The 72,089-nt window shown below is 40.7% G+C and overlaps 2 protein-coding genes across 4 annotated transcripts in view; both read right to left on the bottom strand.

Annotated features, from left to right (window-relative positions):
• Positions 1 to 22,005: 22,005 nt before the first annotated feature.
• TEX26 (testis expressed 26) lies at positions 22,006 to 49,423 on the bottom strand. The gene is made up of 7 exons (XM_045844953.1): positions 49,341 to 49,423; positions 43,748 to 43,832; positions 36,947 to 37,112; positions 35,715 to 35,868; positions 29,324 to 29,500; positions 26,994 to 27,155; positions 22,006 to 22,120 (listed from the first exon to the last, which is right to left on the bottom strand). Exons 1-7 carry the CDS (start codon positions 49,399 to 49,401, stop codon positions 22,059 to 22,061), a joined length of 867 nt encoding a protein of 288 aa, XP_045700909.1. The 5' UTR covers positions 49,402 to 49,423; the 3' UTR covers positions 22,006 to 22,058.
• Positions 49,424 to 54,777: 5,354 nt separating this feature from the next.
• The window catches only part of MEDAG (mesenteric estrogen dependent adipogenesis), a 20,133-nt gene continuing 2,821 nt past the window's right edge, over positions 54,778 to 72,089 (bottom strand). Inside the window, exons 2-6 of one of the 3 annotated variants that reach the window (XM_045844884.1) lie at positions 71,554 to 71,720; positions 61,865 to 61,974; positions 58,614 to 58,726; positions 57,894 to 58,179; positions 54,778 to 56,146 (exon numbers count right to left, since the gene is read on the bottom strand). In XM_045844884.1, the coding sequence (XP_045700840.1) occupies positions 56,022 to 56,146; positions 57,894 to 58,179; positions 58,614 to 58,726; positions 61,865 to 61,974; positions 71,554 to 71,720 (801 nt within the window). In that variant the 3' untranslated portion in view covers positions 54,778 to 56,021. Of the gene's footprint in view, positions 56,147 to 57,893; positions 58,180 to 58,613; positions 58,727 to 61,864; positions 61,975 to 68,825; positions 69,361 to 71,553; positions 71,721 to 72,089 lie in introns of those variants that run through there. The other 2 variants (XM_045844885.1, XM_045844887.1) reach the window with 2 other exon arrangements.

Here is a 72,089-nt window from a genome sequence, read left to right as displayed (position 1 = left end):
GAATCTCTTAATTATGGCACTTCATCAACACTTGGCCAGTAGAAAGGATGAGTTGAAAGACTGAGTTGGAAATATTCTAAAGCTTGTTTTCCTGCTAACATAGAAAAACAAGATTCATGAAGGGCAATGTAAGAAGAAAAAATATATACCTAATGGTCAGGACAAAATAAAATTATATAGAAACTTAAATATATAAAAAGTATCCTGAAGTCAAAATGTTTGATGACAGTAAATTAATTAGTCAGATTTTAAGATACTGACTGCAGAGTCTATAACCAAACAGTTTGTGACATCTGTACGGCTCTTTGAATAGTGTTCTTTTCAGTCAATTAATGCTTCTAAAAGGGCTTTGATTTTGTATTAGAGCCCTCATGATAATCTCAGGAATTACTCAAATTCAAGGTTTTATTTTTTAAATGCTATTAACTTATCAAGGCAGAGGCTCTGATCACAGGGACAATATCACATACCCACAGCCACGAGGGCACAGGAGCCTGGCTGGTTGCATGCTGCCGCACCTGCCAGGCCAGGACGGTGTAGTCAGGCCCCACAGTGAACCAATAGGCTTCTCCTTACCTTCGTCCTGAGGAGCAAAATGTGTCCTTGACAATGTACACAGTTACCTTATAATACTCATTTTTACAGTAAACAACTGTCTGCCTGTACTCAAGCAGAATTTTAGAAAATTCTATATGATTTTTTAAAAAGCCTGGAATAAAGATAACCTTTTCTTACCTGTTAACATTAGATGTTTCTAACCTTCCCAAAACAAAACCTGCTCTTCTTCTCTGGTTCATGGTATTAGACAGAAACACCTGCTGGGTGCTCTTTTACAAATTAGAATTGGGTTCACATGGCCTCCTGGAGCATTTACTAATGATCAGAAGATGCAGGTGAAGAAAATCTTGCTGTTTTCTAGTTGGGAACAGCAAGGCTGCTGAGCTCTGGCTATGGGGGCTGCCTGCCTCTCTGGGCCAGGGTTTGTAATTGGAGTAGTAGGGTGAACCCCTCCTCTCTCAGCTCCTCTCTAGGTACACTAATCCCATCACATGTGAAAGTAACTGATGCTAAGCTGGAGCTGGGAGGTGTGCGCTGGGCAGGAGATGAGAGGAAGTGAACGAGGAGAAAAATAACTCTAGTATTAATGGTGCTCTCATTGTCTTGCCCTACCAGGGTTCACTTAACAATAATTATTATTCTTGGGTGCTGTCCATCACCCCAGCCTGAACCCTGATTACCCAGTCTCACTCCTCTACCTTCCCCATTTCAGATAGCAACTCCATTTTTCCAGTTGCTTAGGCAAAAATCCTTAAAGCTATCTCCCTCCCCTCTTTCCTAAACACACATTTAGTCCATGGACAAATCCTGTCAGCTCCACCTTTTAAGTGTACCCAGAAGTCAAGCACACCTCACTTTTCCCACCAGCACCTCCTAGTTCAAGCCACCATGCCTCTCACCAGGGCAAGGGCAATAGCATCCCAATTGGTCTTTCTGTTGTAATTTCTACCCCTATACAATATATTCTATGTAGAGTGATCTTTTAAAAATGGAAGTTAAATAATGTTCTGTTGCAGCCTGTCAAGGCCTGGCAGGTCTGCTCTGGATTTGGGCAGACAGAAGAAAATTCTGGGAGCCGTGGGGACGTTTGGCATGCCTTTATTCATGGGTTGGTGATCCATGAATGCTGCAAGGTGTGTGTTCAATTAGTATATAAGGGGAATCCAAACTTCCTTGCTGGTGTAGTCAGGCCCCACAGTGAACCAATAGGCTTCTCCTTACCTTCGTCCTGAGGAGCAAAATGTGTCCTTGACAATGTACACAGTTACCTTATAATACTCATTTTTACAGTAAACAACTGTCTGCCTGTACTAATTGCACACAAAGCCAGCAGGGAGCTAGGATATTGTATAATACAGTGTGATTCTTTACATGCGAGCCTACTTAATGTTATGGGAACCGTTTATTGGACCCCATCTCAAGGCTATAAGAACATTACTTATCTTAATTACCCAGACATCTGGGTGAGGGAGCCAGACTGACTCCGTTTACCCTGCAAATGTCAATCCTCCACTCAGACCCTGGCCATACTTCTCATCTCATTCAAAGTAAAACCATGGGCTCAAAGGCTCCTGTGACTTGTCCTTCTGCCTGCATAACCTCCCCTCCTGCCATCTTCCCTGGCTTCCCTGGGACCATGGTGACCCTCTCTTGGAGTATGTAGGCTCTGCCCTTGTCACCTCCATCTGGAAGGCTCTCCCTCCTGGTACCCACAGATTCTTCCCTGCCCCTCACTTCTGTCAGGAATGAGCTTGATGCCTTATTACAGAGGCCTCCTCACCCACCCTTCATGCCTCACTGTTCTTGGCCCCTGTGTTTCTCTGCATACTCCTGAATTCAACATTGGATTATATATTTACACAGTATATTATATATGAAATACATATTTACATTACATGTACATTTTTCTTCATATTTCTATAACTGTCATTATAGCATATACAGGGTCCAGCAGAAGTAAGGCCTGTTTGAGTGTGGTTGGTAGGGTAATAATATGTGTGTCATAATTTATAGTTTTAATGTGCACATTTCACCTAAAATGCCATAGGTATGCTTGAGTGCGATATTGTTATGTTACAGAATTACATGATTATGATTTTGTAATAAATGATTTTGTAATAAAAAAGGGGCATGATTTATGCTGGACCCTGTGTTTGTTTATTAGTTATCAGTTTTCTCCCCTCAGACCATAAGCTCCATGGACATAAATTTATTTTCTTGAATTCCCATAGCTTAGGAATGAGCTTGGTGCAGGTGGAAAAATTGCCCCAAACTGGAGACAACCCCCATGTCCTTCAACCAGTGAATAAGCTGTGGTACATCCATGCTCAGCAATAAAAAGGAACAAATTACTATGGATTACACAAAAAGAACAATCATCTCAAATTCATTTTGCTAAATGAGAAGAGCCAGTTACAGAAGGTTATGTATTGTCTGATTCCCTTTATAGGACATTCTAGAAAAATCAAAACTAGAGGGATGAAAACAAGGGGTATGAGTTTTCTGTATCATGATTCTGCTGTTGGGTATAGTACTTCAGGCATTTCTCAAAATCCATAGTTCTGTACACCAAAAAGAGTGAATTTCATTGTATATAAATTAAAAAAAAAAAAACATTTCTTCATTTTCCCAAAACCCTACCTAACTGATATAGTCTGTGTCGGCAACTGTTGACTAGAGAGAGCTTCAGCAGCCCTTGTAGACATGGCAGACACTCTCAATTCACCATAGTCTTCACCACTCCCTATGGTCTCCCACCTGGCCCACTTCCCTCATTTAGGTTACCTGCCAGGCCCCTGTAGGTGTCTGAGATTCTTGCTTTTGAAAATAGCCTAATATAGTTCCATTACTTCCAATGAAGATCTGGATTCTATAATATTCCAGCAACCTATCCTGACCCTTCAGGCTGGGTTAGGCAAGCTGCTCAGAAATTCCATAGCACTCTACACATAGTTCTATCATACTGTTCTTTGGAGTTTGTTGACATTTGTTTCCTGTATCAGTTAGAATGCTATTGATTCCTTGTGGAAGAAGTTCAGCTCAATCCAGCTTTAGTCAAGTGGGGAAATGAATTGGTTCATGTGGCAAGGGTGGTGCACACATCCGGCACACACACTCCAATCTTGGTAGGATCCTCTCTGTCATAGGTCCTCTCTCATGTGTCCATTCTCTTGGGTTGGTTGTTCCCATTAGGTTGGAAGAAAGACTACAAGCAGCTCTGGACATGTCTTCTTACAAACCTCATGATCACAGAGGAAGTAAGGACTACAGAGTTACAGAGCTAAGTGGATATAGGAAGAGATTAAGAACTGGGGACAATAATTCAATTTACCACAGTGCCTACAAAGAATGTCTGTCAAATACTGCATCCCAACACTGTAAGTAGGACCACATTTCTGTGTCCAGCAGAAGGAGGGTGACACTCATCCACAGGCTGTCTGCCACAAGGCCATGGAGGTGATGTTGACTCTTCTTGACTGTTCTGACCTTTAGAACACCAAAGCTGTCTCTAAAGATGTACGAGGCAGTGTGGGGGCTGGAGGGAGGGTTGAATGGTGAAGCACAAGGGATATTCCAGAATGGTGAAACTATTCTGTGTGACTCTATGCTTTTGTCAAAACCCATAGAATTTTACAGCACGAAGAGTGAAATTTAATGCATAAATATTTTATAAAACATCATTCAGGAGATTAAGGATTCCCTCTGGAACTTTCAGCATGTGCACCTTTCTCCTTTTGGAGGTAGATAGGAAGCTGGGGATGCATTCATGACATGTCTGTGGTGGCTTAAAACTCTAGTCCTGGACAAAGCTTTCCTAGCACAATGTGAAGAAGAGGAAGGGAATAAAACCCAACCATGCTCAAGAGTGAACTACAACTTGAATGAGCAGAAATGTATTGAATATTCTGGAACACTGAGGCTATAGAATGAGAGTCCATGCTATAGAAACCAATGGCAGAGTCAAAGGAGAAGGTAAAAGATAACTTTAATAGTAACTCAAGGAGATTCAGCTGTAGAGAAAAGGATGACTTTCTAAAATTAAAACTAAAATAATATTTGGTGCCTGGATTTTAAAATATATTAAACAGAACAATCACTGCTAATGATCACTGCTAACAGCTTTGATGTTGTGAGTGAGCAAAAGGAAAAAAAATCACATAAGAGTAGTCAAAAACATTAAAACCTAGAAATTATAAACAAAAAGGAGACTTGAGGGACAGGTCCAAGAGGCCTCACATGCAGATATTACTACACTCAGAAAGAGAAAATGTATCAAAGGGTAACATAGATAAGTAAAAAGGCAAAATAAAATAAATTTCTTCAAGTTAAAGGGTCCAAATGAAACTGAACATAACCTCAAAAAATTACTGAAATACTCCAAGGGTAAAGAGACAATCTTATAAACTTTCAGGGGAAAAAAAAGCCCAGATCACTTATGATGGTAATGGACTCTGACTGATATCTGACATTAATTATACTGTTAAATCAAAAGACAATAGAATAACAAAGCACTCTTGAGAAAATAGGAGTAAGATCCAAGAATTCTATACCTAGCCATGAAAAATGAGGTAGGACACCCCAAAGATGGAATTATCTTCTGCAGGGTAGACCCCTTGTAGTACAGGCTTCCCCTGCTAAGTGAGTATTCTAGGAACCCATCTGTGTCAGTGCACCAGCTGGTGTTATGAGAGGCTGCCTTTGGCTTCAGTGAATTTTTTTTAAGACTCTTTCAACACATTTGCCCATTTTATGATGGGTGATTTACAAGCATACCTGCCCATGCTGCACTGAGTGTTCAATAGTTTTGGAACAACAAGGGCATGACCCCCATGCTCTACCCTCCCTATTCACAGGATCTTGCCCCAAGTGACTTGTTTTTTGTTTCCCCTGATGAAAAAAGTCCCCAAACTGAAACGTTTTGCTGATGTGGAAGAGGTGAAACAAACAAACAAAAAATACTAGAAGCACTAAAAGGCATCGAAGTGACAAGTTCAAAAACTGTTTTGAGCAGTAGAAAACAGTCTCAATAGGTGGTACTGCATCGAATGGAGAGCTTTGAAGGTAACTGAAGTTTAAACATGTAAGAATAAATACACAATTTTTATAAATAAATTCCAGGGGGTTATGGGTTCCTCCTTATAATTTAATGCAAAAGAACATTTTTGGGCAAGTAAGAATTCAATGTGTTGCTATCCTGGGAACCCATCTGAAGAAATACATAAAAACAATTCTAACCAAATAAAATTAAATCAGAACATGAGTCTCAGGATTTGGGAAAATAAGAGACTGCAGGAAATGGTGACAATTAAATATAAATGGATGATATCAATGATGTGGCTTGGAATTTATATGATTAAGGGCTTACTTAAACAGAAAAGGAAATTTTAAGGAAATCCCCAATAAGAGGTTAAAGCAAAAATGTCCAACTATCTCAGCAATGCAGTGCAATGTATGTGTGTCCACGTGCATGTGCACAGGCAGGGGGTGCATCGGGACGAGCAGCACAAACAGGAAACCAGATGTCTCAGGAAGTGGGGATGGGAAGAATCGTGGAGGAAAAAGTACTGGGAGCATAGGGATTATGTAGTTTTTATCTATTAGTTGAGAAATCCAAACTTAGTAAAGACAAAGTGTGATGAAAAAAATTACTAGTGCAATGAAAATCAGTATCATTTAAAACTTAACAATGTGTAATTAAGAAATGAAGAAAATTAGAAAAAGTAAAACTAAAAAGAACAACAAAGAATAGCAAATGAAAACAATATAGAGGTGGGAGGGAGATGGCGGTGAGGTAGGTGGGAGCAGATTCCACTTCTTCCGGCACACAGGTGAAATACCTAGCTGATCTACTAAGGAACTGAGAAAACAGCCAACAGTACTTGAACATACATGAAGATAGGAGACCAAAAATTGTAGAGGACATTGAAAAACCAGATGGTAGGGAGAGTGCTTTGGGACAATTAGGGCCCTGGAACCAGCGTGGGGGACCAGAGTGGCTGCAGCCCCAGGCCTGGAGCCCACCGGGTCTGCTACAGGGAGGGTTCTTAGGAGAGAGATGGGTCAACAGCTCCCTCCCCTGCCAAATAAGGTTTGAGCAGCACCAGGAGAGACGTGGTTGCTTGGTCTCAGAGAGGGGAATAAGGACTAAGTGGCAAACACACAGGGGCTGTGAGCACCCTCGGAGTCTGTGGACACCAGCTGGGGAGAGTTGAGAGTTGGGCCATGATGAGCCCTGACCCCGATAGTCTTGGTCTGGTTGGAGAATTGAGCTGTGTGAGAGGCCAGGCCTCTGTACGGAGCAGCAGGCTGGAGCAGGAGGAATTTCTCCAAAAGAAAAAGTGAAAAAAGAGACACTTGGTGGCTATTTAGAGAATTCTCCCACAGCAGCCACTCTGGCCTCCTCCCCACCCAGGTGCTCAGAACTCCTGAGGTGGCATGGAAGGCCTCACACACATTCCTGTAACCCGGGGAAGAGTGCGTGCTGAATCTGAGGAACCAGAGGTGGCCAGGCCAAGCATGTGGGCCTGCAACCCAGGGGGAGTGCATTCTGTGGAAGGCCCAGCACCCACACCTAAGCTCCCAGAGAGTGTGTACCCAAACCAGAGGGTTTTGGGGAAATGGACTGGAGGCTGATCAGGAAGGGAGAAAATCAAAATCAGTCACCTCTCAGCCTGCTGCAGCCAGGAAGAACAGCAAAACTGGCATGGCCAGTTTGAAAACAGCAGGAGGCCTTTTTTTTAATAATTCTTTATTTTTTAAAATTTTTTTAATCTTTTAACTCCTTCTTCCTTTTTCCTTTTTTCTTGTTTTATTCCTTCTTCCTTTCTTCCCCTTTTTATCTCTTCTTCCTTCTTTTTTATTTTATTTATTTTTTTATAATTCCCCCAAATGAAACAAAAAAAAACCTGGAACTGTGAAAAGACCAGAGATGGACCTAAAGAGGGGTCGTCCCAACAGCTAAGACAGCGAGACAAATTTCACTTTGCTACTATAGAGAACTTGCAAGTTATTGCATATTTATATTATATTTTATTTTTCTTACTTTGTTTATTTTATTAGTATTTTTTTAAATTTTATTTTAATCATTGTTCAATTACAGTTTTCTCCTTTTTACTCCCAATCCAGCCCCCCCCACCCCTCCCCACTTCCCTCCCATTACCACCCTCCCCTTAGTTTATGACCATGTGTCCTTTAAGTTTGTTCCCGTGAACCCTTCCCACTGTCCCCTGAAATTCCCTCTACTATCTTCTGTGGGCACTGTCAGCCTGACCTCTATTTCAGTGTCTTTGGTTATATGTTGCTTGTTTCTTTGTTTTGTTGTTTAGGATCCTGTTAAAGGTGAGATCATATGGTATTTGTCTTTCACTGCCTGGCTTGTTTCGCTTAGCATAATGTTTTCCAGCTCCATCCAAGCTGTTGCAAAGGGTAGGAGCTCCTTCTTTCCTTCTGCTGCATAGAATTCCATTGTGTAAATGTACCATAGTTTTTTGATCCATTCATTCACTGATGGGCATCTTGGTTGTTTCCAGACTTAGCTAATATGTAAATTGTGCTGCTATGAACATTGGGATGCATAGGTTCTTTTGAATTGGTGTTTTAGTGTTCTTAGGATAGAGTCCCAGCAGTGGAGTTCCTGGGTCAAAGGCAGATCCATTTTTAGTTTTCTGAGGAAGTTCCATACTGCTTTCCATAGTGGTTGTACCAGTCTGCAGTCCCACCAAGAGTGCACTAGGGATCCCTTTTCTCCACAACCTCTCCAACACTTGTTGTTTGTTGCTTTGTTTATGATGGCCATCCTGTCTGGTGTGAAGTGGTATCTCATTGTGGTTTTAATTTGCATCTCTTTGATAGCTAGCGATATTGAACATTGTTTCATGTGTCTTTGGATCTTCTGTATGTCCTCCTTGGAGAAGTGTCTGTTCAAGTCCTTTGCCCATTTTTTAATTGGGTGTCTTATCTTCTTAGAGTGGAGTCGTATAAGTTCTTTATATATTTTGGAGATTAAACCCTTGTCTGAGGTGTCATTGGCAAATATGTTTTCGCATACAGTTGGTTCTCTTTTAATTTTGATACTGTTTTCTTTAGCTGTGCAGAAGCTTTTTATTTTGATGAGGTCCCATTTGTTTATTTTTTCCTTTATGTCCCTTGCTCTAGGGGACAAGTCAGTAAAAAATTTCTGCATGAAATATCTGAGATTTTCCTACTTACGTTCTCCCCTAGGACTTTAATAGTGTCACATTTTATATTTAAGTCTTTTATCCACCTTGAATTTATTTTTGTATATGGTGTAAGTTGGTGCTCAAGTTTCATTTTTTTGCACGTGGCTGTCCAGTTCTCCCAACATCATTTGTTGAAGAGGCTATTTTTACTCCATTTTATGTTGCTGCCTCCTTTGTCAAATATTAATTGACCATAGAGACTTGGGTTTATTTCTGGGCTCTCTGTTCTGTTCCATTGGTCTATGTTCCTGTTTTTATGCCAGTACCAGGCTGTTTTGATTACAGTGGCCTTGTAGTATAGTTTAGTGTCAGGTATTGTGATCCCTCCTACTTTACTCTTCTTTCTCAAAATTGCAGCAGCTATTTGGGGTCGTTTATGGTTCCATATAAATTTTTGAAGTGTTTGTTCTATGTCTGTGAAATATGCCATTGGTACTTTAATGGGAATTGCATTGAATGTGTAAATTGCTTTGAGTAGTATGGACATTTTGATATTAATTCTTCCAATCCATGAACACGGTATATGTTTCCATTTGTTTGTGTCTTCCTTGATTTCTTTCCTGAGTGTTACATAGTTTTCTGAATACAGGTCTTTTACCTCTTTGGTTAGGTTTATTCCTAGATATTTTATTTTTCTTTTTCCTATTTCAAATGGAATTTTTTCTTTTATCTCTGCTTTTGCTATTTCATTGTTGGTGTACAGAAATGCCTTTGATTTCTGGATATTGACTTTGTATCCCACTGTTTTACCAAATTCATTTATTAGGTCAAGCAGTTTTTTGGTAGAGTCTATAGGATTTTCTATGTATACTATCATGTCATCTGCAAACAGTGACAGTTTTGTTTCCTCCTTTCCAATTTGGATGCCTTTTATTTCTTTTTCTTGTCTGATTGCCGTGGCTAAAACTTCCAGTACTATATTGAATAGAAGTGGTGAAAGTGGACAGCCTTGTCTTGTTCCTGATCTTAATGGAAAAGATTTTAAGTTTTGCCCATTGAGTATGATGTTGGCTGTAGGTCTCTCATATATGGCCTTTATGATGTTGAGGAATGCTCCCTCTATTCCCACTTTGCCAAGTGTTTTTGTCATGAATGGGTGCTGTACCTTATCAAATGCTTTTTCTGCATCAATTGATATAATCATGTGGTTTTTGTCTTTCCTTTTGTTTATGTGATGTATTACATTTACTGACTTGTGAATATTGAACCATCCTTGTATCCCTGGAATGAATCCCACTTGGTCATGGTGTATGATCTTTTTAATGTATTGTTGGATGCGGTTTGCCAGTATTTTGTTGAGGATTTTAGTGTCAATGTTCATCAGTGATATTGGCCTGAAGTTTTCTTTCTTTGTTGTGTCTTTATCTGGTTTTGGAATTAGGATGATGTTGGCCTCATAAAAAGAGTTTGGGAGACTCCCATCTTTTTGGATTTTTTTGGAATAGTCTGTGCAGGATAGGGGTTAGCTCTTCCTTAAATGCTTTGTAGAATTCTCCTGTGAAACCATCTGGTCCAGGGCTTTTGTGTGTTGGGAGTTTTTTGATTACTGCTTCAATTTCTTTTGTTGTTATTGGTCTGTTCAGGCTTTCTGCTTCTTTTTCATTGAGTTTTGGAAGATTATATTTTTCTTCTTTTTTTTTAGATTTTTATTTATTTATTTTTAGAGAGGGAAGGGGGGGGGAGAGAGAGAGAAACATCAATGTGCGGTTGCTGGGGGTTCTGGCCTGCAACCCAGGAATGTACCCTGGCTGGGAATTGAACCTGGGACACTTTGGTTCCCAGCCCGTGCTCAATCCACTGAGCTATGCCAGCCAGGGCAGATGATTATATTTTTCTAGAAATTTGTCCATTTCACCTAGGTTTTCAAATTTCTTGGCATACAGTTCTTCATAGTAATTTCTTACAATCCTTTGTATTTCTGTAGTATCTGTTGTAACCTCTCCTCTTTCATTTCTGATTGTGTTTATTTGGGTCCTCTCTCTTTTTTTCTTGATGAGTCTGCTTAAAGGCTTGTCGATTTTGTTTATCTTTTCAAAGAACTAGCTCTTGGATTCATTGATCCTTAGAATTGTGCTTTTAGTCTCTATGTCATTTAATTCTGCTCTGATCTTGGTTATTTCCTTCCTTCTGCTTGCTCTGGGCTGCCTTTGTTGTTGTTCCTCGAGTTCTTGTAGACGTAGGGTTAGGTTGTTTGTTTGGAATTTTTCTAACCTTTTTAGGTGGGCCTGTATCACTATGAACTTCCCTCTCAGGACTGCCTTGGCTGTGTCCCATAAGTTTTGGGTTGTTGTGAGTTCGTTTTCATTTGTTTCCAGAAACCTTTTGATTTATTTCTTCCCTAATATCATTCTTGACCCATTCATTGTTTAATAGCATGCTATTTAATCTCCATGATTTTGAGTGTTTTTGTTTTTTTTTCCTTGGGGTTGGTTTCTAGCTTCAGTCCCTTGTGCTCTGAGAAAATACTTGGTATGATTTCAATTTTCTTGCAATTCTTTAGGCTTGTTTTGTGTCCTATCATGTCGTCTCTCTTTGAGAATGTTCCGTGTACATTTGAAAAGAATGTATATTTAGCTTTTTTTGGATGGAGGGCTCTGGATGGGCTCTGTAAAGTCCATTTCATCAAGGGTATTGTTCAATGCCACAATATCTTTGTTGATATTTTGTTTAGAAGATCTGTCCATTTTTGATAGTGGGGTGTTAAAATCTCCCACTATAATTGTGTTGCTGTCCATATCTTTCTTGAAGTTCTCTAAGATTTTCTTTATATATTTGGGTGCTCCTATGTTGGGTGCATATATATTTACAATATTTATGTCTTCTTGATGGATTCTTCCCTTGAGTATTATGAAGTGACCTTCTGGGTCTCTCTTTATGGACCTTTTTTGGAAGTCTATTTTGTCTGATATGAGTATTGCTACCCTGGCTTTTTTTTTCCTGTCCATTTGCTTGGAAGATTTGTTTCCAGCCCTTCACTTTCAGTCTGTGTAGGTCTTTTATCCTGAGGTGGGTCTCTTGTAGACAGCAGATATGTGGGTCATTTTTTCTTATCCATTCAGCTATTCTATGTCTTTTGATTGGAGCATTTAATCTATTTACATTTAAGGTTATTATTGATAGGTACTTATTCATTGTCTTTTATGTATGTGTGTTCCTCTCTCTCTCTCTCTCTCTCTCTCTCTCTCTCTCTCTCTCTCTCTCTCTCTCTATCTCTCTCTCTCTCTTTTCCTTCCCTTCCTTAAAGCAGTCCCTTTAGGATATCTTGGAGAGCTGGTTTGGTCGAGGTGTATTCTTTTAGACTGCTTTTGTCTGGGAAGCTTCTTATTTGGCCTTCTATCTTGATTGAGAGCCTTGCTGGATATAGTAGCCTTGGTTGCAGACCTCTGGTTCTCATTACCTGGAGTATTTCTTGCCATTCTCTTCTGGCTTGAAGTGTTTCCATTGAGAAGTCAGCTGTTAGCCTTATTGGGGCTCCCTTGTATGTTACTTCCTTTTTCTCCCTTGCTGCCTTTAAGATTCTCTCTTTGTCTTGAAATTTTGCCATTTTAATTATGATGTGTCTTGAGGTGGGCCTCTTTGGGTTCCTCTTGATTGGGACTCTCTGTGTTTAGTGATTTGTGTGACTTTTTCTCTCATCAAATTAGGGAAGTTCTCCTTCATTACTTTTTCAACTAGGTTTTCGATCCCTTGCTCTTCTTCTTCTCCTTCTGGTACCCCTATTATACGCATATTATTACGTTTCTTATTGTCTTGCATTTCTCTTAATCCCTCTTCATTCTTTCTGAGCCTCTTTTCCTTTTCTTGCTCTTTCTGGATGTTGTTTTCTACTTTGTCCTCTAGCTCACTAATCCAATCTTCTGCTTCATCGATCCTGCTTTTCATTCCCTCTACTGTGTTCTTCAGTTCAGAAATTGTATTCTTCATTTCCTCTTGACCTTTGTTGAGAGTTTCTATTTCCTTTTTCATGTTTATATAGTTTGCAGTGAGGTTGATGTAGTTTCCCTCTAATTTCTGATAGCTCATTGTGAGTTCATTGAACTTCCTGGTAATCATTGTTTTGAACTCACTATCAGATAGCTGAGTTGCCTCTATTTCATTTAGCATTTTTCCTGAGGCTTCCTCATTTCCCTTCAATTGGGGGTTGTTTCTTTGTCTTCTCATTGTTCGTGGGTTTCTTCTTGTTAGCCTCTGTTTCTTAAATTGATCTGTTCTGACTCTCTGAAATTATGGTGTTAACTTCTGTGGTAGAATATTTGTGAGATTCAGTGGTGCAATCTCCTTCGTGTATCCTGGTGTTCACAGCTTCCCCCTACTCTTTTTTTGTGATCAGTTGGAGGAGTAAAGTGAAATGGTTTAAGACAGCAATACAATCTACTATGATATTTACATTAGCAGCCAGTAGAAAAGAGATGGGTTATCCTTTGGCTCGTTATAGTGTTAACCGTGATCCTCCACCCCACTATCCACGTTTTAGAAAGGATGGAAAGAGGGTAAGACTCTTCTTGGGGATGAGAGGATTGTTAGTTGTATCTAGAAAGTGTGAGGCTGTGGGAGGTCAGATTCTAAGGTATGATTGGATTAAAGATTAGTATATAGGAGTAGTGTGTAAAAGAATAGAGACAACTCCTACAATAGTATAGTTCAGAAAATTGCAAGGTGGGCTGAGATCAGGTAGGGGTATTGAGTAGTATTTACAATTGTATGAACTAGGTCTTATTAACAGTAATAGTAAAGTGACAGTCTTGTGGCAGAATTGATGAGATCTAGATAACAAGAATAAAGAGTATAGAACCTTGAGAGGTGTATTAATGGAACACAGATGAAGAATAGTAAATTATCAACATATTGTGACTGAGATACGAGGGGGAACCTATCAAATGACAGTATAACCAGCCAATCAAAGAAGATTATACAGAAAGAAAAAGAATATCAAAATACTATTAAAATAAAAAATGTCAGAAAAGTGAGAAAAAGATAATAGAAATTTACAGTAACTTGCAAGACTGAAAAAAAGAAAGGAAAAAAAGCAGAAGCTGTAGTGCAGGAGCGATAAATTTGGAGTGGAAAGAATAATATTAGGATGAATGGAAGAGAAACATAAGGGATTGCGAGGTATAAAAACAATAAGAATTGAAAAATAAAATGTCACATAAAACACAAGATAAAATCAATCAACCAACAACAGCCACCAAAACAAAACAAAACAAAACAAAACAAAACAAAACAAAATAAGAAAAACCTCTTGTTGGTTTCTAACTGGCCAGACCAGTTTCTCTGATCTTGCTGGCTTCAGCTGGCTGAGGGACCTTTGAAATGCTTCTCTCTCTTCCCAGTCAGATCTCAGCAAGACTGTCAGGTACCCTGGGCGCTCCCAAGCATACTCGCTCTCTAGAGCTCACTGCCGCATTCTTCCAGCCTCCGGGGTCCTGCAGGGTTCCAGCTCTATGATCTCAGAAGGCACCCGAGACATTTTGGGATTCACTGCACCCTCCCTGGGAATCATAAAAGTGTGCGCCCCTCCACCAAACTTTTGAGATTTGGGCTCTAGGATCTCCCTAAGCGCCACGCCGCAACTATTTCAAGTTCACAGTGCGCGAGAGTCAGGCCTCCCAATGCGGTGCGAGGGGAGTCCTTCCCAGCTCTTTGTTTTCCACCGATCCACACCCCAACTGGGCCAGGGGTGTTGGCGCCTTTCCTGACCAGGGGCGGTCATGTTGCCTGGGGGCCCTCACTTCTCCCAGGTCTTCGGGTGGGTGTTCATAGTCCCTGGGCAATTTTTTCCCAGACCAACTGGCCAATCTGTTCCTTCAAGCAACACGTTCTCCCGTGGAGTTGCTCAACCCCTGTATTCAGTGAAGGGAGCAGTGACTCCCCTCTCCCAGGAGCCCTGAGGCAGACCCTGGAGCACCGGGCCTGGGGACTGCACACCCCCAGACCCCGTGCTGATCCTCAGGTCCCTTTTGTCCCAAAGCAGTCTCCCTACCATCTGATTTTCCAGTGATCGCAATAACCCCTGATGTCCTGCTTTCAAAAGTGATTCGGTAACCCAGTCCATTTGCTCTGCCTCTCCACCGATCTGTGAGTTTCCCTCCTCTTCACAGAAACCGAGAAAAATGCTGCCTAGAGCAAAGCCGCCATCTTCCTTCCCCTTATTAGTATTTTTATATTCCTTTTCTTTCTGATTAGTCTTCTACACTTGGTTGGTTAAATTGTATTGTTTGACTGGTTTCCCTTGGTTCTCTCTATCATAGTGTGTTGCTATTTTACTGTCTTTCAGTTCATCTGTGTTCCATTAGCACACTACTCTAGGTCCTATACTTCCTATTCTGGTTATCCAGACCACATAGATTCTGTCATTTGGTGTTTGCTCTATTATTATTGTAAATAATAGCTGTTTCATATAATTGTAAATACTACATAGCACCTTTCCCAGCTCTTAGCCCACTTCACAGTTTCCTGAATTCTATTACTATTGTGATTAACTCTATTCTCTCACACACTACACCTATTTTCTATCCTTTACTCTCACTTTACCTCATAATCTGACCTTCCCCAAGCTTGCTGCTTTCTAGATAAAACTCACAATCCTCTCCCCGCCAACAATAGACTTATCTTCTTTTAACCCTTTCTAAAAAGTAACCCTGGGAAGGGTGCATTAGGTGAAATATCAGTTAACACTATATATATCCAAAGGATCTTCTATCTCTTTGCTACAGCCTGGTACTGTAAATATCATAGAATACGCTCTTGCTGTCTTAAACCATTTTTCCTTCCCCCTCCAACTGATCACAAAAAAGAGTAGGTGGGAGGTGTGAACACCAGGATACCTGCTGGAAAAGAAAACCCACCAACAAAGGAACCACCAACAGATAACAACAAAAGAAGGTGAAGGAGGGAGTGGAAGCCATACTAACTCAACACAACCTATATGGAAATACAATTAAATACTGGAGAAATTACCCAGAACAAACAACTGAACAAGAGTAAGAGAGAATCCTCAAAACCTTGTACACACAGAAGAAACAACTTCAACACAACCTGCCCATACCTGTACAACAGAATACAAGAGGTGTTGGACAGAGTGATCCTCAGTTAACCAGCTGGAGGGAAGGACCCACGCCAAAGAAAGCCCCAACAGCAATCAAAACGCAAAGACAAACAGAGAGCCAACAAAAATGACAGCCTAAGACCAGTGACCTCAGGATATCAAGGAGAAGACACCACTGAATTTCACAGGTATTTTACCATAGAAGTTCACACCATAAACCCAGAGAGTCAGAACAGATCAATTTAAGAAGCAGAGGCTAACAAGAAGAGTCTCAAAAACAATGGGAAGACAAGAAAATAATCCCCAAATGAAAGGAAAGGAGGAAGTCTCACAAAAAATGCTAAATGAAAATAGAGGCAACTCAACTATCAGATATTGAGTTCAAAGCAATGGTTATCAAGAAACTCAATGAGCTCACAGAGAATTACCAAAAACTACAGAGAAACTACAATGAACTCACTGCAAGCTCACTCTACATGAAAAAGGAAATAGAAACTATCAACAAGGGCCAAGAGGAAATGAAAAATACAATTTCTGAACTGAAGAACATAGTAGAAGAAATTGAAAGGAAGATCGATGAAGCAGAAGATCGTATCAGTGAGCTGGAGGACAAAATAGAAGAAAAAACACACAGAAAGAGCAAGAAAAAGAAAAGAAACTCAGAAAGAATAAAGAGGGGTTAAGGGAAATGCAGGACAACATGAAACATAATAATATCCATATAATAGGAATACCGGAAGGAGAAGAAGAAGAGCAAAGGATAGAAAACCTGTTTGAAAAAGTAATGATGGAAAACTTCCCTAATTAGATGAGATAAAAAGTCACACAAATCCAGGAAACACAGAGAGTCCCAATCAAGAGGAACCTAAAGAGGTCCACCTCAAGACACATCACAATTAAAATGGCAAAATTCCAACACAAAGAGAGAATCTTAAAGGCAGCAAGGGAAAAACAGGAAGTAACATACAAGGGAGCCCTGATAAGACTAGCAGATGACTTCTCAATGGAAACGTTCCAAGCTAGAAGAGAATGGCAAGAAATATTCCCAGTAATGAAAACCAGAGGACTGCAGCCAAGACTACATTATCCAGCAAGGCTCTCAATTTAAATGGAAGGCCCAATAAGGAGCTTCCCAGATAATAGAAGCCTCAAAGAATATACCTCCTCCAAACCAGCTCTACAGGAGATGCTAAAGGGCTTGCTTTAAAAAGAGGAAGAAAATCAGTGAAAGAGTGAGGAACACAGGTATGAAAAAATGACAATGAATAAGTACCTATCAATAATAACCTTAAATGTAAATGGATTAAATACCCCAATCAAAAGACACAGAATAGTAGAATGGATAAGAAAACATGTCCCACATATATGCTACCTACAGGAGATCCACCTCAGAACAAAAGATCTACACAGACTGAAAGTGAAGGCCTGGAAACAAATATTCCAAGCAAATGGACAGGAAAAAAAAAAAGCTGGGGTAGCAATACTCATATCAGACAAAATAGACTTCAAAAAAAAGAACCATAAAAAGAGACCCAGAAAGTCACTTCATAATACTCAAGGGAAGAATCCACCAAGAAGACATAAACATTGTAAATATATATGCACCCAACATAGGAGCACCCAAATACATAAAGAAAATCTTGGAGGACTTCAAGAAAGATATTGACAGCAACACAATTATAGTAGGGGATTTTAACACCCCACTATCAAAAATGGACAGATCTCCCAAACAAAATATCAAAAAAGATATTGTGGCATTGAAAAATGTCTTAGAGGAAATGGACTTAACTAATATATGGAGAGAGCCCTTCATCCCATAGAAGCAAAATACACATTCTTTTCAAATGCACATGGAACATTTTTAAAGCTAGACCATATGATAGGACACAAAACAAGCCTCAACAAATTTAACAAAATTGAAACCATATTAAGCATTTTCTCCAACCACAAGGGACTGAAACTAGAAACCAACCTCAAGAAAAAAAACCTTAAAATGCTCAAAATCATGGAGATTGAATAGCATGCTATTAAACAATGAATGGGTCAAGAATGAGGTTAGGGAAGAAATCAAAAAGTTTTTGGAAATAAGCAAAAATGAACTCACAACAATCAAAAACTTATGGAACACAGTGAAGGCACTCCTGAGAGGGAAGTTCATAGTGATACAGGCCCACCTAAAAAAGATAGAAACATTTCAAATAAACAGCCTAACCCTATGCCTATAAGAACTTGAGGAACAACAACAAACCCAGAGCAAGTAGAAGGAAGGAAATAACCAAGATCAGAGCAGAATTAAATGACATTGAGGCTAAAAGCACAATTCTAAGGATCAATGAATCCAAGAGCTGGTTCTTTGAAAAGATAAACAAAATTGACAAGCCTTTAAGCAGGCTTATCAGGAAAAAAAGAGAGAGGACCCAAATAAACACAATCAGAAATGGAAGAGGAGAGGTTACAACTAATACCACAGAAATACAAAGGATTGTAAGAAATTACTATGAAGACATGTATGCCGAGAAATTTGAAAACCTGGGTGAAATGGACAAATCTCTAGAAAAATATAATCTTCTAAAACTCAATGAAAAAGAAGCAGAAAGCCTGAACAGACCAATAACACCTGATGAAATTGAAACAGTAATTAAAAAGCTTCCAACACACAAAAGCCCTGGACCAGATGGTTTCACAGGAGAATTTTACAACGCATTTAAGTGAGAGCTAACCCCCATCCTCCACAAGTTATTTCAAAAAAATTCAAGAAGATGGAAGACTCCCAAATTCTTTTTATGAAGCCAACATCATCCTAATCCCAAAACCAGATAAAGACATAACAAAGAAAGAAAACTTCAGGCCAATATCACTGATGAACATAGATGCTAAAACCCTCAACAAAATATTGGCCAACCATATCCAGCAATACATCAAAAACATCATACCCCATGTCCAAGTGGGATTCATCCCAGGGATGCGAGGATGGTACAATATTCACAAATCAATAAACATAATACACCACATAAACAAAACAAAAGACAAAAATCACATGATCATATCAATAGATGCGTGAAAAGCATTTGATAAGGTACAACACCAATTTATGATAAAAACACTCAGCAAAGTGGGAATAGAGGGAGCATTCCTCAACATAATAAAGGCCATATATGAGAGACCTATAGCCAACATCATAATCAATGGACAAAAACTTAAATCTTTCCAATTAAGATCAGAAACAAGACAAGGATGCCTACTTTCACCACTTCTATTAAACATAGTACTGGAAGTCCTAGCCACAGCAATCAGACAAGAAAAAGAAATAAAAGGCATCCAAATTGGAAAAGAAGGAACAAAACTGTCATTGTTTGCAGATGACATGTCAATGTATATAGAAAATCCTATAGACTCCACCAAAAAACTACTGGACCTAATAAATGAATTTGTCAAAACAGCCAGTTACAAAGTCAATATTCAGAAATAAAATACATTTCTGTACACCAACAATGAAACATCAGAAGCAGAAATCAGGAAAAAAATCCCATTTGATATAGCAACAGGAAGAATAAAGTACCTAGGAATAAACCTAACCAAGGAGGTAAAAGCCCTGTATGCAGAAAACAATATAACAGTGAATAAATTAAGGAAGACACAAAAAATGGAAGTATGTACCATGCTCATGGATCAGAAAAATTAACATCATCAAAATGGTCATACTACCCAAAGCAATTTATAGATTCAATGCAATCCCTATTGAAATACCAATGGCTTATTTCACAGACATAGAACAAACATTTCAGAAATTTATATGGAACCATAAACAACCCCAAATAGCTGCTGCAATTTTGAGAAGGAAGAACAAAGCAGGAGGGAACACAGTACCTGATATCAAACTGTATTACAAGGCCACTGTAATCAAAACAGCCTGGTACTGGCATAAAAACAGGAACATAGACCAATGGAACAGAACAGAGAGCCCAGAAATAAACCCAAGTCTCTACAGTCAATTAATATTTGACAAAGGGGGAATAAGCATAAAATGAAGCAAAAATAGCCTGTTCAACAATGGTGTTGGGAGATGTGGACAGCTACATGCAAAAAAATGAAACTCAGGCACCAACTTACACCATACACAAAAATAAAATTCAAGGTGGATAAAAGGCTTAAATATAAGTCATAACACCATAAAAGTCATAGAGGAGAATATTGGCAGGAAAATATCAGTCCATGCAGCAGCATCTTCATGAATATGTCCCCTAAGCAAGGGACATAAAGGAAAGTATAAACAAATGGGACTTCATCAAAGTAAAAATCTTCTGCATGGCTAAAGAAAACAGCATTAAAATGAAAAGAAAGTCAACCATATGGGAAAACATATTTGCTAATTACACCTCAGACAAGGGCTTGATCTCCAAAATATATAAAGAACTCACACAACTGCACTCCAGGAAGACGAAAAACCCAATTGAAAAATGGGCGAAAGATTTGAACAGACACCTCTCCAAGTAGGACATACAGAGGGCCCCAAGACACATGAAAAGATGCTCAGCATCACTAGCCATCAGAGAGATAGAAATTAAAGCCACAATGACATACCACTTCACACCAGTTAGAATGGCCATCATAAACAAATCAATAAACAAGTGTTGAAGAGGATGTGGAGAAAAGGGAATCCTAGAGACTGGTGCAGCCACTGTGGAAAACAGTATGGAATTTCCTCAGAAAACTAAAGATGGAACTGCCTTTTGACCCAGCAATTCCACTGCTGGGATTATACCCTAAGAGCTCTGAAACACCAATCCAAAAGAACCTATGCACCCCAAAGTTCATAGCAGCATAATTTACAATAGCCAAGTGCTGGAAGCAACCTAAGTCCCCATCAGCAAATGAGTGAATCAAAAAACTATGGTACATTTACACAACGGAATTCTACACAGCAGAAAGAAGAAGCTTATACCCTTTGCCACAGCATGGATGGAACTAGAGAGCATTATGCTAAGTGAAATAAGCCAGGCGGTCAGGGATGAATACCATATGATCTCACCTTCAACTGGAACGTAATCAACAAAAGAAAAAAGCAAACAAAATATAACCAGAGTCATTGAAATTAAGAACAATCTAACAATAGCCAGAAGGGAGGCGGAGGGGACAGTGGGAAGAAGGGTTTTCAAGAACTACTATAAAGGACATATGGACAAAACTGCGGGGGAGGATGGAAGAAAGGGAGGGAAGTGGGTTTGGAGGGGGTGGGGGGGATGGGTGGGGTAAAAATATGGACAATGGTAATTGAACGACAATAAAATAATTTAAATTAAAAAACAATATAGAGATTATACAACTAAGTATGTCAGGCATCATAATTATTGTGTACTGACTAAAACAAAGACTCTGATTTCAGTTATGATATAAAACCCAGACATAAGGTATTTCTAGAAATACACAGAAACAAAGTTACAAAGAAAGATTGGAAATTAAGGGAAGGCAAACATATGCTAAACAAATGCAAAGGGAAACAAATGAACTTCAGTATTAATATCAACTAAAATGTAACTCAAGGACAAAAGCATTAATAAAATCAAAGAAGAAAATATAATGAGAGAAAGTTAATCAATGAAGAAGTTATGTATAATTCATAAGGAATAGATAAACAATATAGCAGTCACATATATAGCAAATCCCAGAAATACAAGGAGATATTGATGAAAATTTTGGTGGGGGGATGTTTTAAATATCCTTTCAGAATTTGGCAATTCAAGTATATAATTTAAGATACATGGATTTAAAAATACAATAAAATACATTTTTCTTATGTTCCTGTAATATGCAAATCAATCAGATAGTTGACATAAGATAGAATTTGCTAAATTTTCCAAAGCAGAGATTTTTTTTTAAACTTTCAAACAGGAAATCAGTAATAAAAACATTTCTTTAATCCTCTAATTATTGGAAAATTAAGAAACCTCTTTCACATAATTCCTGGTTCAAGAGGAAGTCAAAAATTGAAATCACAAATTAAGTATCCAAAAGAGAATAGGAGAAACTTTATATCAAAACCTACTGGATACAATTAGAGCTATGTTGGGGGGTCGGGTGGGGATTTATAGTGTTGAGAGAAGACAATCATATGAAGTCACGAATATCATATCTGGAATAATTTGAACATTGGTTTTCCTTGACTTTTGATGAAATGGCCCAGTAGGCCCTTCCACTGATTTTCAGATTTTCTTCATGTGGATCATTTTCCCTTTTCACTCCATCCCCTTGTCAACATCACAGTAAGAGTGAAGAAAGTGTTCGAGAAGTTTTCTGTCTGAAAATTATGAAGAAAAACAGGATGAAACTTTCCATTTAAGTATTTAAGTGCTAAGTAGAGAAATTCTAGGAGGGAGGCAGATGTCTCATAATAGAACTCTATGTACAAATTTGATGAGCCCAAAATAATCAAAGGATATTGTGTCTAATAGCTAAAAAGGCACAGTTGTGTGACTATTGATTCAAAAGAACAAAGTTAATATTCAAGGATTGGCAAGACTTCGTGGAAAAAGCATGGGTTTTGGAATAAAACAGAGGTAGGTTTCAGTTCTGCACTGGCAAGTATTAGCAGGTCATTTGGCCTCCCCTTTATAAAAGTATTTTTCTCTTTGAATACAGGCAATAGTATTCACCTTGCACAGGTGTGGGAATGGATTAGGAATGCTGTGTGTGGGGCACCTAGACAACGCCTGGTCCATAAAGGCACTTGGTAAATGCTATAGTCTTACCCTTCCATTATTGGATTCACAGTAGTAAATAGTGGTGATAAATAACAGAGACGATTAATCCAAGAGTTCCATAGAAGCCAGAACTGTTTTTGTTTCCACCAATGTTGGTAGGCTTGGCTGGTTTTGAGTAATAAATTACCATGGAAAGGCCCTTCAACTCCCTTGCCTCCAATCCCTCATCTGGAAAACACAGAATCTTGCCTGGCCTGAACATCTGTGATTCCCTAATTCTAATTACATATTTTTAAATAGTACAGAGTGGAGCTGTAAAACTTTGCTCATGCCTAGCAGTCATCACCTGTGCAGCCCAAACCAGAAGAACCAAAAGAGAGGAAGAATTGAAGTGATAACATGCTATCCTGGTTTATGTTAAAAATGGCAGCTGGGATCTGTAGCTCAGGTGTATGTGTGTGTGTATGCGTGTGTGTTCCTGTTTTCTGTACAATTAGGTTTGCATTTGTTTGTTTTTGTGACCTCCATTTAATTCTGATCCATTCCTGTGCTATCCAGACCTTTGTTGACCTCAGCATTTTTTAAATTAAAAATGTACACTTTATGAAAAAAAGTGCACTGCACTGCTCTTCCAGTGCAACTCGATGGCTTGACACCTGCATACATGCAACCTACACCCATATAAGAGTGTAGATCATGTCTACCACCCGGAAAGTCCCATCATGCTCCTCCCCAGTCAATACCTCCTAGCTCAGGACAGACAAGGTGCTGATTCTCTCCTCATAGATAAGTTTTGCCTGTTGTGGACCTTTGAATAAATGAAACCATACAAAATGTATTATTTGGTATCTGGCTTTATTTACTCAGCACACTGTTTTTGAGGCTCATACCTTGTACTGAATATATCTAGAATTCATTCTTTTTATTATCTAGTAGTATTTCATTATATGAGTATATCACAGTTTGTTTATGACGGAGATCTGGGTTGTATCCAGTTTGGGACTATTAAGAATACAGTGATTCTAAACATTTTTGTACAAGTCCTCCTGTGGGCCTGGGTATTTTATTTCCTCTTAGGTAAGTACCTAGAAGTGGAATTTCTGGCTCATGGAGTAGATATATGTTTAACTTGGTGAGAAACCACCAGATCTGTTTCCAGAGTGATTATACCATTGTACAACTACCAGCAATGCACTGCTCCATAGTGTCAATATTTACTATTGTCAGTCCTTTGCATTTTAAGCCTAAAATGTCTCCATTTTTCAATCTTATACCAAAGAGTTGATTTTAAGAGAAGCAAAAAAAAAGTTTGTTGATACCAAAGATAAGCTTATTATAAGATGAATCAAGTTTGGCATGAATTAATTAAAAAGATGAGATTGTCTCAAATTTAATACCCTTTTAAATAACTGTTCAGAAAGACTGCCAGTTGTAATCCAAATATCCATATTTATTACATATAGATGCGACTTAGGCCCCTGTGATTTTGTGTATGCTGTTCCTTTTGCTTAGGAATGGCCCTGCTTCTCCTTGTCACATGGTTCATCCTTGACGCTTAAAGAAGGCCTCCTCTGAACAGCTTTCCCTAACCCACTGTCAACTCACAAGCTTGGGAGCACCCTTTGCAGGCTTCTCATGGACCTAAAGAGTACTTCGATTACAGAGCTAGGATAACTATGTACTGTCTCCCACCCCTGACCCTCAGTTCCCTGAGAAGGAGGATTTACTCTTTACATATCTTTGTATCAAGTGAACATTATAGATATTCAACCAATGAAGTGTATTGAATGGGTAAATAAATGCATTTTTAATAATACTGAATATACCCTAGGAAGAAATACCCTTTCAATAGACATATCTATGGGAATTTTAAGTGGGGAAAGAGATGGGGAAGAAGTCATAGCTGAAAAATTCTGAAAAGCAGATTTCAGATAATTTTGTCTTTCAAGGGGGGAATAAGTGGGGAAATGACTGTCTTTACTGGTACATTAACAGAGGCCTGAAGGGTAAGCTGTTGGGTATCTAAATCACTTGGAGATTAAAGCCATTTTGAAAACAGAATGGCCACTACAGACATCTAGCTCAGCTTCTTCAAGCTGTATATGCAGAAGAAACTCATACCGACAGTGACACACAGAAGCAGTAGGAACAAACGGGTCACCATCAGCCTCTCCTCCTTCCTTCTTCCCAAGCTTTATTTTGTATCTTCCTGAAGTTTCCTCCATCCCCCCTCACCCTGCCACCCAGCACCAACTTGAGCCATGGTGCTGATCCTTTCCCCTCCCTTCCCTCTTTTAATCTATACCTGAAGAGGCTTCTGTACAGTCTAAGAGGGATAATCCCATAAAATAACAAGCTGAGGTGATAATAAGTCAGCTAACACATCTGCCAATTTTTATTTATTCCCTTGTGTGCCTACTCAGACCTACCACTACCACAACAGAGCTCAGCTGAGACATTCACCATCTGAAAAGCATTAGCATCATCCCAGACATTGGAAAATACAAGAGGTTTGGGGCTTCAGAATTCAAAGGGAACCTCCTATTTGCTTGTCAGCCTCTGGCACAGCTGGCTTTGATGAGTAGGCCATTCTAAAACAAAGCTATGAAAGAAAAACTAGAACCAACTGGAAGCAGATCCTACATGACCCAAGCCAGTGCAAAATGGCAAGGCTGTGGGGCCTTAGCATTGGGGTGCCTGCCCCCAGTGCTGTCTTAAGGGAACCAGGGAAGCAAGCCAACTAAGAAACCAAAGCCTAGACCAGCCCTAAAGCTGCCTTGTCAGCTAACAGGTCATGTCTCAACTGTCAGGAGAGAAAAGCCCAACGAGGGAACAGTGTTTCTATGAAGGATCAACTTACCCAAGGAATCTTGGAGAAAGCCAATCCAAGTGGAGTAGAGGCTACCAGAGTACTCTAAGAAGTTTTTATTCACCCTTAGGGGATACAGCTGAGGCTCCAATTGCAAATGACACGCAGACAACAGATAGAGGGGCCCGGCGGCCAGCATGGTTTTCACATGGGCAGAGAAGGGACAACACTGCATGTTTCTGCTCTGTCTCCTGGGAAGACCTGAGCAGTGACCCTTTCAAGGAGCCCCTCGATGTCCTTGTAAGCTGTCAGACTGGCCCAGAGGCATCTGTTAGCAGGAATGAGCACCCTGTGGGACTTACAGACTTCTGCTTCTGCCTTAGAGAGAGGCAAAACATCTGCTGCTGGTACCTCCTTGATACTCAACACTGAAGCTCTGTTAGGGGCCTTTGGGGCATCAGCCCTCAGTCTGTGAAGGTGGAAAATACCCCCTTTCCCTCAAACACACACACATGCACACACACAAAGCACACATAAGCACATTTACATCCCCTTTCAGTCTTGCCTCCAGCAGCATTTCAGTCTGGTGTGGGGTAGCCCAACTACCAATGAAAGAAAGTATTTCAGCAAGGATTTCAGAGGAGCCAGCTCTTCTGATCGTGGCCATGAACAGAAATTGGGGACCTGAGAGAGGGAGGAGGCAGAGAGCAGGGGGAGGATTGCCGAGTAGCTGGTGAAAGTTCTGAGCTCAAACCTGACCACAGGGCACAAAAGGAGGCAGTGACCCTCACACAGGCAGGAACACAGGTAGGGTGAACTAGACGGTCCACTGGGTGCAAGCAGAAATACTAGAACCTCTGTTACATTTCTTCTTATTTCCTTTTTCACATTTTGTCTGCTTTATAATGGACATAATACATTACTTTGGTGGTGTATGTATATACTTTATATAAATGTCTGCATTGGGCCATGTGTTCAAAAAGTAGGGAGTAATGCAGGTCACAAACACTAGCATTGGGTGCTGAGAGGCTGCTGCCAAATGCGTGTGGCTTCCTGTCCTCCAGCTCTTATTCTCTGAGGAAACATTTTACACTCTTGCATTGACCAGTTGCCCCAAATGAGCTGTTCCCAAGTTGATTCCTGTCACTAGGCCTCCACCTGGGGTGAGTCCCTGTTATGTGGAATGAGCCAACATGGTCCTATGCATGGTGCTTGCTCTCTTTGAGTATATGGCACATGAGGTACTCAGGTACCCTAAAAGCCTGTCACAGAAAAGTAGCACCAAACAGGAAATAAAGATTACACCAAATAAAACAAAATTATGAGACAGTACACACAGGCACTGGAGAAAGCCATTAACTATGAGAAAAAGTCGCCCTGGACCAATTTGAGCACAGGCGATTGAAATCAGAAATGTATGGAAAGCTCTGTTTTCTTTTTAATAAGTGGAGATACAGTTGCTGGGGCCTCTTTTAAAGAAAGTTTATTTTCAATGGGTTGAAGTTTGCACAAAAAACATGGATTTTTTTTTTGAGGCACTATTTTTGTGTGTGTATGAACATTTAACTTCCATGGCCGGAAGTTGGAACAATTTCTATTTAGTAAAGCAATGTATGATGGCCTGTAAATTCATGAACAAGTAACTCAAGACTTCATCTTACCTGTGTAGGAAACACTTTGCAGGTACTCTGTTATTTGAGAAGGAGTAAATGAGTTCAAGATCGTTAGGAAATCCAGGTAGGCTTTGCCATAATCACTCTGGTATGTGGTCTGCTTCTTTGTGCGGGCCTGGCTCTTCAAGTGGCTGTGCAGCACAGAAGGAACTAGGGGACACACAGGAAAGAAAGACGTGGAGGCTTTCACTGAGTGAGGAACTCCCGTCCTTATCTGTTGAGCATGTCCCCAGAGCCCTGAGCCCCACCTGGTGTCTACTCAGCATCCTGAATGGCTCTGGAATGGGAGGTGCTGTGTGAGTGACTCAGGAAGCCAGAGTGGCTGGGACTCAGCACTGTGCTGTGGGGTAGGAGGGGTTGGAGATGATAGCCAGAGGTTGCATTTGACTACTGTTTTCAGAGAAGTTTTTCCTGGAATTGCCTCTTCTGCAGGTCAGCATGTTAGGATGGTAGCATTTACCACCTGCTTTGTTACCCTTTCATGCCACCTCCTGGGCAGACTGGGACTGACACATAAAGGGGCCTCCCCTAGGTGCCTTAGGAGGAGCAGTTTGGAAGAAGGACAACACCTGCAGTCAGCACTCATTGCATTTTCAGACTAATGGAGGTATGAGGTGCAGACCACTTACCTTCAATTCTGAATGTTGCTTATTTAATGTGGTTTCTGGGAGTCATAAGTTATTTTTTAAAAAGCAATGAAGATGATGTGAGAATCTGTCCACAACTTTTCCAGTCTTTGTAAACTTTAAGAATACCTTAAATACTGCTTAAGCTCCAGGTGTCTCCTTGAAATGGACCATTGGCCAGATGAAGGGACCAGCTGGTGAGGGGACTTGATGCCACATCCTAAGAAGAGTGTTTATAGGGTCTGGAAACACTTTAAGTGCAGGAGACTTAGAAGGCATACATAAGGTTTTCACAGAACAATAGACTTATACTCTGGAGGAAGAAGAGAACCAATGGCTAGAAGTTGAACAAGGAAGAGTCTAGCTGTTCAGAACTTTCGAAAAGCTACTAAAATTGCCACTGAAATATCTAAGAATGAAGGACCTCCTTGGGGATGAGCACTCCCCTGAAGAGTTTAAGCAGAAATAATTCACCCCTTGGCAAGGATAGTATAGTCGTGACTCACATAGGACATGTGGTCCAGGGGTGTCCAACCTTTTGGCATCTTTGGGCCACACATTAAATACATTGTAAAATATAATCACAAAAAAATCTCATAATGTTTTAAGTAAATCTACAATTTTGTTTTGGGCCACATTCACTGCTGTCCTAGGCTGCATGCAGCCTGTGAGCCAGAGGTTGGACAACCCTGATAGACCAAGTAACTTCTCAGCTACCTTCTAACCCCAGATACTAAGTGTCTGTTCAGTGACTTCTGTGTAAAGTACTACTTGGTCCTAACTCCATGCCAGGAATCAATCACTATCCCAGAATGACACCCAAAAATCTTCTCAACCAACAGTTTGGAGGTGGCTGGGTCATGGAACTTTTAAAAACTTCTCTGTTGAAAACAAAAGAAATCCGGGTTATACATGTACACAAATACACACCCCTCTAATCTGAAGATGCTTGAAAGTTGTGCCTTGTGGATAAACTTTCAGTGAGTAATTGACAAGACTAATTTGATTTCCTCCTAATCCTTTCTCTGTCAATTTATAGCAAATGAATCCTTCCTTTCATGTAATAATGGAGGGGGTGTACCCCAAACCCAACACCTGCTCCTCCCAGGATATATCCTCCTGAGGATTTACTCATTTCCTGAGTTTGAGGCTAGGTACCATAGAGGCATAGCTTTAATTCCATGCAGGGATCACTGGTACACTTTGCCACTGTTATTAAGATCAAGAGGAATCTAAGAAAGAAGGAGCTCCTACCTTTAATGACAGCATGGATGGAACTGGAGAGCATTATGCTAAGTGAAATAAGCCAGGTGGTGAAAGACAAAAATACCGTATGATCTCATCTATAAGTGGAACCTCATCAACAAAACAAACAAGTGAGCAAAATAGAACTAGAGATGTGGAAATAAAGAACAAAATGACAGTGATCAGAGAGGGAGGGGGATTCAGGGGAAAGAAAGGAAAGGGTCAACTAAGGAACGTGTATAATGGGCCCATGGACAAAGACAACAGGATGGGGTGGTGAGGATTGAATGTAGGAGGGGGGTGGGTAGGACAGGGGAGAGTAATAGGGAAAATGGGGACAACTGTAATTGAACAACAATAAACATACTTTTTTAAAAGATCAAGAGGAATCTTGAGGCAAGGGGAAAATATTTGTGAAGTTGCTTTAAAAGCTATAGGTGCACTTACCTAGACCCTGAGAAGCAATTGGTAGACTTGAGTAGCATCCATACTTGAAACTAAAGTCCTGAAACTCAGGAATTTTAGCTGGAACTTGGTAATTACGTCGAAATTCAGTGTCTGTGGCATGGGGAAGTAACTTTTTCCATTCTAGAAACATCTGAGAACTTTGCTTAATCTTCTGAGCTGGGGTAGGGGTAGAAATAAAAGGCAATGATTACTCCTTCTCAGCTACTGCTAAATAATGTCATACTTTCATTCCATTTTGCTTTGGTAGTAGCTTCCAATTTATCACACTAAACCTCATTCTTCTTGTTTTTAGAGGTGTGGTCAATTTCAACCAAGAAATAATTTTCTGCTTTATTAGGCACAGGAAGTATGTGCTCAAGTGATTAGAAGTAGTTCCTGATGAATGCATTTTATATTGGTTAGGAGTGTTCTGTTCTGCTCTGAAGGCACAGAAGGCAGGGGTAGGGAGCACAGGGAGAGAGATTTCAGATAGGGCTGATCTTACCATATAAAACACAGGATGCCAATTAAATTTGAATTTCAGATAAACAATGAATAATTTTTTAGTGTAAGATTATATAAGTTTTTGGTATTTATCTACTATGTATCATCCCAATTTAACTGGGCATCCTGTATATTTATGTGCTGCATCTGGCAGCCCTAGGTGGAGCATTGCATGTCATTACCCTTACCTGGAAAGAACCATTCAAAGCTTACCCCCTACTGATGGAGGTGTAGGTAACATCATTGTCATTAGTGGACAACAGCACTATTACTTCTTTGAAATAAGTCTGCTAACAAACATTCATTAAATCTATAATCATTAGATATTTATTAAGCACTGACCAAACACCAGGTGCCATAAGCACTCTACCAGATTACAGAGAAGATGGTCGTAAGCTATCTCACTTAGATGAGTTTTCCCTTAGTTCTGGCAACAAAATGTTGGTGCACAAGCACATCACACAACCCCAGCTTCATTCGGGACCAAGATGTTGAAACCATGGATGTCACAAGCAGTGTCCAAGCAGTGCCAAGTACTATTAAAAGTAAACTCAATTCTTGTTCCCATTAGTTTCTCAAGAAGTTTTTTCAAAATACATTCAAATGTACATTGTATATCAAACAATATGTGATATCATCTACTGGCACCCAGGAGCATTTTATTATTGATTTTTTAAAAATGATCTCAGTCTCAATCAGCATGCTTTTGATTTAGACAACTCAGGAAGAGAGGGTGTGGGTACTCAATGGCCCTCACAATGAAGCCATAAGCTGCCCACAGAGAAGACAAGGTTACAGAGAGGAGGAAGCTCTAGGGCTCAAAATCAGAGATCCCTTAACATATTTTTGGAAAACTATCTGGCATTGTTCCTAATGAGTACCATCTATAACTTGATTTTTGTAAATTACTAATAGCTTTATAGGAGAAAAATTCCTGTTGAAATACTTGATATTACTACTCAAAAGCAAAGGTGTTCAGTTCCCATATGTGTTCTGTGTCAAGACTAAAGATAATTAAGCCATTGTCTTACCTTAAGACAACCTCAAACAAGTATGATTAGAAAGATAGATACTGGACAAACACATATGGAATGTGATGTCTTGCAAGCATGACACTTAGAACAATAGTTAGCACATGGATAATCCATCATAATTACCTGGATGGTTTTTCCAAATCATACCTGCTGAAACCTCATCCCAGACACTGAGAGTCTCTAGAAGTGGGACCCAGGCACTTATATTGTGAACAAGCTTCTCATACACTTAAGCATCATTGACTCAGAGCCTTGAATAAGGTGCTGCAGAAGCCCAGAGAGAATGTAATGAGCTCTATTAGGGGAAGGGGAGGAAGACAAGAATTAAAAGGCAGACATAGCAAAGGGCATGCTTTGACAAAGAACTAACACTGAAGCAAAATGTACACAGTGTGTTCGTGAAATGTAATCCGGCTGGTGGGAGTGTAAGGTATGCAGAGTGGGGAGAAGTAGCTGAGGGTGTAGCAGGAGAGACAAATTAGAGTCTGGAGGGGTTGGCCCATGTGGACCAGAATGGACCAGCATAGAAGTAGAGTGATTGGAGATGAAGACCCAGGAAAGACAATAATCAGAGCCTAGACTTACTAGAAGTTCCCTTGAAGATAAAGATTAAGTCATATTCTTCATCGATCCTTAGTACTTATCACAGTATTAGACCTCATTAAATATTTACTAAATTAATGAGTGAACAAAAGAAAAATCAAAACATAATTGCTGTGGATTCGCAATTAATCTAAAGCACACACTAATGACTGCCTATGTGATGTATGCTTAACATAATTCTTCATTATTAGTTCTTCTCAACTAATGCTTTCATTGCCTTTATAATATTTCATGTTAATGAGTTCCTTTGGCATTATTAAGAGGAGAAGTTCCTGCTACATATGGGCCCAACCAACATCTGAAGGACCCTTAATGCTATTGAAGTACAGACAGACAAGACAACCTGGCCCAAAGCTAACCACCCCTCCAAGGTCTGGATTGTTCCTGCTTCTCAGGAGCTCAGGTACTGCTCATTTATTTTCCTCTTGATAACAGTGACATATACTGCAGCCCTTATAGCCCAAAGAGAGGAACTGTCCCCTTTGAGATTAGGTATGACATCTGTTGAAAGGCCTAGTCCAAAGGTAAATCTACAGCAAGTACTATCCAAAACCACTAGGACCCTTGGCACATAACCTATAGCCAAGTGAGAACCAGTTCTGTTGCTTTTATCTGCTGCTCTAAATCATCCAAGCAGTGTTCCCCAAGCCTGAATTTCTCAAGAAAACAAGCACCTTTTAGTGATTCTCACTCATTCACCACAAATTCAATAATGAGGATATGCAGGTAGGACATGATCCCTGAGCTTCTGAAGCTTAACGTATTTAGAGAAACAGATACAAAAAAGATAATTACAATATTATGTGATAAATGCTACAGAAGAAGAGCTATAAAAACATATTGGAGGGCCATCAATACAAACTTGGAGGATGAGAGAAGACTCCTGGGAGAGAAATGGAGTTTGCGTTCAGATTTAAATGATGGATGGACATGGGCTAAAAGAAGGAAGGGAGAGGCAGTCCACAGGGAGCAGCAGTATGTATGAGGCATGAGGCTGCAGGCAGCTGGGTGAGTCTGGAGAACAGAAGGAAATCAGTCTCATAATGTGGGGACTGGCAAGGGAAATTGCTGGAGCAGTGGGCAAGGACCATAGTGTACAGCACCCTAAGAACAATGAGGAGTTATTGGAGAGTTTCAAGCTACAAGGTGATGTCAATTTCACACTGGAAATTCACTATGGCTATAGTATGGACAGTGTACTAGAGGAGATAAGAGCACAAAAGGGAGTTGGATTGGAGGTCATCCAAGGGAGAGACATTGGCACCCTAAACTAAGGCAGTAGCTGCAGGGAGGAAGAGAAATGGGTGGAATTAAGAGATTTAGAAGGGTGTCTTTGAGAAGTCTTTGGTATTTACTTAAATTAGGGGACATGGTAATTTGCACATGCTGAAAGAACAGCTTTGATTGGAAGTGCAATGCCATCTTTTAAGAATGTTGGCATTTCTAACCCTGGTTGAGTAGTTCAGTTGGTTAGAGCATCATCCTGATTAGCCAAGGTTGTGGGTTCAATCCCTGGTCAGGGCACATACGAAAATCAACAAATGAATGTATGGATGGGTGGAACAACAAACTGATCTTTTTTTTCTCTCTCTCTTCTCCTTTCTCTCTCACTAAAAATCAATAAATAAATGTTTAAAAACAAAACAAAAGTACTAAACAACGCTGCCATATCAAATATTTTTCCATGACCCTTGATGTTTATCTCCAATATGGAGGTCTTTTGATTCTATCCCCTTCCTAACCACAGATTTATTCAGTGCAAAATTGAACCAAAGAAGCTCTGGAATCCAGTATCCCAGTAACAGGAGGAGGGTGTAGTGAGATTCCGGACCAGAATAAAAAGAGGGGTTCAGGTAGAATATGCACAGCAAGCAGGGAGCCCTCAGTCCCTACCCTAGTTTTGTGCTTAGTCCTGCTCTCAGCCAAGTGTTTACCTTCCTGGAAAAACTAGTCTATTAATACTGGCATTTGGGGGTTTCCCAACATAAAAGAGAGCTCAACACCTAAGTAAAACACCATCTTTGTATGTAGTTTCCAATCAGATTTGAATACCTCCCTTGTACATTTTGTGAATCTTGGAGCTTAATACTTAGGATGACTCATTTAAAGAAAAAAACAGAGCCCACAGATATGAGACTTAAGTTTTATTAGCTTCAGTAAATCTGCCTTCACTTCCTTGTAAATATAAACAATAAAAAAAGATTTTCATTAGACCATTAAGACACTGAGAAAATAGAGATGAAGCAAAGAACAGATGAAAACACTAAAAATTAAGTAACTCATAAATATCCTAGAATTTATAAGAGAACTACTGCATTTAAAAAACAAAACAGAGTGCTATTTTTATAAAATAATCATTGAAAAGAAAAAAGAGAGCTTGGAAATTAAAAACATGAGAGCTGAAATTAGGAATTCAATATAAGAGTTGGGTTAAAAAGTTAAAAGTACTTCAAATAAACATAATTAAAATACAAAGAGAAAGCTACTAAGAGAGAAGATGTAAGAAAATTAGAGGCTTATACTAACTTTCAGGAGTCACAGAAGACAACAGAGAAAAGAAATGGGAAAAACAAAGGAAAAGGGTATATGGGAGCAATTTCCAAAACCAAAGGACATATGTCTCTAGATTGAAAGGTCCTGATGGTCTAACATAACAAATGAGATTCTCACTAATGCATGCAAATGTGAAATTTTGCAGTGTCAGGAATAAAGAGAAGATCTTGAGAATGTCCAGAAAAAAAAATTATGAAAGAGTCAGGAAACAAACTGGTGTGAGTCTTTTACATACAAGTCATGGTGCTACAAGTCATTTGAAGGACCTGGGAGAAAATGGTTGTCATACTAGAATTGTATACCCAGACAAACTATCAAACAAGTATAAGGACATTTTCTGTTGGAAAGAACATACCCCAAAAAGTTCTTCCCACATTCCCTTTCATAGGGAACTACTGGAAGATGTGTTTCAACAAAATGAGGAGGGAGAACAACACAGAGGAATATATGGACTCAGAGCAGGAAAAAGCCAAAGAAATGCCCAGAATGATAAAAAGGAAGTCCCAGGGCACAGTTGGGAAGCACATTTACAGAGCAACTCTTCTAAATTAGAGGACACTGATGGAGGGTGTCAGCTCTCCAGGAAAGTCTCTAACTGATAAGAATGTCTGAAATTGTATTTGGGGAAAAATCTCGGTAAGTGTGTGACAAAATATTTGAAAAACAAATTAGTGACAGACACATGGAAAACTAAGCAAATTAAAACAATTACTAACTCTAGTAAACAAAATAAAACAAACAGTAAAAAGAAACATAATTACAAAATACCACCTGGCTCAGCAGTAAATGTTTACATATCATAATACATCATTTCATCATAATCACAATATAAACCCTAGCAACTGAATTAACCACAATTTTGTGATACTGAGAGGAAGGATGGAAGAAGAGTGTGGAAATGTTATAGGGGAGTCAAATCCTCAACGGCCATAATGGGAAGTCAGTAATAATGTCTAAAATTGATGGACTAAAAATAGCAGTATGAGCACATTGTTTTAAAATACAGAGGATGACATAAGAAAAAACAGTTCAAATGACTGAAAATGATTGTCATTGTGAATAGGGCTGGGCCTGAGAGACATGGGTAAAGGAACTGCTGCTATTTATTATGAGCCTGCAGGGAACTATTTTTAAGCATATGCATGAACTGGTTTAATAAAAGTTTTAATTTTAAATAGACAGGGGGAGGGTAGGAATAGTATGGGAAATGTAGAAGCTAAAGAACTTATGACACATGGACATGAACTAAAGGGGGGGATGTGGGTGAAAGATGGTGTGCAGGGTGGAGGGGAGTGAAGGGGGAAGTGGGACAACAGTAATAGCATAATCAAAAACTACATTTAAAAAAGTTTTAATTTTAAAAATAGTAAAAAATCAATTAAGATTTGGAAACAGGATATTTAACTTGATCCCTTCATCTTCACCTGGCTCACTTGTCCTTGTCCTTCAGTCCAAGAAGCCTTTCTTGACCTCCCCTCTAGAAAGGGTGTGCACAACTGGACATTCAGCTAGATCTCCCATTGTGCACACCTGCAGCACCCTGCATTTCTCACAACAAGCACCTTTTTATACTTGACTGTTTCCATCAGTAAATTGCCTTTTTCTATGTCTATCCTGTGAGTTCCTCCAGAAAAGTGGCAACTGGTACTCTAGTGCCTGACACATTGGCAGGAAAAAAGAGAAATGGACATGCCTACCTTCAGCTCTGTCCACAAAGTCTCTCCTGGTATGGGAAGTAAACCGATTTGATATGGCCTTTCTGACCTCATCCTCTGTAGCATAGATTTTCCAAGGGAGGTAGCTCTTCGCTGACGTGGAGTGACCTGGAGGTAGCGTCCAGCAAAAAGGATCCTATCAATACAAACACAGTTTTCAAGAAAATCCACATGGGTTCACCTAATGGTGTGTGTGTGTGTGTGTGTGTGTGTGTGTGTGCGCACCCAGGTACCTCACCATGGATGCTGTGTGTGCAGGAGCCTGTCCACAAGAGCCATCAGTTTACCCAGCTCTCATTTTACACAGGCACTTTGTCACTTCTTTGGTGAAAGGAAATATGATTGCAATGTCCAAAGAACTGTGTCTCATCCAGGAATCTTAAGACAAAATCAGAAGAGAAGATCCCGTGAATTTTAAGGCTGGCCACAGTTAAGACAGCTGCTGCTTTGCCTTGGGATCTCCAAGCCCTCTCTCCTCTTTGCCTCCAAAGAGATTTATGATTATAAAATTGGACCCTCTACCACCTCTTTCCATCTTCCCTCTCTTCCCTCTTGCTTCCTGTTTCCCTGAGAAAACTGAAGCCAACAAAGAGAACCTTCGCAGCCCCGACCCCACACCACCTCCCAGCCACTGCATCTGTGATAGCAGAGGAGCTGCCAGGCAGCCCAGCAGGGCTTGACCCAACCTGGTTCCCTAAAGCCTGCGTCTGGTCTACTCTAGCCCATCCCCCCCACTACTCTCACTGCTCTCCTGCAACTCCTGTTCCTCCCTCTGTCCTAGATGGTTGCCATTGGTATCCGCGCCTGCCTTTAAGTCTCCCATCTTAAAAAGAAAACTCTCCCTTCACCCTACTTCCCTCTCCCGTTACTAAAATATTTCTCAGTTTGCCTTTATACTGAAATTCCTCCAAATAGTTAAGAATACTCCACTCTCCTAAATTTGTCTTTCAAGTCTCTTTTAATTTTCAGGTTCCCACTCCACCCCATTCCCCCCCACCCCTTATAACTTCTCTATGTGAATTTCACTTCTTTTTTTTTATTTTAAGTGAGGGGATAGGGAAGAAGTAGTTAGAAATAAATATGAAAAGGTGGACAGAAATAGTCTGAGAAGAACCATAACTGTAGATGATGAAGGATCTTTGAGATATATTCAAACTCTCAGTTATGGATTATTGATAGTCTTAAATTCAATAGATAAGCAGGTATTATCTTACTTGAATGGCGTGAGAACTGCGGTTCCCAATCTCTCCTGGAGTCCCAGCTTTGATCAAATCTTCCTCAGAGCCCAACTTCCAAACGTACTCATCATTGTAATGTGTCTGATTGGGAAGAGGATCACTAAGTGAATATGTATATCCTAATGTTCGGATGCTTTTTTGACTACAAGAAAAGATAGTGAAAATTAGAGTAAAGAATTACATACTACGTCTCAAAAGAGTACACATGTCAAAGAATTTTACTCATTACATGTTTTTAAAGACTGGTTTAAGACTTGATGCCAGAAATCATTTAATTTCCAGAACTCCCTAAAAAGAAAAAATCCTGTATCTTAGGATGGATCCTAAAATGAAATTTAAAAGAATAATGATAGAAAATTCACTAATTTCTTAAATTCATTTTTAAAGAGCTGAGTATTCTCCTGTAAAATAGTACTTTAGTGTCACCAGTCAGGGAAGAAAAGTTTCTCTCTATAGAAGTATTCCAGTTAATAAGCATTAGGGTATCACTGCTTTGCAAGTCCCTAATGAAATAATGCATCCAGGCAGTAATCAGCCATTTCCCTTTGCAGCTCAAAGAGAGGGACTGCCAGCTTCAACGTGCTCTTGATAGACATGTACACCACCACCCATTTAATATTTTTGTTAAAATATTCAACCTGAATCTGATGAAGTTTCTGGAATGTCAGATTAAAGGAAATACATGAAACTAGAAACATTTTAATGACATGATGGGAGTGAAATCAGAAAAATCCTGAATCCATTTCTTCAACAAAGAAATTCTCAGAGAAAAAAGGGGAGAACCTATAGACTAAAAGAGGTAAGTGATATAATAAGCAAATGGAATGTGTAGACCTTATTGAGATTCAATTTCAAACCAACTGTTTTTTTAATTATGACACAATTGGGGAAACTTGATTTCTGATTGGCCATATTTGATATTAAGAAAAAATTTAGATGTGATAAATGATCACATCTAAGATTTAGATTGAAATGATACACAACACCTGGAATTTGCTTCAACATTATCCAGTGGGGATACTGGGTGAAGGGTGACATATAAAGTGTGTGTGAGTTGATTATTGAAGTTGGGTAATAGCTGGAGATTTGTTGTGTACAAAAATATCTAAAATATTTCATATTGACTTTTTTTTTCAAAAAGAGGGCTAGATTAGGTTCAGATTATGTCTGTAAGAAACCATACATCTGGAAAGTGGATACAGCTGGATGATGACTATTTTACTTGTCATCCAGATATGTGGTCCTAAATCAAACAGAAGTGATCACAGGTACACGAGGATTCTCCAAAGGAGACATAGAACAAGTAGCTTTAAAGGGACTAATTTTCAGATCTTCATTTCTGAGAACACTCTTTCCTAATAGGCACCTGCCTGAGAGCAAACCTGCATAGCTATGGGTCCCTTCTTTCCCATTTATCCCTTCTCCACTGCACCATTACACCTCACCTGGGGTAAATCCCCAACTGTGAGAGGTGCCCGGTGGAGGGAAACTGTCCTAGATTTCAGGGCAACCCCCTTGTCATCCAGTTTCACACCCTTGCCTAGGTCTCATGCTTGTTTCTAAGAGAGTGAATGGCGAGGCTATAACCAGGGCATTATAGCCTCTGCGGGACCATCTGAATTTAGACGAATTGTAGTGGCATCACTCAGAGTAATGTCTAGTTTTCCATCTTCTAAAAATTATAAACATTCGCTCCTCATCAGGGAGATGCCTCTGGGAAGAGAGCAGAGAATATAGAATGCTCAAAATGTCTCTTTCCTCCACAGATTTACAGCATTTTTTCAGCTTTTAAAAAATCTCTAGGATATGTCCTCAGCTGGAAAGAAAAGCTTCTCTGAGTAGATGGAGCAGGAGAGGGTGGTGATGCTGATTCTTTTAAATGTAACTGGAATCTTTTCCAAAGCTACCAAAGTTTTAAAGATTCATGGGATAAAAGTGGTTCATAAAAATCTTGTGAATATTTTTCAGATCATCATTCAATAAGGCATTTAAATCTTATTTTTAAACCCAATCATATTATGAAATATTTACCCCAATGCATCCAGTCTTCGTTTAATTTTTTTTGTAGTGAACTATTAACAATATGTGAGAGTGTATGCTGGCTTGCCAAACCAATTAATTTTCACCACTTAACAACTTTATCTTTTATTAAACCCATAATAAATGTTTGAGTTGCTGTCTAAAGAATTCAGTAAAATTATTTCTGACTTCTATATATAATTATTTTTAATTATTCCCAAGTGTTAAGTGCACTAAAGTTCTAGACACTTGAGAACATATTTAACTAAGGAACTTTTTTTTTATTATATTTCTCTCTTCACAGGTAGTTTACACATCCCATTGCATTATTTTTATTACTTGGATATATTTAATCATATTAGACCTGAATCTTTTTATACTTCCCTGTCTACTTTTAATAATCTTCCCAAAAATATGCATTCCACAATTTATCAGTTTTCATAATATTCTTCAAAACATACATTAACACTTAGGGAACTGGAAGTTAGTCATATTTTATTGTGGCTGTAAGCAAACCTAATTGTTCTTCTTGGTTTGATAGTAAAGACTGATTTTACTGACAAGGTAAACATGGTGAAAGTAGTATGAATTAAATCTTCAGCTCCAAGATTTTGATAAAAATATATTTTAAGTATGTGATGGCATAGCCTTTTTTATTTAAAAAAAAAAGATCGTATTGGAAAACTTTTGTTGAAACTGATGTTCCCATTTTCTAAGTCCTTTTTGAGTATATAATATTAAACAGGTTTCCTCCAAATAAAAGAGTAACATGTAATTTATAGCCATTTGTTAAGACATGCCTTTTCAATACACTTCTCAGAAAATGAGACAGGAAATAACTCAATAACTGGATGACAAATCATCTAATTATTTGCTTTCAATAAAATTGAATGAGTACCCATCCATGATGTCAGCCAATCAATCATTAAAAACACAACACAGACAGGGTTGAGTGACAGTAAAGATGCCTTTCTTTCACGTCTACTTATTTATGTGAACAAGGTTTCCCAACAGTACCATCTACAAACTTAAAAAACTTTAAAGAAGCAGAAAAATTAATGCTGAATCTATCTTATTCCAAAAGTAATAACACTCAAAACTAGAAACATAAACTAATTGAAACAAAACAGCCCCATTTATCTCATTAAGATATAGTTCCAAAAATTTTACTTTTTGTATTTAATAATTATTAACATTTTTGTTCTATGTATTGCTTTGAGCAAGTGTGTACTAAAAGCAATTGTGATAACTCAATACTTAGGGTCACATAACATGTTTAAAAATTAATTTCAATTAATATACTAAAATAGTTACCAAGAAGTATAACAGAGTGGTCGATAAATTGCTCTCAGATATAAAAATATATTACAGCAGGGTAAAATTCTATGGAGGAAGTAGAGTGGGACTAAGTTCAAGAAGGAAAAGAAATGAAGTAAATTATCTATTAAGAAGAGCTCATTTGTGCATTGTTTAAAAGGATCATATAGCATGTATCAATTTGCTAAAGTGGTTAGATTACCCACTGGTTATATTCAAAGAAATGACTTACCAGTTTTATTTTTAATGTCAATGTTTAGTATGGGCTTGAAGTTTATCTTTGTCAACTATTTGTCAACTATTTAAGTTTATGATGAAAACTTTTCTGTGAACTTAAATGTGTTAAGTTTCGGGCACACTGACCTAGACTTCATTAATAACCATTTGTTTTTCGTTTTCATCCCAAATGTTTCTTCTACAGACAACTGTTACTGTGTGGGAAGCTGGAGGAATCATTCCTGCCAGAGGATAAATCTCCCAGGGAAGGGACATGATATGACTCAGCGGTATAGCCAATAACTAGGAAGTCAGGGGTCTTGCAACCCTGTACGTCTTGGGAGTTTGTCACATATTATGCTGGGGAGAATGAATGCAACATTTTTGAGGAAATCCTTAGTTCTAGTCACTGTGCTAGTACTTTCATTCTGTGCTCAGAACCACCACCAACCATAACCGTGAGCCACAGGTGGCTTGTGACTTGCCTTGAGTAGCAGAGATAAATTAAGTTAGAGCAGGGAGTGGATGTTAGAATCTGTTTCTGCCTGGCCCCACAGCCATGGTCTTGCTGATACTCCACTTGACTTCTCAATAATTTGACCTTTAAGATGGAAAGATCTGCCTTCTTGGGAACAATTTACAGGGTAAACACAGGCAAGTGAAGTCTCTCCATGCTAATTTACCACCTACCCCAATATCCTGAACGATGCCAGGGCTTTTGAGTTCCACTCTTGCTCACGTGCCAGTGAGCTCGGAGAGGCAGCCAACCAACAAAAATTCCCACCACTCATGATTCTGTCAGAACTGGAGAAGTTACAAGCCAACATTGCTTTAGGAAGCAAAAAGTGGAGGTGTGAAGGTAAGAGTAAAGCGACTGTGGCCTTCTTCCAGCTTCCAAGACTAGTAGTGTTGATAGAAGTGTTAACAATTGGTCACTCATCCATTCATTCAGTTGTCATTGCCTGCCTACCTTGGCTCAGGTAATAGATTCAATTCATCCTCAGTGTTTAGACAGCACAATTCTATTAGCCTACTTATAACTCTATTGTAAATCAAGACATACAGTAACATTTTTTAAAGTATATTTTATTGATTATGCTATTACAGTTGTCCCAATATTTTTCTCCCCTTTATTCCCCTCTGCCCAGCACCCCCCTCCCACAGCATTCTTCCCCCTACTTAGTTCATGTCCATGGGTCATACATATAAGTTCTTTGGCTTCTCCATTTCCCATCCTATTCCTAACCCCTTCGTGTCTATTATGTACCTACCAATTATGCTTATTCTCTGTACTTTTTCCCCCATTCTCTGTCCCCTTCCCATTCCCACTGATAACCCTCCATGTGATCTGCATTTCTGTGAATCTGTTCCTGTTCTAGTTGTTTGCTTAGTTTGTTTTTGTTTTTAGGTTCAGTTGTTGATAGTTGTTTGTTGTCACTTTACTGTTTGTATTTTTTATCATCTCCTTTTTCTTTCATAAGTCCCTTTAACATTTCATATAATACGGGCTTGGTAATGATGAACTCCTTTAGCTTTACCTTGTCTGGGAGGCACTTTATCTGCCCTTCCATTCTAAATGTTAGCTTTGCAGGATAGAGTCATCTCAGATGTAGGTCCTTGCCTTTCATGACTTTGAATACTTCTTTCCAGCCCCTTGTTGCCTGCAAGGTTTCTTTGGAGAAATCAGCTAGTAGTCTTACAGGAACTCCTTGATAGGTAACTGTCTCCTTTTCTCTTGCTGCTTTTAAGATTCTCTCTTTATCTTTAATCTTGTGTAATGTAATTATAATGTACCTTGGTATATTTCTCTTTGGGTTCAACTTGTTTGGGACTCTCAGAACTTCCTGGACTTCCTGAAAGTCTATTTCCTTTGCCAGATTGGGGAAATTCTCCTTCATTACTTTTTCAAATAAGTTTTCCATTTCTTGTTCTTCTTCTTTTTCTGACACCCTTATGATTCTGATGTAGGAACATTTAAAGTTGTCCCAGAGGTTCCTGAGCCTCTTTCCATTTTTTTAAAATTCTTGTTTCTTCATTCTGTTCTAGTTTGTGTTTATTTCTTCCTTCTGGTCCAAACTGTTGATTTGAGTCTCCGTTTCCTTCCCTTCACTGTTGGTTCCCTGTATATTTTTCTTTATTTCACTTTGCACAGGCTTCAGTTTTTCCTCTATTTTGCAATCATATTCAACCATTTCTGTGAGCATCCAGATTATCAGTGTTTTGAACTCTGCATCTGATAGGTTGGCTATCTCTTCATCGCTTAGTTCTGTTTTTGGAGTTTTGATCCATTCTTTAATTTGGGCCATATTTCTTTGTCTCAGTGCACTTGCTATGTTGTAAGGGGCAGAGCTTTAGGTATTTGCGAGTGTGGGGCTACCCTCTTTGCTGTGTTGTGACACTGTCTGTGGGGCAGGGGTCAGAAAGGGAATACTGCTGCTTGCTTGGCTCTCAGCCAGCTTTCAGTTACTTCCCCTATCCCTACCTATAAGCAAATTGGAGACTTCTGGCGCTGATTCCTGAGTGGGTGGGTTTGTGTACATTCTAGGACCCTGTAGGTCTCTCCAATGAACTGTCTTATGAGGCTGGGAGTTTCTCCCACCTCCACAACCACTACAGATTTTTACAGTCAGAGGTATTGAGACTTTCTTTTCCCATGCTGGAACCCTGGATTGAACAATCTGTCTCACTCCCCAGTTGTTTCTCTTGGTTTATCTGCACACAAATGTGGGACTGCCCAGTCTGCCAGCCACCACCTTGACATGTGTCCTCTCTGCTCCGGGTACCTGTCTCTATCCCTTCTACCAGTCTGAAGGAATGCTTCTTCTTTAACTCCTTGGTTGTCAGACTTCCATATGGTTAAATTTTCTGGGAGTTCTGGGTATTTTTTGTTATTAAATTTGTTGTTGTCTTTCTTTTGGTTGTATAAGCTGATGAAGTATATCTACTTATGCCTCCATCTTGGCCAGAAGTCTCGACACACAGCAACTTGATGAAGAATCCATGGGTCCATTTTCTTCGGTTTCCTGCAAGAGGTTTGGGCATTGTTTGAAGAGGGAACTCTCTCTGGTCCCTGTGAGAGAACTGTGCATGAAATAGGTCCTACCTGAGTGCATTCTTCATAAGCCCTCTCTGGTTACTCTTTTCATTTGTTTTGAATTCTGAATAATAGAATAGAAGTGAACAAATTAAAGTGTGCATGCCAATATGACTCAAGTAGAGATGTACCGAATTAAAGCAGGCACTGCTCCTGTCTTTGGTGTGAACGCGGTCTTCATCGTGGTGGCGTAGGAGTCCCAGTGGGCATCACCTGCTAAAAGTACAATAAAACACTTTTAAAATGGTCAGACCAACATATATTAATCAAATGTTGTTAAACAAACATATTAATCAAATATTTTAATAATTAAAATAACTTTGCAAGAGAAAAACATTGGGGACAATAATTTTGATTCTAAAGGAATAAAGGCCAAATTGTGTCCCCCACTAAGAGAGGAAATTCAATTAAATTATCTGAGTTTTCCCCTTACATAAAAATAGGTGTAGAAGACTGTTCTGTGTGGTGTAGACTCAGCTCCCACTCAGAGATGCACAGGACCCACGCCCATGGATAGGTTCTCCCATGGGGAATCAGGCCTGCAATGTACCTAGGCCGCTTTGAATCTTGCTTTTTGCTAAAACTCCCTCACCCTGAATTGAGGACATTTACTGCAAAGCAACTTCCTAAAATCCAAGCTAAACCTTCCTAGGATGAGTGTTACAAGTGTAATGGGTCCAACTACTTTTGTCTTTTCACTTGCAAATATCCCTCTTCTGTGATGTGATTAGCAGCATTGGCTCCTTTGTTTTCTATAAAGGCTAACCACCTAAAGCAAACCTGTGCATAGTTAAATAGGACCTTCTTGTAATGTGCCCAGTAAGACAATAAAAGCTCATTGGAGCAAGGGTGGAGGCTTTTGCTCCCCTTGAGAGAAAAGCCATGCTGTCCCTTTTCCTCCACCAAACTCGGTAATCCATGTGAATGTCTCATTTCATCCATAATGACCCAGAGCCCAAATGGGTCTATTATTTTTCTTGAGAATTCATACATGCTATTTTATTGAGTTTCAGCAATATGTAAAAATGTAAAGCAAAAATTCATTTGAAATTCTATCATCTTAAAATGCTCACTGTTTCTGATTTAGTGACCAACTTTTTATACATCACATTAGACAAACCGGTAAACACAAGAAATGATTGTGCACAAATCAGAGTTTATGTGTCAGGTTTCTTTTTTTCCCCCTTGATTTTCCTCCACCCTGTACCCTTCCCCCACCATCATTCCTCACCTTAGTTCATGTCCATGGGTCATACATATAAGTTCTTTGGCTTCTCCATTTCCCATACTATTCCTAACCTCCTCCTGTCTATTTTATATCTACCAATTATGCTTCTTATTCCTTATACCTTTTCCCCATTCTCCCCCTTCCACCAAGAACCCTCCATGTGACCTCCATTTCTGTGAATCTGTTCCTGTTCTAGTTGTTTGCTTAGTTTGTTTCTATTTTTGTTTTTGTTTTTTAGGATCGGTGTTGATAGTTCTGAGTTTGTTGTCACTTTACTGTTTGTATTTTTTATCATCTCTTTTTTCTTTGATAAGTCCCTTTAACATTTCATATAATAAGGGCTTGATGATGATGAACTCCTTTAACTTGACCTTATCTGGGAAGCACTTTACCTGCCCTCCCATTTTAAATGATAGCTTTGCTGGATAGAGTAATCTTGGATGTAGGTCCTTGCCCTTCATTACTTGGAATACTTCTTTCCAGCCCCTTCTTTAAGGTTTCTTTTGAGAAATCAGCTGATAGTCTTATGGGAACTCCGAGTAAGTTCTATTTTTGGAGCTTTGATCTGTCCTGTCATTTGGGCCATATTTTTTTCTCTCTGCACACCTGTTACATAGCGAGGGGTAGAGCCTTAGGCGTTCACCAGGGTGGGGCAACCCAGGTGGCTGTGTTTTGGTGCAGTATGTAGGTAAGGAGTCCAAGAGGGAACAATGCCACTTGCTCAGCTCTCTGCTGGCTTTCAGTCACTTCCTCTGCTACCCACAAGCAAATTGGGTCCTTCTGGTGCTGATTCCCAGTTGGGCAGTTTTGTGTACATTCTAGGACCCTATGGGTCTCTCCAATGAACTCTCCTGTGAGGCTGGGAGTTCCTCCTGCTGTCTCAACTCCCACATATTTTTTCAGTCAGAGGTTTTGAGGTTTTATTTCTCTGCACTGGGACCCCAGGTTGTATAGTCTGTCTGGCTCCCCAGTTCTTCCTCCATTTTATCAGCATGCAAATGTGGGACTGCCCACTCCAGCAGCTGCCACCTTGCTGCTAGTCCTCTCCACCCCCGCTGCCTGTGTCCACCCCTCCTACCCATCTGGATGAATGTTTCTTCTTTAACTCCTTGGTTGTTGGACTTCCATACAGTTCAATTTTCTGGCAGTTCTGGTTATTTTTTGTTTTCAAATTTGTTGTCCTTTGGTTGTGCAAGGAGGCAAAGTGTATCTACCTATGCCTCCATCTGGCTGGAAGTCTATATGTCAGGTTCATCCTGGACACCTTCTCCTATTCCTTGTTTTCCCTGCTTATTATCACCTGCCTCCTCTGAGCTCACTAGTGTTAACAACTGTGCCTGTTTCTTTCCAGGCTTTTATACCTCCTGATACAATCATATACAAATTTACATATATATATATATATATATATATATATATATATATAAATACATTGACATATGGGGTTTTAGTTCTCACCATTTTAAAAAAGGGACTCCTATACCCTATATAATTTCATTAACCAATAATTTCACACCCCAATAAATTCAATAAAAAAGTTTTAAAAAAGGCCTCATATTACCCAGTGTCCCTTTCTTTTCTGTCACATAACAGTGTCATATGGGAATCCCCTCGAACTCAACCAGTATAACTCTAAATCATTGTTTATAATGACTGTGCAAGATTGAGCAGTATAGATGTTGTTTAAAACTCTGAGACTGGCTGAGATCAACAAGGGAGGAGGCATAGTTAGAGGAAATGAAGCCTGGGGCATGCCAATGTCAGGTTAGGGAGAGGAGAAGCAGCCTGGGAAGGACACAGAGAAGAGCAATTAGTGAGGTAAGAAGAAAACCAGGAGGGTGGGGTGTCCTGAAACCCAGCAGAAGAAAGTACTTACAGGAGGAAGGGATCACCTATGGCAAATGCTATTGGCAGAGTCCAGGAAAAATTCACCATTAGGCAGACACTAGCAACAACAGAATTTATCTGCCCCACCTGCCCACTGTCAACAAAGCACCACCAAATTTGGGGGGAATGTATGGTTTAAATTTGTTCAATCCTTCTCTCATTTTCATATTTTGGTAGTTACCTGTTGCTTTTTTACATTTCACTAGAACCTGGGTTGAATGTTCCCTTTAATGGTTAAATAAACCACTGTCTCGAATGTATCCCCTCATCTTTAGAACACTGTAGACACTTCATTGTGTGTTTGCTCCCACTCACACATCCTAAATACAGTGGCTGCCAAGGATATGTCTCAAATACCTCTTCAACTTTCAAATCTGTATGCCAGACCAAACATTGTTCATTGTTGCCACCTGTGTACTTCTTATTGCTTACCACCCCATCTCTCCCCACCAGGGCTTGTGTTTAATTGAACAGGCCCATGGGTCCAGCCAGGCAGTGGGATCTGCTCATCTATGATCCCTGCTCATCTATTTACCTGCTGCCTTAACACAAGCTGAGTTTTGCCTGCACCCAGAGGCTTCCCCAGTCAACTAAAGCCTCAGCCCTACATGCCACACCCCATATCGGCTCACACAGACTCCTGGCATCCACGTTCTGCTCCCCCTCTGGAAGACCTTATCCTTTGACACTCCTACTTTAGTGGGAATCATTTTATGCTTGGAAGCATTTTATACCAACAGCAGAATTAAATGGCCTAAGTTAAGAGAATTTTAAGCACAGACACATAAGTGGGAAGAAATTGTGAGAAAGTGCTGCTCTTCAAAGAAGTCATTTTTTTTTAACTTGACTGGGACCTCTGAAAAATGCCAATAGCCACCAGGCAAGAAAGGCTTCTCCCCTAGAGCCACCAAAGGGAGTGCAGCTCTCTAACACCTTAATTTTGGGCTTCTGGGCCTCTGGAATAGGAGAGGGTACATTTCTGTTGCTTTAAGCCACCAGTTTGTGGTAATTATGGCAGTCATTAGAAGTAACACAGCACTTAAGAGTTCAATCTATAGTAGTATTTTAATAGTAGTTAGTCCATAGCAGTCATCATCAATCTCATCATGTTTGGGGATGAAGCTGGGCAGTGACACAAGAAGCTTAACTTTTGGAGAGCGCCACTTCTGGAAGGGAAGGTGGAGAGACCCCAGACTGAATGTGAAGCGGAAACTTGCCCAGGGGAAGGGAGCTTTGGAGCAGGATCAACGAGGCCTGGTGATCAAACCAAGTTGTCAGCAAAGCTGCGCTCCCTTCTACTCTGAGTAGTTGGAACCCTCTTTACTGAGCTGGCAAAGTGTAGAAGGACAGGAGATAATTTTGTGTTGAGTTTGAGGACCTTCTGTGGCATCCAAGTGGATCAGGTAGACACTTGAATAGTCTCAAAAGGAAGAGGAACATCCCAGTTAGAGTTCAGACTAGAGAGCCACTGACTCTTCACGGACTTGAAGTACTGTGGCAGGGGTGGCCACTCACAGAGGAGGCAAATGGAGAAGTGTACATCCAGGGGATGCCCATATTTCCCCAATAAGAAGGGAAGAGAAGACAGTGAAAGAAACCAAGACTGGTGGCTGGAAAGGGAGGAGGAGATCCAGGAGTGCTGTGCCTCCCTCCTCTTTGCCCTGCCACCATATAGAAACTGTATGTTCACATAGCTTTTGTTCTTAATTATTTTCACATTCTATCCTCAATTTACAGAGATTAAACGGAATGGAAAACATATTTCATGCAATCTTATGGGACTGTGGTTTAGGGAATTTGCAGTTGAACAATTCCCATTGCTCTGGAGCCACCGTGGAACCACAGTCACCCAGCTAGAAGGCTGCAAGGAGTTGTTATTGCCATGGGAAGGGCTGGGCTGGAGCTGACTGCACAGCAATCATGCCACCAGCATCACAGCTACAGTGGCTCTCCCTCCACTGACACAAAAAGCTGAGTGAGTAAATTTGCTGCATTTCCATGCAAAATTAGTTTTAAAAGCTACATCTGTTAAATACAAAATCACTTTGAAAGAAAAATCAGCAAAGGTTACAAGCAACAGCTGAGGGCCATAGTTTTCAGGCTCTGCTACAGCCACGTGAGGGGGGCTGGGGTGGGTGAATGGGACAACTGCCTTTGTGGATCCCCTTGGGGGCTGTGTCCCTGCATTCTGCACCCCTGCCCCCACTTTCTATGCTGTTTCCCAGGGGATCAGGACTCCTGCTGGGTCTCCTGTCTTCAGAGCTTCCCACCTTGCCTCCTGCTTCGGCTTTGGCTTTTTTCTCCTGGAAAAGCACTAGTCCCTTTTTTCCCCTGCCACACGCCAAGCATTTCATGAGATGTTTAAAAGCACCTGAGCATTTTAGGACGGGACTGGCAGAAAGAGTACTGAAGGTTAGACAGAGGTAAGGTCATAAACGCCCTCTCAGCTTCCCTGACTCCCAACGTCTCCTTAAACTGAGTCTCATCTTTGAGGGGAGAAGCAGATACCCTCAAAGACCAAAACAGCCTTTGCTCTTGTGTATCCTACCTCCAGGAAAGAAACCGCGCCCCCACCCCAACCCCTGGGCTGGCAGGGTCTACAGTCTTACGTGGTGGGATCTTTGGGCCGCATTGAGAGGGGTAAGGGGCCTCCGGCCCAGACTGTGCCATTGGTGCCTCAGGGTCCTTGTTCCAGCTGGATCAGGGCTGCGGGCGCTAGGATACTTTGTGACGCGTCGCCATGGAGACGCGGGTCCGTTCTGCCCCAGCGAACCTGTTCCGGCGGCACAGGGGACTTAACACAGCTGGCTAGGGGAGCAGGTGTGAAAAGCAAGATGTGCTTCTAGTATTATGGATACCTTGCTTTCATGTATTTGTATAGGAGGCTTCTTGAACATTGCTTGTGTATTTGGGGACAACAAAAGAAGTAGATGGAAAAGAAAGAGACATCAGATTCTCAACTGCAAAGTTTACTCGTAACTTTCCGCCGAAGCAAAAGAGGGCAAAGTGTCACACATCTTTGCGGTAAGTAGGGGCCAAGCAAGAGGACCAAGTCACAGAGATCCTCGAGTAGGTAGAGCCAGAACCATAGTTCCCGAGAAAACTTCAGGCTCCCAGGCAGGTCATCCTCACACAGGAATTAGAAGGGGACAGGACAGTGAAAAGTGTCCTTGGGAACAGGAGCCGGCAGGCATGTTTGTGACGCCTTGCTTTTCATAGGCCCTGCTCCATCGTGTTTTGTAATTCTGCCCCTGCAGCTGAAACTGCGTTTCTCACCCCGTGTACTAGGGTTCTCCCAGAAAGTGGTGGAGTTTTATCTTCATATGCTTAGCAACTACCTGGTAATTTGACACATAGTAGGTGTTTAGTAATACTGAATATTACTAAATAGCTGTCTCCAGGGTAGGACACAGCTATTCCCTACTTGGATGCAAAGAGAAGACATTAATTAGGTGAAGACTGCTGGCAGCATGTTGAGAATGTAATTTACACCATTTCTTATCCTTAAAGGGTTTGTTCTAATATAGGATTTTAGGGGAACAGTGAACTGGAACAAAGGGAGGTTTGCAAAGGACACAGAATAGGCATCAAAGTAAGGATTCCAAGGATATAAGCAGGGAAGTTTTTTAAAATGAGGATCTATACTAGCATTTTCTGAGATTTGAGACTTATCCATATAGTGGAATGAATAGAATACATTTTGGGCTCTCAAATTTTATAGCAGTGAATGGTGGAACACATTATAAGGCCAAGCTTCTGTCAATGTTATTAAAAGGAGTGAATCTAAGTTAGGATATAGTAGTGGCATCTAAATTAGGAAAGTAACACCCAATAACAGATTACTGTCTAGAAATGGGAGAGCTAGTTACCATAGCATAATTTAAGAGAAATGTTTTTTTTTTAAATAGAGCAGTGAGCATAAGGAATTTTAAAAGTAAGTTCTTATTAATATCTTCCACTTGTTTCCTCTTGTTTGAGCTGTGAAATGGGCTTCACATGGAATGGAGAGCTCCCTCCCTGTACTTTCTGCCTGGGGCCCTTGGGATAAAGCAGAAACTTTTCTGAGCCCATTTCTTTCTCTGTAAAATGAGTCTACTAGTACTCACCTCACCATGCTGTAAAAATGAATACCTCTCAGTGACAATTTATAAACTGTAAAGCCTAACAAACCTAAGTCTTACTCCTTTGTCTTACTGCTATTCTGATCTTCATTCCTCTTATTGTCTTTCAGTTCTGCCTTAAAATGGATTTTTGGGGACAGATTCATTTTATTGTGAGCACTATAGTACAGGGCAGGAAGCTCCTGGCTTTGAAGTTGCAACCATTTCCAGTGATAGAGTAGCATGGTTTTCTTCTTTCCCTCTGCAAACACTGACTGTGCACTGGAACTGAGCTGCTCCAGGACATTAAGGGCAACCCCCTGGGTATCATGGGAGCTTGGGGAGGTTGTTCTAGAAGAGGAAGTGTCTGAGCTGAGTTCTCCAGATGTCTAGAAGGCAGCAGGGGCAGGAGGGAGAAGTGCCAGGATGCCAAGCAGGGGCCCAGGAGGCATGGAGCAGCCTAGTACTCCAGAGCCCCTGAGCAGCATGGCATTTCCAGATTGTAAAGAGTAAAGGGAAGGTGAGAAGCAGCTGGAGTGGAGGCCCTGCAGACCAGGCCATGGAGCTCAAACTTGAGAATTGACTGGAGTGGGTTAAGCAATAGAGTGAAGTGTCAGGTCAGAAGGTTAAGTACACCCTGGCCTCTTTCCCAGGAGCAAGAGAAGCAAGTGACCATATGACTTGCCAGAATAAGTTAATCATTCAGAAATAAAGACATCTGTGTCACTAACATGCCTTTTAACAGACTTGTGATTAAAAACAATTGCGAAGTTGTATTGAATGGGTTAATTGTTGATTGGTTGTGTCCAGTTTAAATGACCACAGTAAATTTCTTTATGTACACACATATACACACAAACATACGCACGGACACAGAGAAACATAATGTGAAATAGTAAAGACAGGTGGGTTGTGGAGGGAGGAGAGATAGCAAGTATAGAGCACTCCACTTCTGTCTATGAAGAAGAAAGTCTCCAGTGGGGGAAAGGGAGTGGGTCAGGTAGAGAGTTACTACTTAACAGAAGAGAAGATTGAACAAGTTCTTAGGCCAAGAGCAAGGAGCAGGGAAAGAGAGCTGACACTGTGGGGAGCAGCAGGGCCCCAGGGACCCCCATGCAGTAAGTCAGCTGGGGCCTGACATTCTGCTTATCTAACAAGATCGCAGGTGACTCAGAGTTGAGATGGACAGATTTAGAGCCCTGTCCCAGGACCAGCAGCCTGGGCATCAACAGAGGGCTCATTAGACATGCAGAGGCTCAGGCCCTGCCAGACCTATAGAATCAGATCTGCAGCTTCATGAGACTTCCAAGAGTTTCTTCTGCTCATTCAAGTTTGAGAAACTCTGCTCCAGGTAATATGAGGCCTGATCATCTCCTGATGAGAAGGAGAACAAGAAGAGTTGCTGAGAGAACTTAAAGAGAAACCTGATGTAGGATATGTAAAGGGCTTGTCAGGTGGCTACTTCCAAAAGCCCAGAAGAGGTCTCAGGCAATCTGCAGTGATGCCCACATACTCTGGATATGACTGTTCTGAGTGAAGTTTCTCTGGCTTGGTGGGTTTATTTGCACAAAAGACTTCCAATTACTATGTAATATGCAGTGCTTTGAGTGTCTTCATTTTAAAAAATAATATATTACTTCTTTGTTTTAGCTGATTAACTCTTAAAACATTTTCTGAATTTTTTGATGGATTCTCAATTATTCGGGGCTCCCTAGAGAAATATAAGAGGGAGGGAGGGAGGGAGAGAGAGAGAGAGAGAGAGAGAGAGAGAGAGAGAGAGAGAGAAATCAAGAGATTAAGAGAGATTTAAGAGATTGGCTCACACAGCTGCGGTGCCTGGCAAGTCTGAGAGCTGAGGAGTGGGTCACAAACTGGATGGAGGCCAAGGGCAGAGCTGAATGTTGAAGCTCAAGTCCAAAGGCTAACTGTGCAGAATTTACTTTTGCTCAGGGGAGGGTCAGTCTTTTGTTCTCTTCAGCGGATGGGAGAGGCCTACTTACATTTTGGAGGGCAATCTGCTTCACTCAAAGTGCACTGATTTAAATGTTAATCTCATCCAAAAGAACCCTCATAGAAACATCCAGAATAATGTTTGACTACCATGGCCCAGTCAAGTGAACCCATAAATTAACCATCTCAGACTCAAATCTTCCTGAGGTTATCTAGTTCTTACCTTACACTAAGAAAGGTTATGGTGAAGTAGTCCAAGAACAACTACTACCTTTTATTTAAAAATCCAGAAAAAACATTCTATAATATTTTCTACTTTATTGGAACAGTCCAATTTAATGTGGACAATTCTAAACTCTGATTCTAACTGTCCACTCACTAAACTTACATTTTATCCAAATAAAGCCATAACAGCAAATATAGTCTGTTGATTCTATCAAAACCTTGTCAGTCCTGTATAAATGTCACCTCTCTCCTGGGCCATCCTATTCTCTTGGATTCTTATATTTTTCTCATCTCTGAACTCTTAAGAAGTAAGCTGGCCAGGCCAGCCACTGGGTAATTACCAGTGCCTTATACTGTGAGTTCTTACAAGTTTATTCAAGTGGTGAACATCAAGTGTGCACATTAATTTAACTCAGTGTGAATACTAGCATTTACCCATCCAAATGAATGTAGTCATCTTCAAAAGTAGTAGTAATTTACTCTAATGACACTACCATTGCTTGAACCATTTTAAAAATTCCTTAGAAGCGCCCTTTAGAAATGGATGCACATTCTTTTTGAGTTTCTTAAGTAGGGACATAACTTTGCTCTTTGACAGAATACTGAGTATTTGAAACAATAAAAAGACATTTGAGTTGATAATTAAGGCAGGCAATCACATTGGACAATATTATCCTTTAGCTAAAAATCAAAATTTCCCATGAGGTAATGAAAAGAAAACTCTCTCACTCTATAGCTAATGTCCAGATTTGCATTCTTGTTGGAATAAATTAAAAGCCTCCAAGGTGACCCTTTCACTTAGAGCTTAGCTAAATCAGCCAGTTTGATAAGTCAATCCTTACAGATTTGTTTTAAAAGAAATTTTATAGTTACACATCATTTTTATCTCCAAATCTGGATCATAAGCATCATGGATATTTTTCTTTTGGAACTTGCTGTTCTTGATGGCTTATACACCTAACTTGTCTTCTCTTACAAGACTGGAAGCTCCTGGAAAGCTTGGGCCCTGCTTTGGGTACCTTCTTATGCCAGCACCCATCTTAGTAAACCTCACATAGTAGGTACTCAATCATGTGTTGAATGAATGAATGAGTGAATTAATTGAATGGATGAATTACTTAGGACACTATTGTCCTATAGATTTCTACTGATCTTAAAATATCTAAATTTGGCTATTTACACCCAAGATTGAGGCTGCTTTTACCTAGGAAGGTCCAGTTTTAAAGACTGTCCAATATCACATCTCTGTAACATTTGCTAATAAAATGTGTTAATATGGTGTAGATTTCATTATAGACAGTCAATAAAATTTTGCTGAGGGGATATTGAATGACTGAATGCATTTGGTTCATAGTTGACGAAACTTCCAGACCTTTAGTTAATTCTTGGAGTGCTTACTGATGGGTTTTCTTAACTCAGATACTCTCAAAAAATCTTCTTTGTCAATTTTTGTGAATAGTGTTTCTATTTCCTTTGGAAAGCATTTAATATTTGATATCCACCCAAGGTTGGTTTGTCCTAGTATACAACTTATTTTATTGTTAATACTCCTCATTTGGCACTGAGTTGAATAGCAACTGTTCATCCTCTTCTATTACTGAGAAGCATTCTCTTTTCTGAAAGATGATATCAAATTGTGTTTCTTTTCTCCAAATACTGCATAGTCCAGCTCTTCAACAGGCTCTGGAAAGTGTCTGCGAAAACCACAGTTCTCCCTGTAATTTAGTAAGATAGCAGGCAAATATACAAAGCACAATGGAAAGATCACACATACTTGGTTACAAATTTAATCAATTCTGTGTTGAACGATAAGAAAAATTTAATTGCACAAAGGTAGTACATAACATTTCAAATATAAAAGACAATTGGTAGTGCTATCAAAATACATGAAAAATTTTTAAATGTTATAAAAATTATACTCAGAGCCCAGAAGTCTTCCTCATTATAAGCATATGGAGTGATTCATTCATGCAGGTTTTATATATAGATAAAATTTTTTTTCTTTTTGAAGAATCCCATTGTAGCTCTGAGGTAAAAAATGCATTGATGTAACAATGTATTGTGGTAATGTTGTATAGCTTTTTTCAATTTTGCTTTTAGTGTTAGGGTTGCTAAAAGCTTATTTAAAATAAACAACTGGTGTGGGGGCATAAATGGTGATAGAAGGAGACTTGACTCGGGGTGGTAAACACTCAATACAATATACAGGTGATGTATTGTAGAATTATACCCCTGAAACCTATATAATTTTATTAACTAATGTGACCCCAATAAATTCAATAAGAAAGTAAAAAACTACCCAACTGATATAATGTGCTTTCAGTCAAGAGGACACTGCCATGATCATGATCCTCCTCCTGTCACTGTGTGCACATCCCCTGGCCTCTTTCTACACTTTGTTAAGAGGGAGGCCAAGGAAGTTCAAATTTTAGGCAGTGAGTGGCGGGGGTGCCATCCTACCAAGCTGGTCAACCCCCCAGCAAACCTTACCTGGAATGCTTCTGCTAAAGGCAGGATGAGAAACACATGTGTCTTCCAGTGAACGTTGTCATAGGCTTTTTGCCAGCCAGGTTTGCAAGAGAATAGCACAGCTCACCCTGAGCTGGCTTGAGTTTGGGTTCAGACAAGGGTGTCTCAAGCAGAGGACCAAACCCCAATTTACGAAGCATCATGGTCAACACCCAAGTCAGACTGGTCCCACAGAAGTTGCCAGGGAAACTCCCAGGGTGCCAAGGTCGCACATGAAGTACTCAGGACCCTGCCAGTCTCTCTGCCTCTTTGGAGAAGTGCTCAAAGGAGGGGCTGTCCAGTCATGAGGCCAGGGCCCTCCCATCCTGAAGTCAGCTGCGTGGGGCCTGCTGGGGAGGCACCCACAGAACAGGGAAGGAGCACTCCAAGGAGCAAAGGGTGGACCAGTGGGTGGAAGGCCTGACCCCCAGCTCATCCCACCCCCCAACTCCCCTCAACCTTCAGTAAGCCTGGAGTGCAGGAGGAACTAGAACAGGTCCTGTCCAATCAGAGAAACTGGTTAGGTGCCTCTTCAGATTCCAGAACGCTTGGAAATGGTAATTCTGCCAAAAGGGGCTCCATCAAAGATGATCTTGGTGACAGACTGCAGTTAAAAACCTCATCTATTGAACCTGAAAGATGTAAATTGGACATTTTTACCATCACTGGAAACCAGAAGGAATCCTGCAGTGCCTTTACAACTCACAAAAGACAATGAGCCATTTTAATACTAAAAAGAGAACCCTGGCCTCCTCAGAAATGCTCAAAAGCTCAATAGAAATGGATAGCACTTTGTTTACCAGAAGGACATGGGGTATCATTTGCTTTTCCAGGCTGGAGTAGATTTTCACTAAGTTCCACAAACCCTTTCTCAAAAGGCCCAAAATTGGGACAGCCCAGGACAAAGGTTGGGTTTTGAAAAGGAGGAGGAGCTGGGCTAATGGAGCACCCCAAGCAGGGCCATGGAGGCCAGGCTGGGCACAACTGCCAGGGCCACTGGGCACCTTGGCTGTGCCCTCTGCCAAGCATAATGATTCTGGTCAGCCTTGAAGAAAGCTTCTCCACTGCTCTGGAGTGGAAGTGGTCCCAGGGCTGGCTCAGTTAATTTTAAGGAAGCATTGCCCAACTTCACATGTCCCTGGTATCCCCAGGATGGCAGTGGACACCCTGTGCAGCCACAGGACAGAGGGTGAGTGATGCTGAAACAGCAAAACCCTGCCCAAGCTGCTATGGTCAGTGGATGAGGCTGAAGGGATGTCAAAGGAAAGACCAGGCATCCAGGACTGCCACAACCAGACAAGCTCATCTTCCCCCAAAAGGATCAGTGTATAACATGCCTCCTCCAAATGGCTGCAAAGGAGCAGAGTGCAGAGGAATCTTTGTAAGGAACATCCAGACAGAGAAAGCTAAAGCAACATGGAATGAGGGGGAGAGGAGGAGAGTAAAGGTAAGAAGGGGAGAGGGAGAGAGGGTAGGAAAGGAGAGGAGGAAGAGGGAGAGACATATAGGGAGGAGGGAGAAAGGAGAGGGAAAGAGGGAGGGGATGAGGGAGAGAGAGGGACAGACAGAGTGACAGAGGGGCTACTTCCAAGGTAATAAATAGCTAGAGTAAACATTTTTGCTATAAACATAGGAAGAAAGCAACTCATTAAATACAATTAATTGAAGACTATTTTACATTTGAACTCTTTGAAAACTGTCAGTTCACAGAGACTGGTATGTTTGTTTGTTTGTTTGTTTGTTTGTTTGTTGGAATTAGCAGCAAAAATCCTGATTCAAGGAAGTTGCTTTCCAGCCAGCTGGCACAGAACAGAGAGAACAGAGAGGCTCAGAGAGGATGTGATGGGCAGGTGCCATCGGCTCTGCCAGCAGTCTCACGAGTCTCCCAGAAGGCACCAATATAATATTGAGTTTGTTCAGTGAAACATTCTCAGGAGTTATTCTGTGGTCTTACAAACTCTGGAGAACCCTGCCTGTTTTTGTTGACATAAAATTGATAGTGATCAGCCATGCACGCACCTCCTCCAACTGACACTTCTGTTCACATTCTGTTGCCCAGCATAATTCTTTCATAATACTTAAATAAATGTTAATACAATTCAAATGAGCATTAATATGTATTTAAATTAATAATATATTTTAAACTTATTTTCTGGGTATGCTGAACAATGTAGGTAGCTTCTATGTCAGAAAACTTTAAGGGGCCCAAAAGGAAAATTCACTATATTTCTTTTTGGTAGTCTCACTTCTTACTTTCTGAATAATATAGTATATTATATTTCCCCCTTATCAAGAGGCCTTATCTTTTCCATTCATTGGCTCTCCTCTCTCATCATACTATTCTATGCTTTTATTTAACTATGAGAATTTTTAACATACCTCTGGAAGTTACACTGAATTTTCGGTCAGAGAAACTGCTCCTTCGGATCAGTGATTCACTCATTTTTTCCAGAAATAGTTTAATTGTCTCCTTCTTTTCTGGACTTGAACTTGACAAATTCAGAACTTTTCCATTCACTTGTACAGTGGAATTGCTGAGCCCAAGCCAATAGAAGAAATCAAATAGTGCATCGGCTTTGAACTCATAGGCAAAGCTCAAATTTTCTCCATTAACCACTTCATTTCCCAAAGGGAAAAAATTCTTCACTGCCTCTTGAAAATCAAACTGAAAGAGAAACGTGATGAATTTCATGTATATAAGAATAATGTTACATCCTAGAATTCTGTCACCACAGAATTATATTACAGAAATAACAACTGCCCAAATGTCCAAAATGTCACACCCCTTATTTCTCTTTCATTCAGACAGATACTTTTAAACAGTTGCCTTAACTTTTTCAAAACAGACCTATGCATTTGCATCATGTTATATCTACAGACCGTGGAGTGTTTGGTCAGTGACATTCATTATTATCCCATTTCTAATAAATTCCTGGAAACTCCGCTCATTTTATTGGCAGCAATGATGAAGCAACAGCAAACATCTGTGTCTGGATACAGCTAAGTTAGAGCTGAGCTCTCAGGACTCAGCCGTACAGAAACCTCTTGAAACCTTCCGTGTTTGGCCGCCATCCTGGATTCAGACAGGCTCACACTTACCTGGAGCCGGTAGCTTTCTCCAATCACTGAGGAAATGACCATGTCCATCCCTTGCTCTATCTGTCTTCTTATCTTGGGGTGCCTCGTGTTCACAAGGAAGGCATATGTTCTTTCTACAAATTTGGAAGCAGAATTTGAAGAGAAGTGTGTGTGTGTGACAAAGTAGTGATTCCCACCTTACTCGCAGATTTCATTCATTTTTTAGCCTCCCTCACTGCAAAGCCTCACCAGATTTCTAGAAACATTTCTGAGATTTTTGCATATGTGAAGGAAGCAGGACCCCAAGGCTGCATTTTGCTGCTCTTGTCTGGGAAACTGGAAGTTGGAAGTCCTGTTCCATCAGAGGGGAGAACTGAGCCTCTGCCTGTGTATGCAGCAGAGGAAGCTAAGTGAGAAATGCAGGCCAGCCCATTTTCATGCCTCGGCCTTGCTGTCACCAATATGTCTTCCTTTGCAAAGCAAAAATTCAGCCAAGTCCAGGGAAGGAAAGCTGCTCCATGCCTCCCCTCTCCCAATACTTCCTCCCCAGGGACTGGCTTTCATTCTGTCAAAGGGCTGGCCTGGAGTGCTAAGGGTCAAGGCAATTTGACATGTACTCTCCTCCATGCCCCAACAATTCCCAGTGGGAGGAAAAAGTCCCTCTGGTTGCTGAAATTATACCATGTCTGTGTCCTGGCACAGCTGGGTTTTTGTTGTTGTTTGTCTTGGTTTGTTTTTTTTTTTGGTGAACTCTTAAATCCAATTCTGTCCAACTCTATACAGTCTAAACAAAGGTAAAGTTGTTCACTCATTAGGAAATCTGAAATACTATTAACCAACAACCCCTTAACTTTTCAGCTCCCAGAAACCCCTTAATTTCTCAAGTGCTTCTTCTAGGGAGACACATAACAAATTGGACTGGCCAAAAAGTCTGTTCAGTTTTTTCTGTAAAATAAAAGACAAATTTTTCATGTTCACCAATAACTTTACTGATTTGGATATTTTGAGTATGTCAGCTATCTCCTGTGTGGTATAACATTGATTATTCTCAATTAATGTCTCAGTTTGATCTCTATCAACTTCAACTGGTCTACTGGACAGTGGAGCATCATCCATCAAGAAATTTCCAGCATGAAACTTCACAAACCACTTTTGACACATTTTATTTGTCACACAGAACCTTCTTCATACACTGCACAAATCTTTTCTTGCATATCAGTTGCATTTTTACCTTTCTTGAAATAATAAAGCATAATATGCTGAAAATGTATATTTTCTTCCATCTTCAATATTAGAATGTCTACTCAAAATTCACTAACTTTGGTAAGTTTTTTAAATGTACGCTGATATGACAGCTGTCACAATGCAATCTAATAAAATTGTTTCAAATAAAATTAAAGACAACTCAGCACTAGTAGAGCCATCTCACCAAAAAACACACAAAGTTTTTGGCCAACTCAAAAGATTGTTAGCCTCTTTTTAAACACCATGGACCAGCCATTAAGCAATTTTGAGAACTCAACATTTGGCCTTGGCCTTGAGCACCAAGCCTGTGGTCCACCAATATGGTGTCACATCCTTTAGGAACACATTTTGAACTGACTTTTGCACTGGCCTTATTCATCTTAGTTTTCCTACCCCTGTCTTTCTCCCAAATTATTTTCTTGACACTTTAGATATAAACTAATCTATACCCTCTTTGAGATGAGATATAACAAACCAAGGGAACAATTTTATACATTTTATACCTTGAATTAACTTTTACACAAACCAAGCCAGGACCTTCAGGCTTCTTGTACACTCAGGGCCCACACATGCCACAGCTGTGCAGCCAGCACAGCCCTGAAGGATGCCTTTTACATTCACAGACCTTGACTACTTGTATATTTATTATGACAAACTTCTGGGGATAACAGTAAATTGTAAGTTAATGGTGGCTTTTTCTAATTTGTATTGTATAAAAGTACTATTTACAATAGCAGCAAGGCCAAACATCATGTTACCTTAATCACAATTTTCATAATTCAAACTACCATTTTAATTAAGTTTTTGTATCAGAATTTCTATAGTTCGTGGCTTTTTTCACAGTGAACTGGAGCCAGGTTTCTATGGCTCCTTTCACAATAGTTACACAGCTGTGCACCTTTTGGAGGCCACCCACATGTACCTCCTCATACCACTCCCTTCACTTTCATTAAAATGTTAAAGTGGAGAGGTCTCTTATTCTTACCTCAGATTCCTCCTGAGAGATGGACCAGGAGGTGTACTTAATACACCTGTGAATTTTGTCCCTAGAGAACTCTCTGGATTCCTGGCCATCATGAAGCCAAATAACATCAGGGGCTCAGATGTTCCAATGAGCGTTGCTAGTTACTGTGTGTTCTGTTCCCGGCCCCTCTTAACTTTGAATTATGAAGTGAGCAGAAAATCTGAGTGACTCTGATTGAAATGAGCAGAGAACTGGCCCCAGGAACCTAGAGGAGATTGAATGTTTGAGGAAGTTTCGTTGAAATTTGTAGATCCTTTATTACCTTGGGCTCACTTTAAGAATGTTATTTAGAAGTGAGTTTCAAAAATTCTATTTCTGTCATTATGTCCATGTAGAATTTGAGTTAATGTAGCTGTAACAGTCAGTCTGATTTCTTGAAAGAAACCATAAAGAGACATTTCTAAGACTGAAATTCTAATATAATAGCATGAGACATAAAAGCATCTATAGATACTTATTTTAACTTCATTTTCTCATCTGTAAAATGGGGACAGTCTCAGTACCTCCCAGGTAGGATGACCATGCACCCTAGTTTGCCCGAGTTGGTCGCAGAAGGATTTTTAACAGTACATACTTTCATGCTAAAAATGTTCCCAACTGAATGGCATGAAGCCCTGCAGGGCTGTGTGCCAGCTGATGTCAGAGCAGACCCGGAACACCTAAGTGTCTCCTACACGGCAGACAGTATTCCATACCATCATCTTCACCACTCCAGTCATTTTTGCAACCACTGCAGGCTCATAACATCAAATTGCTCTCTGCCTTGATAAGAAGTATGAAAGAAAACTCAGAGACAGATGGCTACTGCTCCAGGCTCACGTAGGGTTTAATCTTCAGGCTTGTGCTGTGCTTCAGACGGCTTGACACAGCAGGCTTCGTGCTCCAGTCTTGTCACATGCCGACACCCACCCTGCCACCTCCACACCCAAGTTCTACATCATCAGCACGTCTCAGTCGAAAAGCCCAGCAAGACACAACCAAACCAAAATATTTAGAGACTGACCTTTTGAGGTGTCTTTTCTGGTCTGTACATTAATAAAGAACAGCATCGGTTTACTCAGTATCATTTCCCGGTAGTCTTTATAATCGCAGTAGTTGGTCAGTTCCACATATCTATGAAAAAAAGGAGATACAGGTGCAAATGTATGTACCCACCCATCTAAGGAAGGGGATGTCTCGATAAGTGCCTGCCACATCTATCATCCCTTTGATAGAAGTCCTCTAAAATATGTCCTGGCGGAGGCAACCATATTTTGTATCCTGTAAAATAAAGCTTGCTCACTCTCTCTCCCTCTCTGCAGGTCAGCCTCAGATCAACGTGTAACCAAAAGGTGGTCCTGGTCATTGGGGTGGCCTGACACCAGCACCTGGCTCTGAGATGATAACCAGTACCATCTATTTCTGGGGCTGTAAGAGTTCATTTGAAGCCAGCAGAGTTCTATGTCTGTCTGGGCTGGGAACGAATTACACTCAGTAAGTGGAATTAGCGGGTCTTCCCCAGTGCAGTCATCCATATTACTAGTGGGTTTACAATCTTCCTTCTTCCCTCTTCCCTTCTCTAATTCCAAAATAAACCCAGCCCCCTACACAGATTACACATAAACCAATACTGATATGAACTAATTCACATCACCCTGACCCTGAGCTTGTATAATTAAAGAAAAACAACTAATGGTAGACTTCTGCCCGGGGTCCCATTAATTTAGCTCCCTTGGTTTCCATTCATTAGTCGAGCCTGAGAAGAGCTTTTACATTTTGACTGTCATGTAGTATGGCAGCTTTCTCTCTGTACTCTACAAATTTTCCAGGCTGTCTTTCTAGGCTTCTACCTACATTGTTGATTTGAAAAAAAAGGCTGATCCAAATGTAAATTAGTTTCCGCCAAGACAGCTAATTTTCTAACCAAACCCAAGCTCTATGCCACGAGGATGTAGGCAGTCTAAATGGCACCCAGTCCAGCAGGCCGGAGGACGCACTGCCCCAGTCCCTCTTTACCATGGAGCTGGGTCCACAGGTGGCCCAGCTATGGAGACATACGCGCCAACTGAATGGCCATCACAGCGACAGAGTGGGCTGCTTTTGCTACACTGCGCTGTGTCTGCTTCTGACACCTAGTCAAAGGCAGAGACAGCTCCAGTGTTTCTCTCTGGCTTGTTGTCCTTCAGTGCCTGACATGAAAATCACAGCCCTGGAGAGCTCCCAGCAGCCAGGAGCAGTGGCACCACAGTCCTCGCAGCCTCCTCCTCCTCACCTACGACCCACAAGCCACTTAGAGGGGCCAGTGCACAAGACCCTGACCATGACATGGGTCAAGAGCACCTGGGAGAATACCTACCCCTGAGTCAGAAAAACACAGCTTCCACTTATCTGTCTCCCAGCTTGGTTTCTTACAAACATGTTATTATCTTTTTCTGGGCTTGTCAGACCTGATTTTTGAGAGCTTTTAAAACCTAACCCCTGATGGAGACTCTAAAATGCTTCCTGCCTTCTGATTCACCAGGATTTTAACACAGTCTCCACCTCTCAGCCCATTGGCACGGGTGGTGGTCAGGTGGCTGGGACACACACAGGAGGAAAGGGGGAGTGGGTGTTGATGTTCAGGGGTGTTGGTGAGAAGGGCAGGATTAGGGTAGAAGAAAGTGGGAGTGGAAAAGGGCTGAGGGACCTGGGGAGCAATAAGGGGACAGACTGGGTGTGAGATGCAGACCAGGGATTTTGTATGACTCTTTCTCTGTCTGCCCCCTGCCCTCACCTTCACAGAACAGTGTGGAAGGAAAATGGGATGAGGTGAGGCACCTGAAGGAGAGACACTTGTATTCCATATCAACAGAGACAGAATTATCCTGTTCTTCTTTGTTTCAATTGACCAACTGTCAAAAGGTACTGCAGAAAGGAAGCAAAGGAGAAGGAAAGAGAAAGAGGCCATCATTGCTGGTTCACTTGCTGTCACTCATTTGACCACACTCTGAGTAGCTAAGACTGCGGGACATCAGGTAGGCACTCACATGGGCCTTATCACATCTGAGGAGCTTGGGGCCTAGGGAATGGGCATGGGGAAGAGGGTGGCAGTACAGGGTCACACCAGGGCTCTCTCCCACCCTCTGCCATCCATCTATTCAGCTACCAAGGACCTGGCCTGGCAGGCAAGAGCAGCCTTAGAAGAGGAGAGGCAGGTGAAGGCTGTGGTTGGGGGTTGGGAGGGTGTGAGGGGAAAGATGCAGAGGGAGAAAGGGGGAAGGAAACTCTTGTAGCAATAGAGGAAATGGGCAAGACTGAGTGGACTAAACATCAGAAAGATAGATGCATAATATCAGGACAGGAGTCAGGTGCCACCTGTGAGCCATCCAAGGTGGATTTTCATAGTCTCCCCCCTTGTTTATCACAGAGTTAACTGATAGTCACTTAAGCATGTCATATTTCCCTCCGAGTGACTCCTCTGCTCTCCTAACATCCACAGTCTGATTGTCATTCTCCAGTATAGCCAGAAAATCTGTATTTTTGATTATTATTCTGATGACACAAATGACAATCCTTGCCTCTGCCTGTACAATTGATTGACATTCTATTCAAGGTGTCATCAGTAGGAAAAAGATAAAAATTTCAACTGAGAAATGATCACTGGGTGTGAAAATAACCAGTTTGCTCCAGAATTCTGTGGTAGGCTTTCTAGAATGCTCTGGGGTTCACAGGGCTGCTATTTGAGGTCCTTAGAAAAGAGGGCTGATGGGGTCTTCTGAGAGCCACACACTGCCTTTAATGCGGTGTAGGAGACCGTTCTGCATGGCATGGGCCCAGCTACCACTCGGAAATGCACAGGACATATGCCCACGGATAGGTTCTCCCGTGGGGAATCAGGCCTGCAATGTACCTAGGCCACCATGACTCTTGCTTTTTGCTAAAACTTCCTCACTCTGATTTGTAGCAAATACTTACTGCAAAGTAACTTCCTAAAATACCATGCTAAACCTTCCAAGGATGAGTGTAACCAGTTTCATCACTTTTGCCTTTTCATTTGCAAATATCCCTCTTCTGTGATGTGATTAGCAGCACTGGCTCCTTTGTTTCCTGCAAAAGGTAACCACCTAAAGTGAACCTGTGAATAGTAAATGAGGACCATTGTTTAATGGGCGGAGAAAACCCAATAAAGGCCTGTCATGGCAGAGGCCGAGGCTTTTGCTCCCCTTGAGAGAAAAGCCATGCTGTCCCTTTTCCTCCACCAGACTCGATAGTCCATGTGAATGTCTCATTTCATCCATAATGACATGGATACTGCGGGCTGGTATCTGCATCAATGGGGCACCTACACCTGAGTCATCCTTTTCTTTTAGGGTCTAAATGTGATAAGATCCCCTGAATAATAAAACTATGGTCAACATGATTTAATCTTCCTTTGATGATTTAGAGGCATATTTAGGATGTTAATGGGCCTGTAAAGGTCATGACAGAGCATGTCAGTTATCCCTGTAACTCATATGTGCAGAAATGCTGCTTATATGAGAGCTCTAGTAACAGAACTCACAGGTAAGAGGCAAGATCCCTACCTACTAAACCAGGGCACAAATAAGAACTACCTCCTCAAACCATCTATTTCCCAGTCCCCCAGTTATGGTCCCATTGTTAAACACCTCCTGAGTTCCAGTGAAATAAAGAAATATGAGTATTCTTTTGGAACTGGCTGTTATAAAATCTGGATATGTAAATCACCAAAATAAAAAAAGACTGAGGACCAAGTTCTTAAGGAAGAGCCTTACTAGACTGTATTAGGGGTGTGTGCACGTTTCTGAATTACTAATGCAAATACTGCTTTTGTGTACTGGGTATTTTATTACATTTGCTGACATTATAATTAAGGAAGAAAAGCAAACAGCTGAAGATGGTTCCTTCAAACTCTCATTTCTTTGTGGCTTTTACCCTGGGCCCACCCAACCCAAATGCTGACTGAAACTATTTTCTTGCCACTTTTTAAGTATATTTTATTGATTATGCTATTACAGTTGTCCCAATTTTTTCTCCCTTTTATCCCCTCTCTGCCCTGCACCCCACCACCCTCCAGCATCCCCTGCCCCGAGTTCATGTCCATGGGTTGTACATATAAGTTCTTTGGCTTCTCTATTTCCTATACTATTCTTAACCTCCCCCTGTCTATTTTATGCCTACCATTTATGCTTCTTATGCCCTGTACCTCCTCTCCCCATTCTCCCGCTCCCCACTGACAACTCTCCATGTGATCTCCACTTGTCATTCTGTTCTTGTTTCAGTTGTTTGCATAGTTTGTGTGCGGGTTTTTATAAGGTTCAGTTTTTGATAGTTATAAGTTTGTTGTCATTTTATTGCTTACAGTTTTTGATCTTCTATTTCTTAGATAAGTTCCTTTAACAGTTCATTTAATAAGGACTTGGTGATGATGAACTCCTTTAACTTGACCTTATCTGGGAAACACTTTATCTGCCCTTCCATTCTAAATGATAGCTTTGCTGGATAGAGTGATCTTGAATGGGGGTTCTTGCCTTTCATGACTTGGAATATTTCTTTCCAACCCCTTCTTGCCTGCAAGATTTCTTTTGAGAAATCAGCTGATAGTCTTATGGGAACTCCTTTGTAGGTAACTGTCTCCTTTTCTCTTGTTGCTTTTAAGATTCTTTCCTTATGTTTAATCTTTGGTAATGTAATTATGATGTACCTCAGTGCATGCTTCATTGGGTCCAAATTGTTTGGGACTCTCTGAGCGTCCTGGACTTCCTAGGAGTCTATTTCCTTGCCAGATTGGGGAAGTTTTCCTTCAATATTTTTTCAAATAAATTTTCAATTTCTTATTCTTCCTCTTCTCCTTCTGGCACCCTTGATTTAAATGTTGGAACATTAAAAATTGTACCAGATGTTCCTACACCTGTCTTTTTTTTTTGAATCCTTGTTTCTTCATTTTGTTCCAGTTGGATGTTTATTTCTTCATTTTTTTCCAAATCGTTGATTTAAGTCCCAGTTTCCTTCCATTCATTGTTGGTTCCCTGTATATTGTTCTCTATTTCACTTTGTGTAGCCTTCATTTCTTTCTCATTTTGCGACCTAGCTCAATCAATTCTGTGAGCATCCTGATTACCAGTGTTTTGAACTCTGCATCAGATAGGTTGTCTATCTCCTCGTTGCTTAGCTCCTTTTCTGGAGTTTTGATCTGTTCTTTCATTTGGCCCATATTTCTTTGATGCTGGACACCTGTTACATGTTAAGGGGCAGAGCCTTAGGTATTCAGCAGGGCGAGGAAACCCTCTTTACTGAGCTGTGGTGCTGCCTGTGGGGGAGGGGCCAGAGAGGGAACAATGCAGCTCTCCTGCTCTGCTCTAGCTCCACTTTCCAATAAATTCTCCTGGGAAACTAGGATTTTCTCTTGCCTTTGCAACCCCCATAGTGTTTTACAGCTAGAGGTTTTGAGTCTTATTTTCCCAGTCAGCTAGCCACTCCTTGTCCACATGGTCCACCACCTTGCTGCGGGTCCCCTCCGCCCTCCCAGCTGCCCATCTCCACCCCTCCTACCAATCTGGATGGGTGTTTCTTTAGTCCTTGGTTGTCAGAGTTCCACGAAGTTTGATATTCTGGCAGTTATGGTTGTTTGTTTTTTCTAATTGGTTGTTATCCTTATGGTTGTGTGAGGAAGCAAAGCATTTCTACCTATGCCTCCATCTTGGCCAGTCCCCAGCTGAAACTTCTTACACCTGGCTCCAATCCAAAGTCTGAAAGGCAGAACACTGGATGGATAGCATAGTGATTTGAAATGAAAAGATCTAATTCCTGTGGACTGACTGACTGACTATATGAACTCAATCCCCCAGCCACAGCCCACTGTAACCTTGAGTAAATTACTTCACCCACCTGAACCTGTGCCCTCTTCTATAAAGGGATACAAGAGTGTTGCCTTCTGCTTAACAGTTCAGTATAGTGCAAGTACTGTTGACACATGTACTTGGGCCCATAGTAGATGCTCAACAAATGTGATTAGTATCTGTAATCCTGGCCAACTCTGCTGGCAACAGGGTGAATGAAGTTCTCTAAGTTTCTGACACCCAGCTAGGGCTGGTTTCATCTGTGTTACCAGGAAAGGAAGACAAACTGAGTACCTGAAGAATAAATGAGCAAGACGTTCTCCTTCCTTCCTCCAATTTCTATCCTCATCTCTTCCATCTGGAAGGCTAAAGAGCACAGCTTAATGAAGGCAGTATCTGAAAGGTGGGGCCAGGAAAGAACACTGGATTTTTGGTTCTAGCGAATCAGGACCACCCATCTTCTAAAACACCTCACTCTTTCGGGAGTCCCTTCAGGGTTCACATCATCTGTAGCATGATCTGAAAGCTGCTCCCAATTTCCCTTGGCTCTGACAACTTACTGCTCAAAGAAGAATGGGAATTCAAACCTATGGCTTCCATCTAAGGGTGTGTGCATTCATTTAAAAAATGGAGAGGAGAAGAGAAAGAGAAACACATGTTGAAATTGTCCTTGTGTAGAAGGCCCAGAAATTGCCCAAAAGTTCATAATCCTTTTCTGTGACACTAGCAAAAGCTTTCAGGGACCTTCTGCCCTTGGGAGCATGCAGGATAGCCTTCCTGTGTTTGTAGTGTTAACATGATAGCTTTATGCAGAGCCTCACTTAAGTTCTTAAACAGTTTCCTTCTTTCGTCCCTATTGTAGTGAAATTAAGCAAAAAAAAAATTAGATTTAGCACTATGTTGTCTGTGCAAGGATACCCACAGTTGTTCATTCAGTCATTCAGCCATCAATTATTGATGCATAGTTCCATGAAACACTGTGATAGTGCATAGAACAATTCATTCATTCATTCATTCATTCAATCAATAAGCATTAGCTAAGCACCAACAACGTGCTAGGCACTAGGGACGCAGATGAAAAAGGAAATAGTCTTGCTTTCAAGAAGCATACAGTTCACTGCGGAGACAGGTAAGGAGTTGCACCATTTTAATATAAAATGATAGCTGTCTAAGATCTTGTTGCTTCAAGTGTAGCCTTTGGACGAGCAGCAATGGTGTCACTTGGGAGCTTGTGAAACTGCGGATTCTCAGGCCCCTCTCCAGGTTTATTCCATTGGAACATCCATCCACACCACCCCCAGGAGACTGGTGTGCTTACTTCAAGTTTGGGAAACACTGGTGTAAAACATAGTCCCTCCCACTCAAAGGCTTACAAACTAGTTAATTGTTCAAACACCCAAATGGTGGAGGAATGCACAGTTCTCTGCATTCAGCGTCCACTCCACATGGGTTTATGTCCCAGTTATTTAAATAAGAAGGAGCAAAGCAGGAGGGTCCTAGAATTAGAACCATTTACAGAGCTGAGACAAGCACTGGAAGAGTGATCCTTCTGTCAGACCCAACATCCTGCCGCTGGGTAGGCAACGCAGGAGAGGAGGAAGAGTCACAGCTTAGCCAGGCCTTGGGGGAAACGGGGTGGCTGCAACCAGGCATCCAGGTTGGCATGTGGCAAGGATCAGGCGAGCTGAAAGCAAGAAGTAGACCAGAGTGTGTCTGGAAGTTCAGAGCAAGGCTCCCAAGAAAGGAAGGCAGGAGGGAAGGCAGCAAAGCCTCATAGCTTTTTAATCATCAGATGTGGATTTGGATTCTATCTCTATGACTTTTAATGGTGTCAAGATCTATTTCCTCACCTGTAAAATCTAGCTAACAAAAGGTACCCTGTGAAGTAGCTAAGAGGTTACATAATATGTGTGAAGCATTTGGCTTTGGGGGCTGCTTAATAATAATAATATAAAAGCTAACATTTGTGAAGTAAGCAACATGCACCAATAATTATTTTTAAGGACTTTATGAATTTTCATTCTGAACAGCAACCCTATGAGGGTGATGAATTATCATTCCTATTTCACAGCTGAGGAAACAGTCACAGAGACAAAGTAACTTTCCCAAGTCACTGAGCCAATAAGCACTGAACTCAGATTCCAACCAAGGCCTTCTGGTTCTGGCCCTCCTGCCCATCCTCACTTACTTAAGACTGACTCTTATAAAAGTCACAGCTCAACAGAATGACAATTACCTCTCAGGAGCACTATGTGTTTTGTGAACAGGATGCAGAACTGGGCAGGTCATCAAACCCAAGACTCAGACATGGGGACCAAGGCCAAGGACTGGTCAAGAAGGCAGGACAGGAGCCCACTGAGTGCTGTAGCAGCAAGAGTGACTGCTGCCCACTGCATGTGGATCTGTCACTGCTTCCATATCTCCTGGCCTCAGTCAAGGTCAATGCTGACAGGTGGACCTGGGCTGGCAGGTAGAGCCCAAGCACCTCCCATCATGGGGTGGGGGTGATGCTTCCCCAGCACAAATCTATGGTCCAGCCCTACGTCTGTGAGTTCCCTCCTCCAACTCCCTGCACTCTCTGGCCCTGGCAGCTGCTCTCCAGGTGAGTGTGACTGTCACCCATCCAACAGCTGGTGGGACATGGGCAGAAGCAGGTCACCTCTCTGCTTTTAGTGGCTTCTTTACAAAAAGCAAAAGTGACTTTTGCTTTTAGGTTGATTATACAAGATGAGTATTGGCTGATATAATTTCAGTTATTTTTTTTTTGTAGATTCAGGAAGCTCATGAGAAAGCTGCTGTTGTCTATAGTAAGGCAGAATGATTGCAGATTTGAAGTGGTTTGCTGAATGAACATGCATGTTCATAGTCAGATGAGGCTGCATAGGTGCCTTGGCTCCATGCTCCCCAGAATCCTACTTAGGTGCAGTACTTGACCTCTGCCAACCCTAATTTCTCATCTGCAAAAAGTGGACACAGCAGTGCCAACTTCATAAGCTTTCATGAAATAATAGCTGTGAAACACTCTGCACCATTCCTGGTACTCAAGCAAACATTAGTGACCACTGTTGTTATTGTTGGGCTTATTTTTATTACCCAAGCAGCCTCTTTCACGCTAGGAGAACACTGAAAAGCAGGGATTATAGCTCCTCTTTGCCCAGTATTTGCCATTACACCTCAATCAGAGGCTACATTACAGAGAAAAGTGTGTGTGTGATAGTTAATGGCAAGTTACACCTGGTATCCTAAGCAGGTTTTGTCTGCAACACGAATGGAAATCCAGAGCTTGAAAGAAAAATAATAATAAAGGTTTTGCCATCAATTCCACAAAGCAGGACAAATATCTTGAAAGCAAGCTCTCAGGATTGTTAAAGCACTGGGGGCCGACCAGAAAGGTTCCCACCACCCTAGGTTTTCTTACGTTTATTCAGCAGGTATGTATGTAGAAAAATATTCAAGTATCAGAAAACAAACCAGTTGAGCAAGTGAATCATAGGAATGTCAGGGTCAGTAGCTCTTAGCCTTTCAGGTTCCTTGGGAAAGGACCTCATGAAAACCACAGTGTACGCTTCTGAGGCCCTGAAAAGAAATCCTGCTTACCCTGTGGACTTATCCCACACAAAAAATATTTGTGCATTGAAAAAGAAGTAATTAGCAAAGTGATGATTCTTATCCTGGTTCCAACTAGGTCATAAATCACTTGAATGGTCAGCAACATTGGGTGTATCTCCAAGTTTCTGAGGAGAAGGTCTATATACGATACCCCAATGTTCTATAGTCCAAAGTGATTAAAAATCATCACTTTGCTTTCTTGACCAGCCAACCACCCCACCGCCCCCCGGCCACCTTCTCAGCTGCTCTTAGGTGGGGGCCATCATACCTCAGGCAGGAATGTGGTGGCTTCAAAGATGAAAAAGTCCCTGGAGTCCATCGCTCTAGGCCCCAACTCATTATGAAAAGTGGAAAGTACACGCAGGGGTACAGCCAACTCCAAAGATGACAGACAAGGCAAACAGAAACTGGTACTGTTGCCAACAACTGCCCAACCTTGAGAAAATCCAAAATAGAGTACTGCATCATGTTGGCCAAAACTGGTGTCTAGCACTACCCTGGAAATAATATTGACCTGGGCATAGTCTGCTAGAATCACTACAGTATACATACTGGATGGCATTGACCCAGGTGCTCATGTAATCTTTAATGGTATGTCAGAACAGACAGGTAAAAAGCAAGTCATGCAAAATATTTTTGTAGTAAAACTGATCAAAGCTTACTGAAGGAAGGAGAGAAGGAAGAAAGGAAAGGAAAGGAAAGGAAAGGAAAGGAAAGGAAAGGAAAGGAAAGGAAAGGAAAGGAAAGGAAAGGAAAGGAAAGGAGGGAGGAAGGAAATAAATAAAGGCTTTGGAGCAAGTGATT

Source organism: Phyllostomus hastatus, unplaced genomic scaffold (genome assembly GCF_019186645.2).
Source record: "Phyllostomus hastatus isolate PE091 unplaced genomic scaffold, TTU_PhHast_1.1 phas_contig_41, whole genome shotgun sequence".
Classification (NCBI taxonomy): Eukaryota; Metazoa; Chordata; class Mammalia; order Chiroptera; family Phyllostomidae; genus Phyllostomus; species Phyllostomus hastatus.
The sequence above is the reverse complement of the archived record's forward strand: the minus strand, read 5'-3'. Positions and strand labels throughout refer to the sequence as shown.

Excerpts from the sequence above, each read along its gene's own strand:
- TEX26 (XM_045844953.1), bottom strand. The coding sequence starts at position 49,401 with ATGGCACAGTCTGGGCCGGAGGCCCCTTACCCCTCTCAATGCGGCCCA. Across the intron at positions 27,156-29,323 it reads AATTGCTTCTCAGGGTCTAG|TTCCTTCTGTGCTGCACAGC; the intron begins GTAAGTGCACCT and ends TGTGTCCCCTAG. Across the intron at positions 22,121-26,993 it reads GCAAAGTGTTTCCTACACAG|ACAGAAAACTTCTCGAACAC; the intron begins GTAAGATGAAGT and ends CATAATTTTCAG.